At 38.1% G+C, this 52,831-nt stretch overlaps 1 protein-coding gene across 2 annotated transcripts; it reads right to left on the bottom strand.

Annotated features, from left to right (window-relative positions):
• Positions 1 to 474: 474 nt before the first annotated feature.
• On the bottom strand, positions 475 to 52,438 carry LOC117292343 (TOG array regulator of axonemal microtubules protein 1-like). Of its 2 annotated transcripts, XM_033774369.1 has the most exons (22): positions 50,216 to 52,438; positions 37,955 to 38,099; positions 35,396 to 35,533; positions 33,367 to 33,429; positions 26,136 to 26,405; positions 25,527 to 25,774; positions 20,558 to 20,790; positions 17,819 to 18,114; positions 16,711 to 16,821; positions 14,033 to 14,208; positions 10,301 to 10,784; positions 9,400 to 9,559; positions 8,741 to 8,923; positions 7,597 to 7,789; positions 7,155 to 7,303; positions 6,152 to 6,310; positions 5,403 to 5,529; positions 4,220 to 4,329; positions 2,892 to 3,090; positions 2,109 to 2,325; positions 1,640 to 1,726; positions 475 to 934 (listed from the first exon to the last, which is right to left on the bottom strand). In XM_033774369.1, exons 1-22 carry the CDS (start codon positions 52,208 to 52,210, stop codon positions 687 to 689), a joined length of 5,991 nt encoding a protein of 1,996 aa, XP_033630260.1. In that variant the 5' UTR covers positions 52,211 to 52,438; the 3' UTR covers positions 475 to 686. The 2 variants fall into 2 exon arrangements, with proteins under 2 accessions (XP_033630260.1, XP_033630266.1); XM_033774375.1 differs by lacking the exon at positions 33,367 to 33,429.
• Between the last annotated feature and the right edge of the window lie 393 nt (positions 52,439 to 52,831).

The following is a 52,831-nucleotide window of genomic DNA, read 5'->3' as shown; positions in this document are numbered from 1 at the left end:
TTAACTGGTAATCTTTTTATTGGGAGGAAAAACAGATATGGCAGTTTATGAAGTATATAACTAAGAATGGGATTGTAGTTCTGATTGGACCCAAAAAACCTCACTGTTTTGTTTAGTAAGCCTTTTCTACTGTTAAGTCTTCTTGCTAAAATGCATGGGTGGTCGGTAAACCAGAAAGAGCAGGTTCAGGTACCCACCATGGTTAACTAAAGGTCAATTATTTTGACTGGTCCCCAGGCTGGTTGACTACTGTGGTTGACCATTTGGAACCAGCCTCATTATCATGGTTGCCGCAGCTAAATCGCTGATAAAGATGGCGACTATTGGGAACTTTCTTCTTAAAGAAAAACAGTTTACATGTCACCATATCCACATGTGAAGTTAAGCCAAACACGGCATGGTACGGACATGGTGGCTTGGTACAGGGTGGTGGCTAGGTACATGTACAAGGGTGGGGTGGGAGGGGGGGGGGGGTCGGCTAGGTGCAGAGTGCAAATTGATCAAGGTGACTATCACAACCATTAATTCTCACACTTTCTCTCAAATTTTCTTTCCATATTTCAATACAGGAAAATATTAAATCCAATAGATGTATTGCAATATATAAATATATTTCCATATATAAATGGTTTGATTTGTCCATTTTTTGTTAATACTTTACATAATTATCTACTCTTTATTTGGTGTCATACACCAATCATCTCCATCAGTGTGTGATGTTGCCGCGGTGGTAGGCTACTTGCATGCTGGAGTAAGGCGTCACCCATCAGGCCATGGAGTTCAGTCGCCAGTGTATTGACGGCGCCCCGTAGGTTCAGCGTTCCTCCCGGGACAGCCCCACTCCCTGTGAGGCTACCAAGAAGGTGCCACAGGACTGGTAAGACGTTGCGAACCACTGTCTGCTGTTTGCGTTGATAAACTTTAGTTGAAAGGACTGTGGGTTTGAGAAAAATAAGGGATCCATGAATCTTCTTTTTTCGTTTAATAGGTACCCGCATTAAATATGGGATTCAAACTGCCTCTAGATAGCGGGCAATCTTGTTGGTTTAGTTGGTACAGTATGACACTGCTCTAGAATTTTAAAGTTTGTGGGTTTGAATCCCATGCGAGTAAACCGCCTGTGATTTTTTCACAGGACTCGGGGAAAGTACTGAGTATACAGTGCTTACAAACATTGGTGTATGGGTAAAACCAAATTAGTAATCTTCCTTGTCCTGCTCCAGAATTTCCTAACAGATTGTCTAATGCTTGCTAGATTCAAAAACTTGTTTAAATCTTTAGCTCCCACTTAAAGTGTTTACTGCGGAACAGTTTTATGAAATGGGGCGCAGCCGATTTCATGAAACGCTAGAATTAATCATATCTCGAGTTAGGAAGAGTAACCCGTCCTTACTTAGGATGGGTTCAATGCATCCTGCGCCTTTGGATACGGACCTTAACTCAACCCAAGTCCTAATATTAATCCTAAGTTAGGAAGAGTTTGGTGAAATCGACGGTAGAACACTTTTTTTCCCCGGATAAAGAGAAATCCCCAAAGGTAACAAGATAAATATTTCAGGTTTTGGTTTCTTTTTTTTCACTTTTCCATGGACAAAGATATGTCTGAGTGTGAACTCCAAGGCTATGAGTTGTTACTTACAAGCTAATTTCTCCACCATCTTGGGCTTGACTCTGGCATTTCCATACTGCGTAGCAGAGGAGAACGGCTGCACTAAGACAATCTTATCTGGAGGAGGCAAAGAAGATGGTTTGGAGTTATGAGAAACTTTGCCTTCAGTTAAAAAAGGACTTCAAAATTATAACATCAATATTGTACAGTTTATGGAGTAAAATCTTTGAGAAAAGTCTTTGGTTCGTCGAGATAAAAGAAGCGTGTTAGTTTGTATTAGGTGGTTACAGTTGTTTAAATAAGTGTTTAAGGAAATAAAAACTCAGGATTTTTTAATGAAATTTGGTTTCTTTTTTAACTGAGAAACCACAAATACAACGATTATGCGAACTACCAAATATTTAGACATTTCTAATAATGTCTAAATGAACGACTAGAAAATAAAGCTATTCAATAAAACTACACTATAACAAAATCCAGAAGATATCCTTTTACGTACCAACATTTGCTATAATGCTGTCTAGTATTTCCTCACTAGTTTTGCATATAACAGCATTCTTTGAAGCTAAGTTACCAGACACTACTGGTACCACTCCTGTTACGACAGCAGCTAGGTATTCCCCAAGTCTGGGTACCATACCAACCATTGTTTGCAGTGCAGCTTGGTTTACTTTACTGTTGGAGTCAGTCAGCCGTGGTGTGAAGTTGTCAAATATCTGTTTACAGAACAGGGAAAAAAATTCAAATCAGTCTTTTGATGGAGCTCATTTCTAGTGCAATCTGTTAATTATTGCCATGCAATGTCGAGGGACTGTGGAGTTTCTCAGCCTCAATATTTGCTAAACACTTAAAAGTATTGCTTCATAGCAGTAACAGGTCCGGGTCAACATGCAATGTAATGTATTGTATGAGCATAGAACGTGGCAGGTTCCCCTACAAATTTAGCTTAGTAAATACAGTCCTTTACAGCGCTATACAATTGCTTCAGGCAGACTCCTGGTAATAGCCTACCCTACCCCAAGAGATCGGGTTAATTCAGATAAATTGCAGCACGAGTAAAAGAATGCGACAACATGAGGTGATGGTGGGGTTGAACAATATTCTTGGGTTTAATTCTTGATAATAACAAAAAAGAATTGAACTGTGTTCAACTCCTGTGAAACATTTGCTGTGAAAACAGCCATGTGAGATCAAAATTTGCTTCGCACTCTCAGGAAGTACGATTTGGGCTTTAATCGGGTAAAATTTCTCAAAACCGGAGGAAAAGGAGATCAAAACAAACCTTGACTATATTGGATGCTACCAGTTCCTTGTTGGTTTCAGCCATCTCCTGTAATTGGTTGATCCCCTGTAACCTCTCCGTCCAATCAGCAGCTGAGAGTGATTTGCACATGTCCTTGACTGTCTCCTGATCCCCCTCGTTGTTACGTGAATTCCGATTGGTCCGTTTCATCGAACTGGACAGTGGAGTTGGAGGATCACTGTTGATAAATACAAAGAGCCCGTCAGATGGATATGTTTCTAACATAGGTTTTTTCCGGTCAATTTTGGCAAATAAGCAGCCAATTTAACCACCAAGCTATTCTATTTCGCGTGAAATCGAATGCTACTGCAAAGGGTAGTTCGATTTCGTTTTATGATTTGTCAAATAATCATTTCTTTAACAATTCATCAAAGCAGCATTTAAATTCGCAGACGCTTCTTGAGGCGTGTGTGTCACGAAAAAGAATGCTGATATGTTAAATTGAACAGAGTGCTAAAGGAATTTGACTCGACTCAAAACGAAATTGAATGGCCGAATTCTCAATTTGAAACGCAGTAACAACTGGAGAGGCAAAACAGCTTTAATTCAAACGCATGAAAATTAAATTGGCTGCTCATTTACCGAATTTGACCGAGAAAACCTATAGCATTGTTTTGCTGTTTCATTTTCGTTTCATTTATTATTTCACAGGGTAAAAAAAACAGTTACAAAAGAGACATTCAAATTACAAATACGCTAAATTGATTACACAAGACTGTACACAGTAAAACTTGTTAACAGCATCCCCCCCACCCCTCCACGCTGGATTACCAAATCAGAACTAAATCACAATCGAGTGGATCTCCTTATTATTTGCCACAATGTGCTTAAAAAAACAGTCAAAATTGTGTACATGTAGTATTTATTGATAGATGCAGTTGTGGCGTTACCTGGGAACTACGTAATTAGGCCAATTATTAATCCATCTGAAGTAAAGTTTTATGACTCAATCACTTATCGCAAGGAAATTCCCTTCGCCTTCAAAGTTTGCGCAAAGTACAAATCGCCCTTTAGAGGGAATCAAGCGAGGGAAAATATTACATTCTGGATGTTGGCTGACCCTACCTGGATTTAGTGATGAATTGTTTTTTCCCTCTGCACAAGCTAGCGTATCAGGGAGACAAATGCAAATTGCATGCCGATTTGTGCTAATTGCAGGTGATACACACAACATCAACAAATTGTTATTTTTGCTTTGTGAAAATAGATTATCCATGTCTGAAATATTGAAAGACCAAACAGTCAAGATATAGCAACATCCAGCATGAAAGCCATAGCCCTAGCCGGAGCCAATGTTTCATACATACCTGCTGCCAGCTGAGTCCATCTTTTCCCTTGAGGAGGAGTTGACACGTGGGTTGGACTGACTACGTCTCACTCGTGCTGACGATGAGTCATGCGGTAAGCCACCAGGACCCTTCAAGATTTTAAACAAACAAAAATATTGAGAAAACAATTCTACGAAGAAATATTCATTTTTAGACACAGAAGGGGAGCAATGAAAAACAAGTAAAAATCAAAACTGCATTCATGATAGCACCCAACCCCTTCAGGGAAAATGTCCCTAAATGATTGAAAGAAAACAGAGCAGAGAGAAAACCTCCATGACTTAAACAGGAATATTTTGAGAAGATTCTTTGTGCCACGTTGGCAGTCTGTTGATGCAATTGTTCCATAATTGAGATTAATTAATCCAACAAACTGAAAACTATGCCACTGTGAGATTTAATGGCATCAGTTGGAATAAAGAGAATATCTTCTTGCTTGCATAGCGGAAGTCTCTTGCCAACATGTATCCTTACACCGATGTGATTAGCACTGCACACCAATAACTTTTGCAGTACCCACTGCTAAAATATAGGATTCGAACTGCCTCGAGCTACCTGACAATCTCGGCGGTCTAGTTAGTAAGACATCTGCTCTAGAAAGGCAAAGGTCATGGGTTTGAATCCTACACAAGTGATTTTCCATTGAGCTTTGTCACAGAACTCATGAAAGTTCACAGTGCTTTACGTACAGTGCAAGGGTAAAACCAAAAAATAAATGGGTTCATGTTTTCTTAACTCAGTAATGAGACAAGCTGATGAGTTTTGAAAGTTATTGGAGCTGTTTTTTTTTTTTAAAGAAATCAACATCTAGGAGACTGAATTCCAAAGTAAGATTGGGACTGTGGTCTGGAGAAGTGAAAGGTTTGTGGAATACACAATTGTGCTAGCCTGGGTCCAATTTCACAGAGTCGCCTCAGCAGAAAATATTGCTTGACAATTTTCTGCTAAGCAAAAATTGGTAGGATACCAGTCACAAATTGTACTTGTGACATGAAACTTTGGCTGGTATTCTTATTCTAGTAAGCATAATATTGTTGTGCTTAGCGAATTTGTGTGCTTAAGCAGCTCTATGAAAGTGGGCTATGGTCCCAAACTAACACTTCAAGTATTATTCAACGTTCATTGACAACTTCTAGTATTTTATTTACAAATATTCCCTTGCCTTCTGCCTGAGATGCTCCAGTACTTCCTTGATGGACCTCATGTCTTTGGATGGTACATATTTCTCAATCAGTTTACCAAAGGACTCGTGTTGCATCATTGAGTACAACATCTTGCGAGCATAAAACCTAGCAAATCACAAGCAAAATCAGAAAATATGATGAAAATCAGGAATTCTTTGTTAAAATTATAAAGAATCACCCCAGAGAATGATGTGTTGAACATCTATCTGCTTTGCAGTAATCCATGCAAGCTGCCATTTTAGCTGCATGACATACTTCAGTTTACCCCTTGATTGGTCTGGGTTTTGTGTTTTTGTCACGCGGTATTGATACTCCCAAGTCCCCATCTGATATAGAGGACGTGCACAGCCGACTAAGATAACAAAAACTTTTTGCAAATACCCATTGCGCAAGCGCTAACTGTTGTAACTTGATCGCTAGCTAGACCAGCATGCACCTCATTCCACACCTAAGGCACGCGTACTGAGTATTTGCGATAAGGTCTTTGTAGCCCTAACAGCCGACGTCACACATTGCTCCTTCCAGGCATGATATTTGGTCTTACGAAAAAAAAAAAAAAAAAAGCATTTTATTGATTACAAGGGCTGATGAACATGTGCACATGGTGACTTTATAAAAAAAAACAATTCTAAAATGTTTAATTAAAATTAGTTGTTTTTTTCCCAAGGGCAAAACAATGAAAACTCAACGAAGAAATAATATTGTGCCTGTCCTGCGCAAATCATACCTGGTTTCCTGTGCATTGTCCACAGCTAATCGAGCCGCTGTGGGTAGAATCTTATCTGTGATGTCCTTCACGCCACTCAGAACCCTCCCTGGTCCCATCTTCTCTACTAGCCTGTCAAGGTGCATTGCTGTGGCCTTACGGACATTCGGACTCTTGTGACTGTACAGAGAGAAGGATAAATAAAATAGATAGTTTTGTAAAATTGTGTATTTTATTCAAGACAATAGACACTATTGGTAATTGTCAAAGACTAGTCTTCACAGTTGGTGTATCTCAACATATGCATAATTTAACAAACCTGTGAAAATTTGAGCTCAATCGATCATCGAAGTTGCGAGATATTAGTGAAAGAAAAAACACACGAAGTTGTGTGCTTTAAGATGCTTGATTTTGAGACCTCAAATTCTATATATGAGGTCTCCAAATCAAATTCATGGAAAGTTACTTCTTTCACGAAAACTACGTCACTTCAGGGGGAGCCGTTTCTCACAATGTTTTATACTATCAACCTCTCGTAATCAAGAAAGGTTTTATGATAATAATTATTTTGAATAATTACCAATAGTGTCCACTGCCTTTAAGTCAATTCGACAGTGTTCCAAAAGAACTACTCACTATTGGGTCAATGGGCAACTACTTCATGTTGGGTCACTAGGAGGCAGGAGACGTATCATGCAAAATTAAATTGCGAGGAATTACAAAAGGCTAACAATGTATAAATTACACTTTGAGAACAAAAAAAGTTACAAACGATAACATTGCAAAAAGTGGACACATAAAAAAAGGGAGAAACAATAAATGGTGGTCTGTATTAATTGCACAGAACTAAACAATATTAAGGAAGCCCTGCTTGAATCCTAAGATTGTTACAAAATGCCTTAATGTCTCATGACAACTGATTAACCAAATTTACAAAACTACCATAAAGAAAAACAAAACATTGATGAACATCTAAAGAGACAAAACAACGTTTCAAGAAAAAACAGTCCATAAGAAATCTAACCTTGATCCCGCGTTAATGAGTGAGCAGACCGCCCTCTGTGGACTGACATTTGAAACCATGGAATCCAGGGCTTTGTCGACATCTTCCCGGATGAACGCATTGCTCTCTCCTCCCTTGGGCACCAGGATCTTACAGATCTGATCCAAGTCCTGAAACAAACATTTTCATTTTATTTTACTTTATTTACTCTGATCGTGTAGCCAAGGACTCAGAAAAGCAAACTTCATCCCTGCACAAGCCAAGAACCCACAGTATGACCCGACCTTTAATAAACTTCTTTCAACAACAAAAATTTCAAAGTCATGTCAGGATGGGGACAATGGACATGCTATCATGCTTTCAAAGTAGTATAGAATGACTACAAATACAAAACCCAGAATCCGATTTAGGAAAGATTTGAGGGAGTTACAAGTTGATCTTGGGATTTGACGACTGAACTAACCTTGTCCATAGCCGATTTGAGCTCTTGGAACATTTCAGCCATGCACATGATGGCCAGCTTGGACACTGAGGACCGTAGGTTCTTCACTTCGTTCATCACAGCAACGACCACAGTGTGCGTTTGATCTGTGATGACCTCGGGATGAAACTTAACGAGTCTTCGGATGAGATTCAAGCCCTCCATCTTGGTTTCCCTGCACAAATAACAAATAAAAAACACAAATATACCCTTTGAAAAAAACATTTTCACCATAAGAAGAAGTGTGCTATGAAAGCATCTAAAAAGCCTAAACAGAAGGAATTATGTTTTATTTTATCATTATTATATATAAAAATGTGGTGTTTTTTGGGGGGTTTTTTTTTGGGGGGGATCAGGTTATCGAAAAACCTCTCTTAGTTGTACTTCCACTATGCAAAGTTTCAAATCCTACTAACAGAAGGAATGCATGTAGTTCTACATGTATGTGAAGCCCCACGATACTTTCTTTGAACATTTGCACAAAACCAAACATACCCCCAGAACCCTCTGCATTATCAACATATGCATCAGTATGCTAAGACAGCATTTTAAAGGTCACAAAAGTACAACGGTAAGGAGGTTTGTAATTCTATATGGAGGTGAGGCCCCAGAATGCTTTCTTAAAGAACATTTACAATGTACGCAAAACCAAACATATCCTTTAAACCTTCATCATTTTCCCCATAAGAATCAGTATGCTAAGGCAGCATCTCAAAAATTCAGCATTGCAAAGATACCACTACGCCAAACTGACCGCCCAATGAAACTTATTCAACCTTGGATAATGTACATGTCAATAATTCTCTGAAAGTACCGAGTATACATTGCCAAAAACCAAAAATTTATATTCTTTATCCCCGATGCAAATTTAACATCTATTATATCGTTGCGGTAACCGCTGCCAAAACATAGAATTCAAACTGCCTCTAGCTACTGGGCAATCTTGGCAGTCTAAATGGTAAGACACTGCTCTAGAATTGCAAGGGTCGCGGGTTCGAATCCCACTTGAGTAATATGTCTGTGATATTTTTCCACAGGACTCGGGAAAGTACTTAGCATACGGTGCTAACAAACATCAGTGTATTGGCAAAAACAAAAAATTATTAAATGTTTCTCCAGCACATACCAGTCCTCGTTCCCCATGTACTTGTACGCATCTTGAAGAGCCTTGTCGGGGTGGTTGAAGGGTTTCATCTCAGACGCATCTCCTTGATTCGATTCATGCGTTGAGCTGAGGGCGCTCGATGGAGGACCACCCGAGATACTCCGCCCAAGGGCGCGGTGCTTGGGAGATTGGGGCTGTGTGGGTCTGTTGGTGGAAAAAACAGAATCAGAAAACAGAACAGGATTGAGGAAACTTTTTGAATTTGTTTCCACTAGGGACTCATTCATCCAGGAACTTTGTACAGGTAGATATTTGGTCCTTGGAGAAAAAGTGGTCCTTGGTCCTTGGAGAAAAAGTAGGACTACTTAACTACATGTACATAAGGTTTACCTTTAATAGACTTTACAAACCTTATTGGCAAAAGAAAATCAGGTTTTTCTTTAGGGCATACAAAAAGGAAAACAGACTTTTACTTAAAAATAGGAAGAATATCATGCCTGTTTGTAAAGATGGGTAAGCGCAGCCCCATCCAATGCCTTATATCACAAGAATTTAAGCAACAAATCTACTAAACGCCAGCTAAAAAAAATGCTGGAAAGGATTTGGGGGTCTTCACGATTAGTACTTAATTGAATGGTATCTGCACTCCATTCATAAGATCAATCGACACAAATGCTTACGATTTGGTTTTCTTCTTCTTGGCTGCGATACCAGCTACTGGTGGTTTCCCTATGACCTTGGAGGGACTTTGAGGGGCTCCAGTTTCCATATCGATATCTTCAGCTTCATCAGTGGGCGATATTGCTGAGCTCCTCGGATTGGATCCAGATATCTGGAGACCTGACATCAATCAATGGAAAACAAACAACGTTTATGTTTAGATAAACACCCCAAAACATGTATGTAAAATTTGTTTATTTGGTTTTCCTTGTCACACAAGGCAACTTTTACAGGCAATTTGAGGGGCAACCAACTGTAGTGCATGCTACAAGGCCACTTCAGCACCACGATTTCCAAGAAAAACATGTTAGCATTCAAATGTCAATGGATTCGTCTTTTGGAGATTGCGTGGAAGTGGTTACTAGTCAATTGCCTCGTGTGACCATGGCTCTTGCACTGATGTGTGTAAAGCACTGTATACTCAGTTCTTTCCCCCAAAATCCTGTGATAATAATTCCACAGGCACATTACGCAAGTGGGATTCAACCCACAACCTTTGCCATTCTAGAGACGATGCCACAGGACTCAGGGAAAAACTTAGTATGTAGTGAATACCCCCATCGGTACCCCTTCGTAAAAACATAATCATATTCTTCATCTGTGATGCAAATTGAACATCTACTAAAAATGTAAACTTCTCACTGACCAAGAATTTACTTGACAATTAAACAGAAATTCAATTGAGGTGAACTCATTATTGTAATTCTTTACCAGTAAGTTGACAAACTTAGTCCCTCAGCTTCGCCTCGGGAACTAGATTTCAACTTCCAATAATCCACTGTCCACCCTCAAATCATTGTGTTTTTACCCTACTGTACCATTTAAATAGTGATATCCATCGAGACTATATCATAAGCTTACCTATTGCATCTGTACTGGAGTTATTATTATCAATCTCCAGCTGTTTGAGCTTCTCTCTCTCCCGATCACTGGCCCTCTGTCTAGCCAGCTCCCGCTCCTCATCCTTAGCCTTTCGAAGTTCCCTCTCCTCGTCCTTGGCCTTCCGGAAAGCTTTCTTCCTCTCCTCCTCCAAGGCAACCCGTTGAGCTTCCCTCCTCTCCTCCGCCTCTTGCCTCTTCTTCTCTTTCTCCTCTAAAACCCTCTTCCTTTCCTGCCTGTCCGCCTCAATCGCTCGTCTCCTGGCCTTGCCCTCTTCCTCAGCAGCTTTGCGCTTTGCTTCTCGTTCTTCCTCCATGACGCGGCGACGTTCTTCCCGCTCCTGGGCGGCCTTTTCTCTCATCGCTTGCTTCTCTGCCCGCTTCTGCTCCATCTCTTTCTTCTGCTCCTCTTGCCGTTGAGTCATCTTATCTTGAAGAGCTTTGGACATAGCGATCTTGTAAGCATCCTGTGATAGGAATTAAACCAAACCAAATAATAACAACATTTATAAAGCGCCTTTTCCTTGGGCTGCAAAGTGCTCAGAGAATGACAAAAAAAGACAAAGATGGAAGTAACTTTTTGGAAACCAGGTGGATAAAAACCACTGCCAGGCTCAGCCTTCAGCACTCACACATGAGAAGGTAGTCCAGCCAAGGCTGTGCTGTCTTCGACAATCATTGAAAACCTGAATGATGAGTTTTGTAAAATACCAATGCTCTCAAAAATTAATCTTAAAAAGTTCCTTCTAATGTCTGATACATTAGTTCTAGAAGGAGTACATTAATTTTTGTTTTCTAAAAAACAAATCGTACAGCTAACCTATCACATTCGGTGACTCAATTGCTTGTAAGAAAACAGTAATTACAGTTTTGTCAGGCAATATTTCCATATTCAAACAAGTGGGTTTTTATCATAAAAATTGAACAAGGTTTGATTCGGACAATATTCCCATGCAAGGAATGAAACTCTTTAGGTCAATTCCTGAAGTATCTAACCCCTTTTTGGATGGAATATTGTAAACAAGTGGTCTAGTGCACCAGACGTAAGTTCTAATGTTGTCAGTGTTTGATTTCACCATCATGGTATTCTTATGTCCTTGAGTTTAACACGTAATAATAATAGCTTTGTCGGTTGGATGGCGATGTTAAGCCACAGGTCCCATCCCAGTACACCCATCGTTAAAGAGAAGAGGTTTGCCCTGGTGTTTCTGGTAGCAGATAAGGTGCAACACTCCACTTTAATCTGGACAAACTTAACATGGAGATTCTCTGAATTAAGTACAGAGCGTTCCCACTACACATTTCAGGGCTAAAATTCCCCAGATTAACAATCCCAAAACTGGCTTAATCCAAGTAAAATCAAACCCTGCCCAGGACTAGAGTTAACCCACTAAAAATGTTGGTGTTAAAAGACGACTCACTGCAAATTGCTCTGATAAAATTTTAACTATGAACACACATCAGGTTTTCCTGTTTACGGTGGTGGCAGGTTGAGAGTTTTAACCACCTCCATGGAAGGTGAAGTCGGATCAAAAATGTATAAACTCCAGTAGCATCTGCTTATAGGGTTAAACCATGGCACTCTTATTACATACAACCATACAAACAAAACAGACTCCATTGTTTGACAGGCTTCCTATCTCTCTATGCATGCAGTGAACGATTTCCTTTGTGCAGCAGAGCTAAATGCTACACAAAGTCTATCAATTGCTACTAAAAAAAATCATTGTTATGTTACTCAATTATAGCATTCAATGTGCACAGAATAAGTCCAGTCTAAATTCTATGGAATGCAAAATTACTGGGTGCTTTCATTCTATGTAAACGGTATTTTACATTTTTTATCAGGATATCTGAAGAAGAAAAAAACACAAACAAAGTGGGCCAAAAATGATCAAGTGATGAACTTTACGTTCTTGTGAAAGCTGGGCCTGTAGTCAAGGGTCGAAATGTTACAGATGCTATGTCAGATTTTTGGCCAATTTGACCAAAAATTTTTTGATTGAAACTTCAATAGGTATTTTGATGGGGGTCGAGAAAGTTACAAGCTTTCATTTGAGCCATTGCTCGAAAAAGTCCGCCAATTTATAGTAGCAGTGAAATAAAGTGCTCAAAATTAGTTTTTGTCGGGATCCCGACAATATATCACGTGACCAATTCTTATGTGTTTTACAACAAACGTTTTAAATTTTTGTGACCATTGAAAGTAAAAGTTAAACTTTTTTTCGTTTGAGCGGGTGATACTCTTTGAAATACCATTCACTCAAAAAAAAATCTTTTTTAATGTTTGGGGCCAAAAATCTGACATAGCATCTTTAACAAATGTGTAGTGTGAACAAGGGCTCCGGTGCTCCATGTTAATATTGAACTGGGTTAACTTATTGTGGGGGTTATGTGCAAAACAAAGATGGGTTGAGGAAAAAGGGCTATAACTGTCAAAAAAAACCAAAAAAACTTTTAGAGTTCCTTCTGGTGTGATGAAGCTGTACAAGAACTGCGTATTACTAGCCTCGTTAATATTGTATTTCAAATATAAGAATTGTTTACTTCATTCCATGCTCATAGTCAATAAAATGTTGTACTGTGACGTTTATACATCATTCATGATACCTTTTCTGCCGACACAATTGACACCAAAACAAAAAGATTATAAGCTGCTGCCACAACAGGCTCTATGTCCATATGACGAGTATTCATTGACTTGAATAAATATTCATTAATTTTCCTTTCAGCAGAAAATCAATATTAACGACTTGTCCATGTGGTGCTAAGAACAGGCCATTAGTCAAGAGACACAGTAAAAGGGACCACTTTGCAACAGACACTTTTAAAAGCAGTTTTTCCACAAATTGTTAAAGTTTGCGTTCAGTATACTTTTGATAATAATAATTTTGTTAAGGGGTAAAAAGTCAAATGTTACAACTTCTTGCATCACGTGAGTAGTAAAGGTGTGTTAGGCCGTGTCCGAATTGGCGACTTTGGCTACAGCTATAGCTAGATCAGCGCGTCTGTCAGTGTTGAAGAAAGGCAGACGCACGCGCCCTAGCTGTAGCCAAAATCGCCAATTACATTAGCAGGGCAGCCAACATCTTCATACGATAATCAGGGAGATTTTGTACATTTATAACAATCATGGAGATATTTAGAATTACATTCAACATTACAGAGAAAAAAATGTCCAATGTTTTTAGAAAAGATTGTTTTATTTTCAAGGAGCCCTCTACTGCTGAATTAGGGAGAGTTGGCGGCTCTGTGTCACTCGCTTAGTCAGAGACACCAGAGCTTGGTTCCAGTGCGCTCACAACGAATAAACTGTCATGTGTGATGTCTACCCAGTTAAATTCTTTAAACAAAGTTGAATTTTGAAATAAATATCATGATCCTTAAAGGCACTGGACACTATTGGTAGTTGCTCATAATAATTATTAGCATAAAACTTACTTGGTAACAAGCAATGGAGAGCTGTTATTGCTACAAAACATGTGAGGTCTCGAAATCAAGCATCTGAAAGCACACAACTTCATGTGAATATGGGTTTTTTTTCTTCCATTATTATCTCGCAACTTCGACGACCAATTGAGTTCAAATTTTCACCGGTTTGTTAATTTGTGCATGATGTTGAGATACACCATGTGAGAATACTGGTCTTTGACAATTACCAAAGGTGTCCAGTGTCTTTAAGAAGGAATAGATGAAGAGGGAACTCTAGACTTACCTCCTCATCCTCTACTTCCTCACTGTCACTCTCTGCTGAGCTGGAATACTTGGAGTCTTGCCTGTAGCTATGACCTATGACCTCGGCCAGAGGTCGCCGCTCCTCTCCGACACTCTTTTTCTTTTGGGTGGCAACTGGTGGAGGCGAGTAGGCTGAGGTCTTGCCGTTGAAAACGCCTAGAAATTACAAAAAGACAATGTTCGGAGTTAAACTTAAGTCTGGTTTGCTTCTAACATGACCTTGAGACTTTGATGTTAAGCACCTCTAGCGTTTTTTGTCTGGGTGGGTTTCTGCATGGGTCACACAGGTAAGGCCGGTTGTGCGCATGGTATAACCAACCATGCCAAAAACACCATGGTGCACCACAACTCTCACCATAGACCTTATCGCAAATACTCGGTATTCAAAAATTAAGAAGTGGAATGGGGGTTCATGCTGGTCTAGCTAATGATCAAGTTTGATCGCTAGCTAGACGAGCATGCACCTCATTCAGTAGATAGCGCTTGTGCAATGGGTATTTTATAAAAAGGTCCATGACACAAAAACTTCAAGAGGACAATCTACATGTAAATTAAAATACAAAGTATGGAAAGTGATCCCTTACATTGAGGTTTCAAACTCAACCAATCAGATACAATTTTTCCATACATGAAAACACCCATAAATGATTCAATAATTTGTACATATCTATAGTCACTCTTACAGCAACAAAATTCCTGTACTGCAGAGATAAAGGAGCAAAACAGAGGTGATGCGTACTGTAAAAAGATCTATTTAAACTTGCATACAAGCGCACCATAATACAAGCTGTCAGCTCGCTAACGAGAATACATCACCATAGTCAAGTTGATTGATTAGGCAATTGATTATTGATGACATCACACCTGAATAGATCATCTGGTTTTTCTTGTAAAAGGACAGGCGATCCTGACGTAGGCGGACATAAATAATTGCTTCTCATCACTCGTTGCTCAAATGAAAAATGCTCTTCTCAAAGCCGTTATAAAAGTTTTGTTCACAACAATGATGCTAATGAGACAAAAGACTAGCGTACATGTAGTTAATTCCTAAATTAATGGTACCCAATCAATGCCAAAGCCAAAACTGTCAGAAATGCTAAAATTAATCACTAAGATAATTTCACCATCAACAAATATTGTCTCATAACCGCTCAATCATCCAAAAAACAACATTTTACCGTAACTTTTATTATCAGGGTTCAATGCAATTAACTCATAATACATTATAATAGAAAGAAAATGCTATATTATATCTGAGTTAAGGCAAAAGGCTTCTACTCAAATTGTTTGAAGTTTTTGTTTTAATTGCATAGTGTAGCGTGTTTGGGGCAGTCGATAATATGAGCTAAGGGGCACAGGTGGCTGCATTGTAAATGGATTTACCTCTGAAAAAAATTCAGACTTTAGAAAAATCGACATTTCATGATCGCATTACAGCAAAACCTATCAAGGTTTTGACTCCACTTAGCTATACAAACCAAGGTTTGCATCAAATGTTCAAAAATTTTAGTCCCACTTGTACTAGGGTATAGGGTAAAACTAAATCATTCTCCCTATTGGAAGCTCACATGTTGGGCCTAAATGCGCAAATTGCGCGCTGATATCACATATTTCGGAAAAATTACTAAATAACCTTTTTCTTTTCTTTTCTTTTTTTCTCTCAAAAACATCAAGAGAAAACAAAATAGAATGCCCCCCCCCCCCCCAAAAAAAAAAAAAAAAAAAAAAAATGTACAGTTGGACTTTTAAAACAAGTTAATCACCACAGTAAAAACATTCCAAAGACCTTGTTTTAATTCAGCGTTCTTTGGCAAAACATTTAGCAAAATTGGTCCAGAATGCCCCAAAGTTTTGGGGAAAAACCTAGGGATAACCATGGTACTCGTACCATTCTTCATTCCCGATGAAGTAATGACTCAAATTAACGGGGGGAATACAAGAAATTAAGGTAACATGCATTCAAGATTTCATACGAATTGGAATTAAACAAGAGCTTTCTTTCAGATAAAATTAAAAACAACAACATTATTTTGTGTCTATTTTCTCTTTAACTCCACTAATTGCAGAGTGGTTTTCAGTGCCGCCCAGACTCAACAACCTTGCTCTAGTTTCCAGGATGCTGCCTTTCTAGGTAGTCAAGCGACTGACAACGCGAGCGAAATCAATCAATACATTCAATCTATAATGAAACCACAATAAAGATTGCCAAACTGCCAACATTCAAAATTCATTTCTGTCTTAAATTTTCCATTACCACTGTGACATTTACACTTGTAAGTTCCATAGTTAGAAGGGTTCTTCCTAAAATATACTTTGGTTCATAAATTTTTGTCCTTTGTTTAAGTGCAAGGAAAATGGTGCAAAAAACAGCATGAAGTTAATCAGTATTTTAGCGGCATGATATTTGGTTTCTGCAAAAAAGTAGGAATAATTTTTCAGTATAACGGCTGACAAAATTATTCATGATGTAGACTTTACCAGACTGTATAGTTTTTCTACTTCAATTTAGGTCAAAAAGATATCGGAAATCATAAAGGAAGAACATCATGCCTGATTTCAAAAGGAAGTGTTTTTATAGAGTAGTGTTCTTTTTATATAGAACATCAAAGTTTCAGAAATTTGCGAACCATAAATTGAATATTATTGAAAGCAGCTTACTCTTTCCAATGACCATTGACAAGTCCTCTGCCGCGACATTTGCCTTTTCCTCGAGGTCCACTGGCCCAGGATGGTGCATTGATGACATAGACAGGGGTGATAACAAGGGTCCTGCTGGAAAAAACGGAAAGTGGTAATTTCTTGAAAGAAAAACCTTAGCACAGTAAGAATACACCATTATTGTTATTCCCAAAAAAGTTTAAATGAACTTGAGTCTTGAACACTTTGCTGGAAGAAAATTACACTGAATAATAAAATTGTGGAATCGTACAATGGGCCACTAGCTTGGTACCCATTGTACATTTCAAAACTACAAATAGATGGGTAAAATATTTGATTTAGGATTAAACATAGAACAATTTACCACGACAGGATTTGAACCGGTCTTTGGTTCCCACTCTAGTCAATTTGTTTTTACCCAGACAGTTTCCCTTGTGGTTTACTATTTGATAAAGTTAAATATGTGTTTCATTTTTTTTTTTTTCAATAAAAGTGCAATAATTGTTTTACAAGTAAGTCCCTGCAGAGCATTATATAAATTAATTTTTTAAGTATAATTTGGTTGTTATAAGTGTATTTAAAAAAAGGTACTTCAAAAATGTATACAGTAGGCTCTCTTTATAAAAAGCACTGTTAAGAAGAGGCTCTGCTTAATATAATACATTTAAAGAGTACATTCTGAAGTCCTGAGTCTCATTTTTGCTTTGTTTTTCTTTCTTTTCTAAAGTCCTCTTGTAACAAAACTCCTGTTGTAAAGAGGTAACTTGGCAAGCCCCAGCGACCTTGATATAACGAGAGTCGACTGTACATCAACCATAGAAATAGAACCCGGAGAACGCTGAGTGTGTCATTTTGTTGTGAGACCATTTTTATGGAAGCCTGTACGCCATTTTTTTTGCCGTACAGTAGATGTCATGAACAATGACCAATGGAAACACGTAGAATTGGTCTATGTGGCGATGCCATTTTTACCATACACATGTGTCACGCGATGATCATTTTGCCATACTAGCCTATTGCGCGGTATCGAAACGCCGCACCCACTTCCGACACAGAGAGTAGCCAAGCTCAGCATTTTCCAGGGTATATTTCTATGACATCAACTCACCTTTTTGTTGCCTCCTTCTTTCCCGTCCATTCTGCACCTTTGCATGAGTTGGGATCGGCGGTGACTGTGATCTGACATTATGACCCTGCCCATTACTATACCCCTGACCGACGATACTGACATCCGACGTTGGCTTATCCCTGAATGTCACCCCAGATGATGGGCTGTACTCGTAGGCATTAGGGTCCGCCCTCTCCTCTGGGTACTCCATGGAGTTCTTACGGCTACCTTTACCAGAGGATGCCCTGGCCATCCTGGGCTTGCTGCTGAACGGGAGCTCAGAGTTGGGCTTCTTTCTGTTGATGGGGCATAAGAGAGTAAAGATTGAACCTTTTAAACTGGTACAAATGTTGATATGATGTTGAACATTTAGGTTGTATACTCGCCCGGCAGCTGAGAAAGATTAAAGGAATGTTATTGGCCCAATGACAAGGGCACTAATGTTAAGCGCATTAACACAGTTATTGTGAAATGCCCTATATTTATAGACCATGAAAATATCTTTCTTTACAAAAAGAGTGACCATGACCTCCATGGCCTTTCTGGCAGGCAAGACACTGGGTTTGGTCATAATGGGAAATGTTACGATTTCCTCATAAGTTCAAGTGTCATAAAGTAACAGGTGCATAAGTTTTGAGGTAAGCCCCCCCACCCCCCTTCTCCATATCAAAAATTTATAAAAATCTCCACAAAGTATGAAACTTCCTGTTTTCTTCATCTGGACCATGCACAAATCGTGACACGATCTGTGGCTCTTTAGTAAACATGCGATGTCACAGGTCACATTGTCTATATTCAGTCATCATAAGATACTATAATAACTCAACAAAGTAAGCATAAAGTCAAAAATTGAAAATTCAAGCAATTTCAAGAAAGTTTACACCATGCTAAATATGCAGGTAGAGAGTATCCGCCCAATATTCCCATAACACTAATTTCCTCTTTTATAAAAGTACATGTTTTCAACCCCCCCCCCCCCCCCCCCCTTCCAACCCTCATGAAAAACCTCTCAAGAATTTCAGATATTTCCAGTCCACATCGAAGACACAATAGCGGGGGTGTGCCACCATGCCTTGTATTGAGCAACAAATGAACAAATGTTGTTATGGTAGCAAAAAATTAATTTTCTGACGTACACATTGTCATTGAGTCTGTTCATCCAAGAATGTACATGTCCCTGAGCAATCTTAATTTTAATTGGCAGTCAAGACACAAACTATCACAGAGCACTTGTAACCTTTTCCATCCCTCTCTAGGGCCCATTTTCATAGAGCTGCTTCAGCAGAAAATGTTGCTTAACAGTTTTCTGCTTAGCAGAAATGAGCAGGATACCAGTCACAGATTGTACTTGTGACATGGTAGTTTGGCTGGTAACCTTATTCTGGTTCGCTGGCCATTTGCCGAGGTACATGTACACCAACAAAACCCAAACAAACGCAACCAAACCCAATCAACTGCAACCAAGTTCAATCACAGCATCTTTAATCAATTAAATCAGCGGTGCATTTTCGGCAGATGTATCTGTTTATTTGATTTTGTTTCACCAGATCATACCAGGATCTACAGAGCTCTTCTTGAATTTAAATAGAAAAAAAATATATATTAATAATCTGGACTTTTGTGATTTTTAATTTAAACTAAGCTCCAATACATGAGCCGTGCTATTCAGAATCCACTTCCAAATGCCAGATTGGTTACAAGATGATGCAAAAACAAACCAGTTGCAACCAACGCAGTTGCAACCAACACAAATAATTGTGTAAGGATTTCTCACTCAAACACTAGGACAAATTTGATGAGTTAATTTTCTTTAAAGAAGGTCACTCAATAAGCTTTTTTTGAGATATGGCTGACACAATGCTACAACAATATTGGGTTTGGTTAAAGGCAGTGGACACTATTGGCAATTGTCAACGACTAGCCTTCACAGTTGGTGTATCTCAACATATGCATAAAATAACACACCTGTGAAAATTTGAGCTCAATTGGTCATCAAACTTGTGAGATAACAATGAAAGAAAAAACACCCTTGTCACACGAAGTTGTGTGCGTTTAGATGGTTGATTTCGAGACCTCAAGTTCTAAACCTGAGGTCTCAAAATCAAACTCGTGGAAAATTACTTCTTTCTCGAAAACTATGGCACTTCAGAGGGAGCCGTTTCTCACAATGTTTAAATCAACCTCTCCCCACTACTCGTCACCAAGTAAGGTTTTATGCTAATAAATATTCTGAGTAATTACCAATAGTGTCCACTGCCTTTAAATTGGTGTGTAAACACTCAAACTAAACAGTGCACTCCTATTGCGTCCGCCATACCTCAAAAAGGCATTTGGTCCTTGGACGAAATTTATTTATTTTCCACGTAACAGATTTTATTTTTTTAACCCACACTCTGCTGATCAAAAACACCAGAGCTGAAGTCCACTAGACCATTACATAAGTCAAAATCGGTTCAGACAGGCATTTCAGAGTCGCGCCGAAACTAAATAGCTTAGGAGTGACTATAGGTCGAACCAAATACATTTTGGTTTCAGACAGGCGCTTCAGAATCATCAAGACGCTCCAGAGCGCGTTCAATCGCTCCTAACTGTTTCAGACAACAAACTTTCCATGTACTTTATTAAATAATTCGGTTCGGCGCAACTCTGGATTGCCTGTCTGAACCAGCCATAACGTCATCACTAAAAGCCATGTACAAAAATTATTTTCAAACTTCACAGTGGTCCCTCTCCACTCACCCTTTCTTCTTTGATAGAGGTTGTCTCTCCAATGAGTCCTCAACCCCACTGTTCATCGTTGAGAACATACTAAAGAAGCCGCTCTCATCCACCTTAGGGGAGACCACCGAGGATGAAGAGAGATTGTTGTTGGATTGAGAGTGTCTATCCAAGTCCCTCGTGATGTGTTTCTCCGCTCTCTTCTCGGCCCGCTTCTTGGCAGCGCTGCTGCGCACTTTCTCCAAGGAGCTCATCTGTCGAGAGAGAAAAAATTGATAGAAAATAAAAATTATTACTGCTCGGTAAGGTTAAGTTCTGCGTGGTGTAGTAAGCACAGAAATGTATTCAGTTTTTGGTGGAGAAACATATGAAATTAATCTCTCTATTAGGACAAAATTTAAGTAAACAAAAAAAAAGGAATTTGAGATAATTTTTGGTCTTAACATTATGAAGAGTACACACTACTGATCCTTAGCCTACTGCAGCCTGACAGCGGTGGAGCACTCTATTGTTAATCCACTACTGCCGAAGGATCAGACTTACACATCGTATGTTATTTTACTGACCTAAAGCATGTCATTAATTCCCTGTTCCCTTCTCTTGCCTCGACATTTGAACACAGTACCAGCATGAAAAACTGGCAAGAAATTCTGGACTGGTAAGAGTTTTTCTCAGAATAGCATTGGTTAGTCTTGAGGGTTTGGCTCAGTATCTGCTTCCTAGTAGTGAACAAACACTGTGTACCAGCTGCTGGTTAGTGTGAGGAGGTCAGTCCTTGCTCAACGCTGGACAGGCCTCAGGGAAAAACAACATATTTTGTTCCTTTATGAACAGTCATTCGCAAGAAAACAAATACACTGCTTTTTTATTTACTTATAAAATGACAAATCTTTTCAGGTGAAATGGTGGATTATATGGACAGTTGTCTAAAACTTTAGGATGATTTTGGTTGCTGTCTTTTGGCAGATGTAAAAAATTAAGTGTAAAATGATCAATATTCATTTAAAAAACAAAGAACTGTATCTCTGTTTTGGGGTGTTTTTTCCAGCAATTTGACTAACCATTTAACTACAAAGGTTGTGTATGGTAACGAACAACTGAGGTACCAAATCAAGTGTGTATTGTGAAGATTTATTCACCACATGATATTATATTGCAGTTTGACACAGTTTATTTATCATTCATAACTTCACGCGATGACAATTGAATGGTCAAACAAGTAGGAGGGTTGAGTCTCTGTAGATGCATTTACCACATGATATCATATTGCACGCTGGGCTAGTTTATTTAACATTCAAAACCTTGACTGTGTACTGTGTACATAGATTATTCCACCACAGCATGGAGTATAAGAACAGTGCAATACACAGGGTGAGATATGAGCCATGCAACATAGGTTTATATCAACCTCTTGTTGCTACGGGCCGACCAATCAGAATTGAGGATTCAATTTGGCTTGAAGATAGTTCTTATCATATTATTTTGCTACATTGACCGAAGGAATCAAAAACCTGTTTTCTTAAATGATTTTCCATATCCAGTCATTTGTTCACAAGCATTTATTTCACTGCTGTTCTTGTCCAAGTAAAAACAAATCTGCCAGAATTGTAATTTATGATTACAATGTAACTTGAGCGCCCATGATATTGGTTCACCTAAACCCTGGATAGAAAATAATCGCAAAATCAAAGGGGAAACATTGTTCTTTTTATATTTGGTTTGCAGAAACATCAAGAGTGGATCCATACTGAGAAGTCTCCCGAATTCCGAAAATCTACTCAGCGGTAGTACAATATAAATCACAATAGCTCTCTAAAGAACAAACTCTACCTGGCAAGCAGATACACACATGGTGTTACCCGCAAACCAAATATATATATTGTAATTGATACCTCACCATGCAATGCCTCAAATCCCACGTTGTACTCTTTGCTAAAATAAATCAAAGCCCTCATTTATAAACAGTGTTGAAACTGTCTAAAAATACACCACTTCCCCAACAGACTAAAATAAACAAATACCTTTTATAACATCTGCATCTATAAGATCTTAATCACATCAATTCGGTTGTATTTCATCTAACCCACATTTTAATCAAGTCCACTTCCTGCTTGAAGCCCAAGCAGTTTGATAACGAATCTTGCTTGGACTAATTAAAACAGACAGGCGTACGATATCACACTACGAGGTCTTTCCCCCCCGGGGTTAAAACGCCAATCCTGCCAGTCTTGTCAGTATCGTAAACTGACCTTCCTGCTCCTCCCTACATGACTTCACATATCAGAGGATATTTTGTAACAAGTTGAAGAAGAATTATGAAAGTGTGTCTTGAAGGAGGTGACTCAACTCAACCCATCAGCGTGAATCACTTTTCCCGATCATTAATTATGCAAGATACATTCAAGTATGGTTCAATAACCCTTCATTCAAATTCTCACGTTTCCAAATTGATATCATAAAACCGAACCTGTAGGTTTTGATATGCTTATTGTAAAAAAAAAAAAAAAAAAATTAAAAAAATGACCTGAGGTTCCGACCCAGCAGAGTCTTTCTCAAAGACACAACACAACAAACAAGAACAGCTACTAAAGTGTAATATCTAATGCATCAGCTACCCCTATAACCTAATTGTTGTCCTATTTTAAAAGCTTCCTAATATATAACTATCTAAATCATTGTAAACTTTCATATCCTAAGATACTAAGTAATACTGTAAACTACTAATAATTTGAATATATTTATAAAACTTTGTAAAATGTGTAAGTTTAGGGCAGCAAAGAAATAAATGTGTGCAAATCAAATCAAAGGAACAATGTTGAAATAAAATTGTATATTTTGTTCTCATCAACCTAAGTGAGCTTCCAGCTAAATACCATTCGATCACTCAGGAATTGTCTAATTTCAGATGTCATACCTTATCTTATAATCGAAATAACTGCAGTAAAGACACTGGACACTATTGGTAATTGTCAAACACCAGTCTTCACAGTTTGTGTATCTCAATGAATGCATAAAATAACAAACCTGTGAAAATTTGAGCTCAATTGGTTGTCATGTTGCGAGATAATAATGAAACATCCTTGTCACACGAAGTTGTGTGCGTTTAGATGGTTGATTTGGAGACCTCGAATTCTAAATCTGAGGTCTAGAAATCAAATTTGTGGAAAATTACTTCTTTCTCAAAAACTACTCCACTTCAGAGGGAGCTGTTTCTCACAATGTCTTATACTACCAACTTCTCCCCATTACTCGTTACCAATAAAGGTTTTAGGCTAATAATTATTTTGAGTAATTACCAATAATGTCCACTGCCTTTAAGGATAAATAATTGAGTGTTGACATTTATATATTTTGTCCCAATAAAACCGAGTGAGCCTCCAGCTTAGATCTGTTTGATTAAACTGAAAATGTATAATTTCAGATGTCATTCCTAATCTTTGAGTGAAATTTGGTTTTAAAATATCCGATGTGTGATATAAGCACTTTATACCAGTGCTTTTCCAAGTTCCACAGAGAAACATCCACAGGCTACTTGGATGCATTCTACAGCAAATATCTCATACTAATTTGTTTTGTGCCCACTGACTGCTAATATTTAGCAATCAAAGATGATTTCTGATAGCAACTGATTTTGTGCAGCACTTAGTAGTGTTACACAATGCTATACTATAGCAAAATTCACCAGGGGGCAAATGTAGCTCATAAAAGTGCTCCTTATATTATAAAAGTGCTCCTTGTTATGATTAATTGTTTGTTTTATTATATCACCACACCTTAACCCCTGGGCAAGCATATCCTGGTTGACTAGGGGGGGGGGCACACGTTCTGATCAGTATTGTTCAACCCAGATAAGAGGATCTTGTTTCCAGAAGGAATAAAAAGGGATAATGAAACCATTAAAGTATCATTAAAGAAAAATCTGTGTCAGGCTTGATACAGGCATGATATTTGGTGCCTCCCAGGCCAGATAAAGTTCATGACTTTATGAAATTTCAAGAATGTTATGTGCACCCGGTGTCGACTTTAAAAGACTATTCAGGCTATTTCATGACATTTTATTTTTATTTTTCAAGGGTAAAAAAAAATCAGAAATCAGACTATTGTAGAAAGAATATCATGCCTAGTTGAGCTGTTTTCCATGGAAACACTTACTTTATATAGAATGGGCTGACCTGATTTATTTTTTTTTTTTTCAAGAGGAAAAAAAAAAGCAGAAATCAGACTACATGTACACTAGGAAGAATATCATGCCTAGATTTCCATGGAAACACTTACTTTATATGGAAAGGGCTGACCTATATGTACACAATGGTGTAGGCTTTAACAGCATTTTCAGGCTAGTTTAAGAAAATTTACTGATATTTCCCAAGGGCAAACAAAATCACGAGTCAGACTACAGTAAGAAGAATATCATGCCTAGATTAAGCTGGTTTCCATGGTAACAATTACTTTATATATATTTAAGGTGTAATGTTCAAGTTAAGTGTAATGTTCAAGTTTCTGGGTAGTGTTCAAATTTGCACGACTGATTAAATTAAGTCAGTCAGAGATACAGTGTACTAGCTAACGCCTGCCTCGGTAACAGGGTGTTGCTGACCCCTAAACACACGTCTGATTGAGGATAATTTCTCTCCAATTACAAGATGAAGTTTCCAATTAGGGTAGCACTTCATTCTGATCGGTGTAGTTTGTATGTCAATGACTCTGAGAACATGCAGAGAGCTACAAAACTTTCCTGATAACTTGACTGAACGCCTCGCTGTTTTTAAAAAAGGTCTCCCGATCGGGAAGAGCTGATACCCCATTGGGAGTAGAATTATATATCGTTATATCTCGCATGAAAAATGTGCAAAAACAAAACTCGTCGCAAACTTCTTTTGTGAGAAAATCTGTGCTTTTTTGAGAAACTCGCATGTAGCTAGAGCTATTTTGGGAGAAACAACATAATTAGCACTGACACAACAATAATGCTTGTCGACAAAGTACTTACATCAGGTCCGATGTCTTCATCATCAGACATTTCAAAATCATCAGTATACGAGAGGTCTGAATCAATGATGTCATCCACCCCTTTGAATCCTTGGTTCCGTTCCAGTGGGTCTAGGATGGGCCTCCCTTGTCCCCTTCGACCCGCTGACCTTGCCAGGGTGGGTTTAAGAGGGATGGGTGAGGCTGGGACCACACCCTTAGATTTCTTTGGCTCGTACTCTGGGGACCAGTCACGCCGAACTGCTGCATCTGAAAACAGATGAATGATTCAAAAATGACACTGACTGTAGGTATGTAGAGAAAAAAATCTTTAGGAATAACGCATAAACTGACCACCAATTTTCCTTAATACTAGCCTGGTGTACGATGTCTAGAAAAACTAGCATGGGCTAGCAGACACCACTTCTCAACTTGCCAAAAGGGCAACTAAAAACTGTGCAACCTACTTGCTTATAGGCCTCATACATCTTTCTTTTCAGATGATATTGCTACCATTGACTCATCTTTATTATACATTTATGACAATACAAGCTCAAATTTGGGCTACGAACAGTTCCTAGCCGTGTGGGCTACTTTTAAAAAGGTTCAAGCACAAGGCCTGCCTACTTACCTGGTAGAGGTTCAACCTTCTTCTTGCCCTTTGACCCGTCATCAGGTGAAAAATGCGCCTCTGGCCATGAGCTCGATAGATTCTTCCTGAAACCTCTCCCTCCGATACTGCCGTTCTCCTTGACGTTAGCAGACCCAAAGGAACTCACGTATTTATGGTCTGCGTGTGGCTGTCGAACTTCGGGGTCCTCGGACTCCTGTCTTATTAAACTGTTACTGTTACGCTTCTTGAGGATTGTGGCTGTGTTGCCGGCAAATGGGTCGTGACCTCCTGTGAAATAGACACAGAAAGTATATATAAGTGTGAACCTTTCATTGTGGCAGCATTTTTAGTCTGTATTTTAATCCAAGAATTGTGTCACAGGCCTGATACTTCACAGAGGCAATGGAGGCAATTGTCCCCATGCCCCTGTTCACCGCCTCAGTGCCCCTTGAAATGTTCCAGTAGAAGGTTACATTTCCCCTCAATGAGGTGCCCTTTATCATCACAGAGGAAGAAACGACCTTGCCCTTACAAGAATGAAGTGTCAGGACTATAGGTGAAATAGTTAACAAAACAGTAATGTGTTGTACAGTATATGACAGGAGACAGAGTAAAATGCACCACTGTGCTTCTGTCATTAAGTAAGCAGTTTTTCCAATGGTTGTGGGTTGCCATTGTTTTGTTTAATGGAAACCACTCAAAAAAAGATTCTGTATGTGAATGGACATGCAGGCATACTGAAAATATATTAACTTGATTTCTTTTAAAGCCATTGGACCCTTTTGGTAAACAGTATTGTCCAAGGCCCACACTTCGTGTATCACAACTTCTATATCAAATAACAAACCTGTGAACATTTGGGCTTAATCGGTCATCGGAGTCGGGAGAAAATAACGGGAAAACCCACCCTTGTATCCGCGCGTTTCGCCGTGTCATGACATGTGTTTAAAATAAATCTGTAATTCTCGTTAACGAGAATTGATATTGTTTTACTGTTTTCTCAAAAAGTAAAGCATTTCATGGAATAATATTTCAAGAGAAGTATTTCACCACTACCTTCTGTAAACCCTGTAAGTTATTTGTAAATCTGTGAACTTTTTATTTTTTTTCTGTACCGAAAGGGTCCAATGGCTTTAACAGGATGACTTTTTCGTTAAATTGTTGATGGAAATTTGAGGGTGATTTAAAAGTTAATCAACTCTAATAATTTTCAGTAAAAGTCTGCATGTTCACTCACATGTTGAAACGTTTTTTGGGGAAGGTAAAAATTGCAACTATTGGATAAACTGACAACATGACGGATGCAAAGAGGTAACCGACTCCCTTTACTGTCATATGTAAAAGGAAAACCATGTATACACAGGTCTTTAAAAGCATGCAAGGGAACTTTCAATTGAAGTGGCATTTCCATTAACACAAGCAATAGTGCAAGAACATCAACCACTAACTTGAAATCCAATGTGACATAAACTCGACACACTTGTGTACAATGTCTGATTTTGGGTCAAGTTATTGATGCATACTACAACTGGGAGTCACATAAAACATTTTGTTCTGTATCAAAAACAATGTTGCAATTACCGTCTTTATATTACCAACAAGGCTAGACTCATTATGGTTTTATCTCCTGGCCAAGGTTGTGCCTCATTGAAGGACAACTAGACAATTATTCCTACTTTGGCAAAAAATGACCCTTTGGTTTCTCATCCGTAATGAAATATTGATACAGGAGATGTCCGCTCTAGTATATACTTGGTACCATGGCAACTAGGTTGGCATTAAAGGCAAAGCGTACCCTTGTTTTTTGGAACCGTTCAATTGTTTTAATCCTGTAAATTTAGGTATGCAGAAAAACGTGGTAACATTTTCGAAATATCACATTGAATTCCGGAGCGATTACTGATCCATACAGGAAGAATAATTTGTAACTGGAATATGCAGTCTGAGAAATGTTACCTTCTCAGATTCAAATTTTGGGGCATAAAAACTAACTCTCTTTTTACACAAGCGTATTACCTTGAAGTGAAATGGTTTTAAAACATACTTTATACTATCAAAAGCTGCTGTAGGCTTCTACCTATTAGTATTTTTAGCAATTAGTTTTAAGAATGATTACCAAACGATAACCTTCCCTTTAAATGTCTTTAATTGCTCACACAAAAAAGTCTTCTCCCATAACTTTACCAACAAAATGTGCCAAACCTGCAGTCTATCAATTGTTAAGACTTTGAAAGGAAAAGAACACAGCACATATTATATTGATCTTTCTGGAAAATGAAATCACGCTCCAACAAATTAGATCTCGGTATGAAACAGAATCACCATGGCAACCGCATCAAGGGAGATTACAATACATGCAAGTGAACCGGTGCTTTGCTAATAGGAAGGAACCTGTAATATCCCGCCGGTACCACGCACTGAATTTCTCATAAGGATATTCTTGACAATAGTTATTTGATATGTATGTCGGGAGGTCGGAGCAAATTAAACTGCATGAGACTCAAAATAAAAAATGCAACACCAGGTACATGTTAATTTCATCTGTCTGTAAAAGGGTTGTGTTTTATAAAGTCAATTTTGCAGTAACGATTTTTCAGTCTAGGCGGTGTACAATGCGGCTAAATTGAATGAGAGCATTGAAACAGCTGCAGTCAATGCAACACATAATATGGTGCTCCCATTAATTTTCGACAAATCAATGTTTATTTTAAAGTGAAGAAGGCAACATTGGGATAAATGGTCTAAAAAGGCAATAATACAAACACATATCTGCGTAGTCTCTGGAGACTTAATTCTCTTATCATAATGAATGCAAATCAACTGGTTCCGTCTTCAACAGTTTAGGAATCATTTATAAATAAACTGTGCAATTCTTGTGCTTATTTAATTGTTCAAGGACCAAGCTGGTCCCAGCCATATGGAGTTTTAGGCGTGCGTCATTTAACTTCTTCAAATATTTCAGCTTAACATGGTTTTGGGCTATAACAATTATACAAGAATTGGGAAAGAAACGAAGAAACCTGAGATTAAGACTTGATCCGAGTTTCTGGTTATTTGTAAACAATTACAAATTTGCCCAACTGATGTTCAAGTTTTCATTAAACCTATTATGTAATGGTCACCCAAATTCAGGCGTGATTGGCAAATGGGGTATCTAAAAAACAACCACCCTCATCCCAATTTCGAATTTTGTTTCAATGTAAGTTTGAACAAACTCATTGTAACATAGATATTGAAACTCTATTTATGTATTTTTACTTTCAAGATTTTAAATAGAACTAAAAAAAAAAAATATTTCAGACTATATTTTTTGATTGAATGTTTTTTTTCTTCTTCAAATTTGATACGCCCGCCCGAGACTTGCACAATTAAGTGGCAATGGCAACTTGTTAAAAACAATCTTTTCTTCTTTTGTTAAGCAAGAACCCCATTTAGTTTTTGCTCCCACAATTCATTATTAGACTAAACATATTAGAATTTTGAAAACATACATTTGTCAACAAAAATAAAAGAGTACATATACTCACAGCCTGCATACTCATGCATGCCATATAGGCCTAAGGGAACAGATGTACTGTAAGAGGTTTTTGTTTTATCAGTCAATAAAAATATCAGCTTATTTTCAACCCAATACATTCTGCCGCTGAGAGACAACTCTACAATTTATCCTGGTAGCTTCCTCAATCTTCTTGCCCACATCCATGGAATCAGGTCAAACCATACACAGATACAACATCCCCCTTCCCCCCTCTCTCGCTCTCTCATATGCATTGGTAACCGGCAAAACTGTCACCTCAAATTAAATTAAAAAAGCTTCTCCCGTGGGGAACGGGAACGGGGGAGCCACCGTGAATACAGAATAATTCTGGAGATGCCGATGGATGAAGGAGCTCTCTGCCAGTATCAAGAACCTGATTGTCTGAAGGACTTTTTTGGAGATGCGATAGTATCAGAAATAGTTTCTGTGGTTTTTATACATTTATTTTCAGTAGTTTTAGTAATAATAATAATATAATAATATCGAAGTCTTATATAGCGCACGTATCTACCAAACAAGGTACTCAAGGCGCTGAGTATATACAAACTTTCAGAAAGATAGGTTATTGCAGTGATGAATTCTGAGACCAAATTATTTAGTACGAGATACAAAAAAAGATCATCATCATTGTCAAGAAAGAAATTGTCTGAAGGACTTTACAGAGACAAGATAGTATCAGAAATAGTGTCTGCAGTTATAACATACTTTTTAAAGTAGTTTTAGTACAGGCATAGAGGTAGAAAGATACTTCACAGATTCAAAGATATCTGTCTGGGTCAAGAACCTGATTGTTGACAGAGATGAGGTAGTATCAGAAATAGAGTCTGCAATTTTAATTTTTTTAGTTAGTTTTAAAAGTAGTTTTAGTACGGAATACTTTATAGAATAAAAGATCTCGCAGTGTCAAGGACCTGATTGTTTGAAAACAGAGACGAGATAGTATCAGAAATAGTTGTGTGCGTTTTTTATCTTTATTTTTTAAAAGGATAAAATAAGTTTTATTTAGTTACAGCAACAAAAGATGAGTGAAGTGTGAAAGCATTGCTGATGGGAGATGTTAATTAGTTTGGTATAATACAGACTTCTAGTTTTAAGATGTGTTCATTCTATTACTTAATCACACAACAAACAAAGGCCTTTATTGCAACTAGTTCACATCATCAAACAAAACCTTGCATTGAAATACTTTTTCAAACCCTCCTGGGACCAATCTCATTGCCCTTCTTACTTACGATCACCATTCTCCGCTCACAAGCAAGTGCCGAATTTCTGCGCTAGCTGTGTAAGCGTAGAATGCCTAGTAACGTGGAGTACACACGCGCACAAGCAAAAATTCCCCGCTAACCCGTGAAATACGCTTGACGTAAAGCACAGAAGTCCCTTCTTCCGTAAGCGCTGGTTCCTTGGTAAGCCTGCTCTCTGACCTTTCAATATCATCTACTTTGATTTTGAATGAAATATAAACTACAGCAGCCTGCAATATGATCATGAATGTGTACAAAGCGACTAAGATTTTACTTTCCGAGTTGTGCCACCACACGATGGATTCAAAATGTACTGAAAATAACAATTTTTTTACAAAAACAACGATGTGTCAAGAATTGTTTTGGTGTCCATAACTTTTTAAGAAAAAGGCCATCAATTTGAACAAGACTCTATTGTTATTATTCTTGTTTTCCTTTTTTGTTCAAAACAATTCTAAGAAGCCCATTTAATAAATGTGAAATTCAAGTATGCAACTTTCATAATACATGTAATCATGATTATCATGAAACCTTATGCTCAAACCTTATGGCTTGACCATGGAGCTATTACAGAGACAACCTACATGTAAGGTTCTTTTTGTCAACCCAACAGCACTCCTTGATCATTATAGTTACAAAACACACTCATATCTTTGTGAAAATACAATGTATTTCAACCTGAAGTGCAGACTCTTAGCAATTTTGAAGTCCCTGTTTAACTGGTTGTAAATCAAGTTCAACAGACTAATAAACTGGTTGTCACATTACTGTAGCTGGTTGTAAATCCAGTTGAACTGGTTGTAATTCTAGTTCACTTGGATGTTAAACTGGTTGTCACAATACTGTAACTGGTTGTAACTCCAGTTAAAATTGTTGTAAATCTAGTTCACTTGGATGTTTTAATATAACTTTATCATGTAGATGTAGGATGCCATGCACAAAACCCACTAGTTGATCCATTTCACCAAATGTCATCTTATCCGCAAGGTTGCATGATTTCGGGGAATCCGATTCCTCTTTGTGCCATACATGTGCATTTACATGATTTAGGTGACTTTCATGCGGTAAAATCTGCACGTTGTGTATTCACATGCCAGTGATAGACCATGTGCAGGCAGCAGCCACCTGAGATTGTGACGTCAGTGTATTGAGTCTGTACCTGTGATACAACCTTCAATTTGCCGGTTTTCTTAAATTATGTGAAAGAAAATCCCATGAAAGCTGCCGCTCAAAAAAGTCTCAAGAAAACTTAAATTTTTGTTTTACTACTGATCAGCAAACAAGATGTTAGCAGTGTGATACATATTAGCATAATCTGTGAAGACATGTTTTCTACAATTCTAGATACTCAAACTTTGTATTCCTTGACAGGGAATTGTAATATAGACAGTGGAAGATTATGTTTATTTCGAACTCCATGGTTTTAGGGTGCTTTTTTTTTTTTTTTACTGTAGCAATGATATACTGACTTCTTAACTTAAAGACCATAGATCATGCACTTAACATGCTTAACAGGGCTCGGTTGAGTGGAATCTCGTGGTAAACAGTGCCATAAAAATGGGCCCAGTGCTAAAACAGGGACCAATGTTATTGAGCTCCTTGGCAATTGTTTTATGCTTATCTGTGCGATGTCCATTTCATACCACTTCTAACTGTGCGAACAAGAGAAAGCAGCTTACTTTCCCATTTATTACCATCAGTAAATTTAAAAGTAAACCATTCAAATCCACAGTAACGCGAAGTTGGCCACCTTTTTTTCTTGCCAACATGTGAAATAAGCTAACGTTGCTAAGCAGTTAAGATTTATACAGAGTTAAGGTCAATCTTAGCGCTTGGTGAAAATCGGCCGCCAGGCTCCAATTTCATGGCTGTGCTTCAGCTGTGGAATTATGCTCTTAAAGCCCATAGATCATGCACTTAACAGGGCTCGGTCGAGTGTAATACCGTGGTAAACAGTGCCATGAAACTTGGCCCAGTATTGAGCTGCTTCACAGCTGAATTTTTGCGGAAAGGGCAGCTTATATACCTTTTCGATTTGTTGCATGAAAAATTCATGATAAACGTGCCAAATTGGGTATTACATTTTAAGCAGGTTTTTTTGTTCTGCTAGAATTAACACAAAAACTGTTCATACCGTTAAGCAGCACTATTAAATTGGCCCCTGATATAAGGAGAGAGAGGGGGGGAGAGAGACACGCTTGGGGAAGGAGTGTTGGGGAATGAAGGGGGTCCATGCTGAAGGGGGTCCACGCCTAAGAGAAGCCCGGTTCACACTTCCTGCCAAGCGAATTTTGTTGATGCAATAATCGCTATGCACTCCCCTTACAATTGTGTTGAAAGAAAATTTTCTTCTGCTTTGCACGAAGCATTCGCAGGAAGTATAAACCAGGCTTTATGTGTTAATGGAAAAGAATCACACAATGATACACGGCATTGGTTAAGTCTACATGGTAGAATGAGAGATTACCGAACAGATTGTGATCTTCCTCCGCCCTGTTCATTTCTTCCTTGATGCGCCAGGGACTCCAGTCTTGGAGATACGATGAGAGTAGTCATGGAGAGATCATCGGGAAAATGGTTAAATTAAACTGTGTGTCTGGGGTTGTTATCTTACACTAATTTAGTTAGATTATAGACCTGTGGTTAGGATACATTCAACTCAATGGGAGAATTAACAAAGATGGCTCAACAGAGTTTTCATAATAAAATCCAGTCACAAATCAAATTTTGTGGGGAAAACAAATAATAATAATAATTCATACAGTTGTTCAAAGTCTTTTTTTTTTTTTAACAAATGATTAATGAGTATAGCAATATGTAGTTAAAGGTTTAGTCAGTGAGTTTTACAATCTTCAGAAACTCATATCTTTCTGTCTGCTCTGATTTTTCATTTTTGCTTCCAGAAAAGCTGCTTATCCTGCAGCCTGATTTCCTCAAATGCCCCAAAACCTGTCTTGAATGAGCATTTGACAGACAAGCAAGTTTACTCCAGACAAGCACATGATGTTGATTTATTGGGAAACCACTCCACTTTAAAACAAACTCCGGTTGAATCCCAAGTGTACTTGTGGAAACCAAGGGGGAAAGGGACATTTTACAACACAATGAAATAAACTAACTACTGAATCGCTCCCATGTACAACCCTTAAAAACGACACTCTTTGCGTTCTCGTCTACAAGGAATTAAGCCACTCAGTTTACAAGTGTAGGAACTTATGCATACAGAGCGAGAAAGCAACTTCCTATACAGCGCAATTAACACCTATGAAGGTTACAAACAGATGGACTTGAAGTAGGTTGCCCAAAGCTGTCAGTGATTTTAATGGTCAAAATCGATTTGAATTTTGAAGCAATCAAGTATTAAACAAACAACCTTCAAAATGACAGAACGGCAGGCCTTTGGGAACAGCCGAATGCTCGGCCATACAGTTCCAGGACACAGTGATTTATCACAAATAGAAAAGCCTGAGTTTGAAAAAAACTCACAGATGTGTCAATGATCATTTTTGGAATTGCGTTATAAATATGAGAGCTGTCATTATTTATCACTATTATTATTAGCTTAGGATGTTGCCATAACAGTCAAAGACCAAATCAGAGTCAAAAGCAAACAGAATAATCTGCACTTTGTGTCAAGTGGCAAATAGAGACAAAAGAAAATAGTGAAAACATGTTTTAAATCAAACCCCGGTTTCACTTTTTTCTAATATCAGGTTTTGGATTTACAAATTTAATTGGTTTACTAATTTCTTAAAACTAAAGCATTTTATGCAAACATATTTCAAAGGAAGTTTTTCACTTTGACATCCCTTATACCCCGTCCTTATACATAAGGATGCATGTGTAGGTTTAAATCTTTAAACAAAAACTTTAATTTTACCATAGTTGTAATACAACCTTTTAAAGGCACTGGACACTATTGTTAATTACTCAAAATAATTGTTAGCATACAAACTTACTTGGTAACAAGCAATGGAGCGCTGTACTGCTCAACAACATTGGGAACAAGAATGATCCTAACTGTTCAATGGGAAATGCTATTCCCCATGGGCGAAAAGGTCTTTTTGATCGCCGGTGCGGACTGGAGTAATAGTGAATGTCATGTGAAGTAAGTTCCACCAATCAAATGACAAGGATCTGTATGTCAGTTATATAATATAAAACATTGTCAGAGATGGCTCCCTCTGAGGTAACATAGTTGTGGAGAAAGAAGTCATTTTCCACTAAAATATTTTAATTTGATTTCAATACCTCAGAATTAGATTTTGGGGTCTCGAAAACAAGCATCTGAAAGAACACAACTTGGTTTGACAAGGGTATTTTTTTTCTACTTTCATTATCTCGCAACTTCGCGACCAATTGAGCTCAAACTTTCACAGTTGTTATTTTGTGCATATGTTGAGATCCACCAAGTGAGAAGACTGGTCTTTGACAATTACCAATAGTGTCCAGTGTCTTTATTAATACACAAGATTTATAGCAAAAACAAAACCTACCTCTGTCTGTGGCTGGAGCGCTAAAGCTGCCCTGCTGCTGGTCATCAATAGGGCTCCCTCGTGAGCCAGGATACGTCGCCAGCGACTGCCGTTTCAGTTTATCCAGATGAATTTGCCGATAACTAGTTGGTCCATAACCTTGAAAATAAACAATGGAAAAACATATCATTATTCATATATAACAAATCAGAGAGACCCACTGTCGTCAACCTCTCAAACCTAGCTGTAATTTGGAATATTTCATTTCAAAAACTAAAAGGCCATCAATCAATTATACAAGAGGATTGCCATAACTTACATGTAGAACATAAATTAATCTACATGTTTTTTACTTCTACAAATGCAACCCATAATACCAATCACAAGCACATGAATTGCAAGTACAGCATATATGAGGCAAACAATATTAATTTTCAAACAGTTTCTGTCCAGATTTGATGCATTTCATTTTTTGTTTTTTCTGCGTGTCCCCACTCTATAGTTCTAATGACACAAGTAAAGACACACAGTACAATTATAATGAACACTAGCTGCATAAAGTGACTGTACAACAAGGCAGTTAATGTTAATGAACATCAATGACAGCTTAGCGACAGCTATCTTTTTCACAGTACACATTAGTGTAACTTCAACAGGCAATCTCTATCGCTATGAGGAGCAGTATTTCACGATTAAAATGGCGGAATCAGAATGTCCGCCTGGCTTGTCTTGAGAAATTATAATTAGCTTGATTTATTCCGCATAGACTTAGGGTGTTATGCTTTCTGCCAATTGGACACAATTCTGATGTGCAGGGTTTTTCATGTATAATGAGTTGAGGTTTACAATGAGGTTGGGGGACAGGGTGCAAATAAGAAAACTATTTATTTCTAAAATCTGTAAATATCCAAACGGATAACATTTGTTGATTTACCAGTTTATTATATTAGGAATATTTTTGTACAGGAAAATGAACATTCCAGGCAAAATTGTGAGCCAACTTTGACTAGAGCCGGATTTGAACCAATGACCTTTAAATCATTGTGCCTGTGCTCTGCTGACTGAGCTAGTCTAGCCCTATGTTGGCCGTCTCCCTATGCTATGTATCTTTATTCCAGGTGCATGTCTGAAAGTTCATCAACTTGAAACCATTCAAGTGAAAAGGGAAAAAAAACAAAGGAAACTTCTATGATTTTTTTCATTTTTCTGTTGAAGTGTGTGTCCCAAATAAATGTATTGTGGTTTTGCAGAGATTTTCCAGGAATTTGAGTTAAGTGCCTAATCTCATGGCTGTTTGTCCTTTAAAATGTGGAACTCTGTGCTTCTGACTCAGATAATCAAATGCTTCAGAGGGCACTATACTAGCACAGAATTCTGTGATAGCAAGTGCCATGAAATTGAGCCTGGATTTCTGTACTTGTTTGTGATGATAAAAACCAGTTTAAGTTGCGATAGCATGCAAAACGTATCTGGTTGTGTTTCAATTCAGTGACGCCGGCAACAGCTACATGTACGGCGCAGTTGCAACATCAGATAATTGGTCTTTTAAGTGATCTGGCCATAACGAACCCATTAATTCTAAACATGGCCTTATCTTTCAGTATTTATGTATAACACCCACAAGTAAATCAGCTGGAAAACACATCATCTCAGAAACTACACACACTCCCAAAGGGCAAATGTATGAATTTAATCTTTTGACACCCCAAAACACCATTCGCCAATCCTAAAACACGTTTTTACAAGTAGGTCAACAGGAACAATGTTGACTTTACAATTTGAACTTTACCAGCCACAGGACAGCATTTAAAATTTATACATAACATCCACATGAACAACGTCTTTTGCAAATACCAATTGACATAATTCGTGCAGTGGACAGATAAAATAACCATTTTGTCAATATTTGAATATTCTCTCATATCATTATGATAATAACAGTCTAGGCCCTACCCATACATAGGCAAAACAGCAGTGAATGCTGACAAGTTGTTTCAATAGTATGGAAAACTATTTTTTTAAATGGGAACAATATTTTAATAACAAGTACTTTTTTCTCTTCTTCGCAAAAAGCGAAGTACGATGAATGGATTTATTATTGTGTAAATGAAACACACATTGTTTTACCAACTTACATATAAATAAAAAATTACTTGACACTTCTTTATATTTTCCATTTGTTACCATTCAAACAAGGACTAGGCCATGTGTCGTGACAGTGCATTTTTATTGCAATTGTAGTTCACATCAAAAGGAAACCATGGTAAAAACAAAAACACAAATCGTGACAAAACAAACCAAAGGTGGTTACAGCGGATGGCCGAAACTCCCAAAACCATTGGTTTGTTTTTTCATCAAGGCGCAGGGCCCAATTTCATGAAGCCTGTAACCACAAAAACTTGCTAAGCACATAACAGTCTTGCTTAGCAGAAGCAGGTTACCAGCACAAAAATACATAAATGGTTCATTGGGTGACTGGTGCCCCACTCAATAATTGCCTAGCAAAGATATTTGTCAAGCAGTATTCTGCTTAACAGCTTTATAAAATTTGGCCCTGAGAGGAGAATGATAAGAATTTACCTGTGTCAGGCGATGGATCTCTGGGTGCTAACTGTAGGTTAAGATTCCGCCGTCTGTCTTGATGTGGCACATCGACAGTATCCTCCCCTCCTTCCCAGGTATTACGAGCTCTAATGGGAGGTGGTCTCTCTTCATCTCGTTTCTTCTATAAGACATATCATGAAGAAGGCAAAAAGTGATAAGTCGTGCAATTTTAACTGTCACAACAATTCTGCACAAACACACAATCACACAGTAATAAATTTAACATTGAATACCAAATAATTCCATTGAGAGGTACGCGATATTAGCATCCAAATATCTTGCATACTAAAGCCCGTTTCTCACAAGGTCTCTAATTGATCGTGGTTTGGAAAATCCATGTACACTTTAGTGCCCCTGTCGTGATTCGAACCAGGGTCCTAGCGACGGAAAGGCAAGGTAATCATACCACTACGCCATGGCCCACCCGACCACCCTAAAGAGTGCTTGAATGTTTGAGACTATTCTACTCATGATGTAACATAGATTGTGGAAGAGAAAATGTTAAGACATTAATTGTTTAAAAACATAATATAGGCTAAGTCTACCCTAGAATTGGTTAGCATGTCTATCTGTTTTCTTTAATTTACCAAAATATATGCGCAATATCAAAATATTAAGCCTATTAGTTCTGTTCACTTATAGGACAGTAACCATCACTAAAATGTCCCTTTTAAAGGCAGTGGACACTATTGGTAATTACTCAAAATATTTATTAGCATAAAACCTTTCTTGGCAACGAGTAATTGGAAGACTCAGAGGTTGATGGTATAAAACATTGTGAGAAGCGGCTCCCTCTGAAGTGCCATAGTTTTCAAGAAAGAAGTAATTTTCCATGAATTTGATTTCGAGACCTCAGATTCAGAACTTGAGGTCTCAAAATCAACCATCAAACGCACACAACTTTGTGTGACAAGGGTGTTTTTTTCTTTCATTATTATCTCGCAACTTTGATGACTGATTGAGCTCAAGTTTGCACAGGTTAGTTATTTTATGCATATGTTGAGATACACCAACTGTGAAGGCTAGTCTTTGACAATTACCAATAGTGTCCACTGCCTTTAAGGTGGGCCTGTTCAAACACTTCCTTTGTTTGACATACATTTTAAGAATGTTATGTTTGGGTACATTTCCCCTGCATCATTGCAATTTGGCATTTCAATGGACACAAGTTCAACTATCTTTTGTCATCTTCAGTTAGCCTGGTTTAATATTCTCTGTATTTTGTCATCAGCATTTTGTATTGTCATTGTGTGTTTGTCTTGTCCTTGTTTCTTCTTCGCTGCTGTTTGTTTGTTTGTTTGTCTGTGTCTACAAGCCTCGGCTTACTCTAACAGCCTTATGCTCTCGCTCCTCTCTTGTACAAAGTTAATTCCTAGTTATTTATGTATTATTTCCTTGAAGATTATATTGTTTCTGTACAATTAAAGGCAGTAGACACTATTGGTAATTACTCAAAATATTTATTAGCATAAAAACTTTCTTGGTTACGAGTAATGGGGAGAGGTTGATGGTATCAAACATTGTGAGAAACGGCTCCTTCTGAAGTGCCATAGTTTTCGAGAAAGAAGAAATTTTCCAAGAACTTGATTTCGAGACCTCAGGTTTATAACTTGAGGTCTCGAAATCAACCATCTAAACACACACAACTTTGTGTGACAAGGGTGTTTTTTTCTTTCATTATTATCTTGCAACTTTGATGACTGATTGAGCTCAAGTTTTCACAGGTTAGTTATTTTATGCATATATGTTGAGATACACCAACTGTGAAGGCTAGTCTTTGACAATTACCAATAGTGTCCACTGCCTTTAAGGTGGGCCTGTTCAAACACTTCCTTTGTTTGACATACATTTAAAGAATGATTTGGTAGGTTTCCCCTGCATCATTGCAATTTGGCATTTGAATGGACACAAGTTCTACTTTCTTTTGTCGTCTTCAGTTAGCCTGGTTTAATATTCTCTGTATTTTGTCATCAGCATTTCGTATTGTCATTGTGTTTGTCTTGTCCTTGTTTCTTCTTCGCTGCTATTTGTTTGTTTGTTTGTCTGTATTAAAGGCTGTTGTCTACAAGCCTCGGCTTACTCTAACAGCCTCATGCTCTCGCTCCTCTCTTGTACAAATTTACCTCCTGGTTATTTATTTATATTGTTTATATTGTTTCTTGGTAATTAAATGCGCTTTAGATTTTGTTTCATTTCTATGTGCTGTTTAATTCCCACAATTGTTTTTTTATTTCAACAAGAGTATGGAATAAACGTATTATTGAATTGAATTGAATTGAATTGAATCAACAAGAGGAAACCTCCACAGCAGGCAGTAGGCTTACCAGTACATAAGCTACACTATGTACAGTGTATACAGCTACCAGAGGATACAATGATCCCTTTCAAGACACTCAATAAGTAAAGCAAATGGTGGAGAATACACTAAGGGCTAACAAGAGATCAACAAACCATAGCTAGGGGTTACTAAGTGCTGCTACATGTGCTTCACAAATGGCGTTTACATGTATTAAAGCCATTGGACCCTTTCGGTACAGTGTTGTCCAAGGCCCACACTTTGTGTATCACAACTTCTATATCAAATAACAAACCTGTGAAAATTTAGGCTCAATCGGTCATCGGAGTTGGGAGATAACAAAAAACGGAAAAACCCACCCTTGTTTCCGCGCGTTTCACCGTGTCATGACATGTGTTTAAAATAAATCCGTAATTCTCGTTAACGAGAATTTATATTGTTTTGCTGTTTTCTCAAAAAGTAAAGCATTTCATGGAATAATATTTCAAGAGAAGCCTTTCACCATTGCCTTCTGTAAACCCTGTAAGTTATTTGTAAATCTGTGATTTTTTTTTTTTTTTTTCTGAACAGAAAGGGTCCAATGGCTTTAAGTCTCTTGTTTGTGAGGGCTTCCAATATTTGCATTGCAATCATGTGCATAATCACCAGTTTGTATTCTTTTAAATTATGTTAAAATACAAAATACAAAATTCTTTTTTTTTCAACTATGGAACTCAAAATTTCTTCCTTAAATAAAAGTTTTTTTTTGTCAATGAAAAACTTCTAATATGAGGACCAGTCAAGATTCTCTCCAAGTGAAATGGTCCAATTGGCTATGTAGTTCAGTGTAGAAATGGCATTCCCCACACGCTTTAGTGTGAAATGGGGACTATGAAAAATGGATTAGTAAAGTGGCAAGCTAGTCCCTGTGGCTGCATGTTGTAATGTGGCTGCATGTTGTAATGAAGTCAATAAAAAAAGTTAAGGGGAACACTGCTACGTATATATTAGTTTCTAAAAATGTTTTTAAAATCTGCATCTCTTGGAAAAGAAAATCTAGAAAAGGACTTTTAAACAACATGTCAATATTCTCCAGTGAGTTACATGCATAACTCTGCTGTTTTGTTGTTGTTAAAGTTCCACCAAAGTTCCATACATGGATTGTGCACGCAAGCTCCTGCTGCACACCGACTCGCAGACAATTATAGCTCTTCATTTACCTCAGTTGTGGGAATTGTTTTGGGCTTGTGATGTCATAGGATATAAATGCAAGGGTTCTATTGACCCCTTGCACGTGCGTCACACGAGGCGACTGGTGCCACGCTCGGCATGTTGGTGGGCAAGTTAGGTTTACGTGTATTAACGCCGCGTCGCCTAAAATGCACACTTCACTGCATAACGCACAGCATACTCTATGCATGGAGTTATATATGAAAACGCACAGTGAAATTGCCCACCAGTATGGCACATTCAAGATTTTTCTGATGATGACGTCAGGTGAAATGGGTCAATAGAATGCACTAACACTATTACAACATTTCAACGTGAATCTCACAACTGTTTGATCCCATTGTTAAACCAAAGCACACTTGACATGTTTTGCGACGTTGTTTGGCAACTTGCAGTGTAAACTACTCAGCACTCAGTGCATGTATAATGCAGGCTAATGTTGTCAGGATAACCATGCTCCAATAAGCACTTTTCAAGGACTTTGATCAGCGAGGCATTTTCCTGGTCATAAATTTGAAAATGTTTTCTGTGTACTCCAGTAAAGTTTGTGGACTTTTTATCAATTTTAAGTTCAACAAAATTGTGAGAACTCAAAATTTATCCTCATATAATATTAAAATGTGAGCAATTTGTACTTGCATCGAATTTACAAGAACATTTAATAACAAAAGCGGTCTGTCCTTGCATCGGACCTTGCATGATTTTGTATCTAATACATAACTTTCATAGAATTCCCATATAATACTAATTGCGTGGATTCAAATTTACAAAAATAATTTATAAACAAAAGCGGTCTGTCCTTGCATCCGACCTTGTTTGATTTTTTATCCAATACATAATTTCTAACAAATGTTTATTTTTTATTTTATATGAACAATTTAATAGAGGTATAGTACGTGTCACAGTGCATTGACTCAGCGACCTAATAGCCACTAACTAATGGACCAAAGCCAAGGCTCTGTCCATAAAATCAGTCACCCCAAAAGCCATTAGCTACTGGGCAGTGATAACAAGCTATGCAGTAACACCAAAGGGAAATTACGTTTTGTACAAATACACTCATTACTATAAAATTGTAAACAGAAACTAAACTTTTCAACAGGCATGGAATTGTGCACAAAGGCCGGGGAGGCCATGGCCTCCGTTGCCCCTGGTCTTTGTCTTGGCCTTGATGCCCTCCAAAAGCTTCCCATTGACTTTAAGATTTTCCAGTGGAAGTGCCCTTTGCCAAATGAAAATTGACCTTGCCCTCTCAACATGTTCAAAGATGAAATTCAAGGCTTGTAAAAAGGTAATAGAACATATATGGAAGTGAATATAATTCGAACTTTCAAAAGTTGCTTTAACAATTTAAATGTTTGAGATAAAATTTCAGGCCAATGAACAATTGTGACTACCCATCCTCAGGCCAGACTTCATGGAGCCCCTTGGTCATTGACTTGGTGCCCTTTGAAAAGTGGCATTCAAGTTGTGGATTTCCCTCATACAAGGTGCCCTTTATGAAAAGAAAAACTGCCTTGCTCAAGAACAAGGTTTCAGGCCCTGCCTCCTATCGTCTATCTTTTGAAACTTTGCCTTCAATTCATACATTGTACATGTAGGCAAAAAGAAAGATTTGGCTTGCAAATAGTCAAAAATTTTGAAAACCAACATTCATACACTGTTTAATGTGTGAATGTTTCTCTTAACACTACTGTCAGACATATTGCATTTCTGATGATATGTACATGTACATACATATGGTATGTTAAATTATTAACAGCGCCAGCAGCTAATAATGTAGCATTTAAACTGATCTCTTCACCAGTCTTACTTTGTGGTTTCACAGTACCTACATTGTAAGAAATCTGCTCTAGAGAATGCAGCTGGGTCAAATCCCACCTCAGGAGCAGAGTGGCTGGCCCTGGTTTTCATAATGTCCCGAAAATAAGACTGACACCTTCATACAAGTTTGTAACAGAACTCATTCAACTAAAAGTTGCAAGCCAGCCAGAAGCCTCTGATCATCTAATTACACAGAAACCAAATGTACCTGTAATACCACTCGTGAGAGCATGCATACAATGCTATATTATTTTTAAATGATTTAGTTAATTTTTTTCCTGTGTCCCGGAAAGCACTGAAACACAGCGCATTAATCACCACTGGTTCTTTATCACGCAATTTTTACATCATGTACCTGTAGAGTCACGTGTAATCTTGGTCATAAAGTTGAAAGAACTACTTCATACTACTAGACACCCCCATCAATTGATATCCCCAAGGATCACGAAAATCAATCAAGTATTTGCTTGGCCCTACTGGTGCCTTCAATTGCAAAAGGTCCTCAACTATTGTAACTTATCTGCATGTAGTGATCCCTAGATCTAATCTCTATTGATTGACATTGTGTACAGCGGAACCTGTCTGTTCAACCCTTTACATTAACTGTTGAGTTCAATACATACATTTATTCCTTGTTTTTTGTATGCAGGTCTCTCACTAAGCTTAAGACATGAAAACACAATTGATCCACCTGCATGTACCATGTGCACCAAGTACAGCAAATGTTTTACCAATTTATGTACATGTAAAATTAGAGTCAGTATTAATCCAAATGTAAAAATGTTTTTGTTATGCAAATTTATTCATACATTAAATACATGTAATGGAATGACAATAGGTCTGGGCGATTAATTCAAATATCCGGTTAATAGCATTTCCTAACCGTCACCGTAACAGCGAATATCGCTTTTGACCTAACCGGTCGGATATCCGCAAGGGGCGCGGATACCTATTTATAAACCGGATAGTCCTCTAATTACAACCAAGTAACCGGACTCCTATTATCCATGATCGTCGGAAACTTCTATTAGACAGCATTAAACATCATAAAATAAGTATTTAACTATATGCTAACCTCCGTAAAGAGTTAAAACAGTTTGACATTTCCGATGTTTTTTAATGAAAGATTTCGAAAGTTTTCCTTCTACACTATAGAGTCAATCAAGATATCCCCAAAGAAAGTAACTCGCCATCTTTAAATTAGATCCGGAAAAGCTATTGGACAAGGCCCACACTTTGTCTATCAAAACTTATATATAAAACAACAAACCTGTGAAAATTTAGGCTCAATTGGTCATCGGAGTCTGGAGAAAATAACGGGAAACCCACCCTTGTTTCCACACGTTTCGCCGTGTCATGACTAGTGCTGGGCGAATAGTGAAATTTTGATATTCGGATACCGCTGGCCAACTATCCGAAATTAACCGGATATTCAGATAGTTTTTTCGCCGCTAGAGGGCGCTATTAAAAAAAATCATAGAAATAGAACCCGGAGAACACTGAGTGTCTCATTGTGCGTGCGGTTTCGTTGTGAGACCATTTTTATGGACGCATAACGCGTAACGGCAAAATATTTTGCCATACAATTTTGCCATACAATGACATCATCATTGACCAATGAAAACACTAGAAATGGTCTATGTGCGCTGACATCTTGCCATTTTGCCATACGCGCGTGTCACACGATGATAATTTTGCCATACGCGCGTATTGCGCGGTATTGATACGCCGCGTCCACAATCAACACAGAGGGTGGTCGAGCTCAGCGTTCTCCGGGTTCTATTTCTATGAAGAAAAAAAGAGGGCGCTGTTCGTTTGCGAATGAGATCTTTTGGGCGGATTGATATTAGTTTTAGACAGTGTCACTTGGTTCATTCATAAAAATAACCGGATCTAATTTAAAGAGGGCGATTTGCTTTTTCTTGTGATCGTGATTGACTCTACGTGAAGGAAAACTTTCGAAATCTTTGAACAAACTACGTCAGAAATGTCATTGTTTTGTTTTAGCTCTTCACGGAGGTAAGCATAATAAATACTTAATTTATGCTGTTTTATGCTGTCTTAATAGAAGTTTCATAAGGATTCAGACAAAACATTCCTATCAGTTGTCGCTTGACGTCTGCGGATATTCGGATATTAAAGAATATCCGGTTACTTGGTTGTAATTACAGAACTATCCGGTTTATAAATAGCTATTCGCGCCCTATGCGGTTACGAATAGGAAAACCTATTCGCCATTAACCGGATATTCAAATAATTCGCCCAGGCCTAGTCATGACATGTATTTAAAATAAATCCGTAATTCTCGATATTCTCGATATCGAGAATTGATAATTGTTTCAATGTTTTCTCAAAAAGTAAAGCATTTCATGAAATAATATTTCAAGAGAAGACTTTCACCATTACCTTCTGTAAACCCTGTAAGTTATTTGTAAATCTGTGAACTTTGAATTTTGTTTCTGTTCCGAAAGTGTCCAATGGCTTTAATGAACCGAGTGACACTGTCTTAAACTAATATCAATCTGCCCATATGTCACCCGGTTTCCTAGCACACGAGTCAATGGGTAACAAGATCTCATTCACAAACGAACAACCACAAACAAATAGCACCCTCTAGCGGCCGAAGCACTCACTACCTTAAGCACGTAAGTACTGGGGAAACAAATATTTGAATATCCATTTATATTTGGATAGTATGATAGTTGGCCAGCGGTTAACCGATTACCAAGTTTCACTATTCGCTTAGCACTAAATGACAACATGTGCTTTTTTTGGTACTGCCATCTTTTTTTTCCATACAATGAATAAGGTTTGTACATAATTTCTACAGTAAATGTATCATAATAATATTTTTCAATTGTTTTGCACCATTTTCTTGAAATTATAAAAAAACGCATTTTTAAAACACACAGAATGCAAGGAAATGATAAAAAAAGCTAAAAGTGATGTGTCCAAAATGGTCCCGCGCTCGTGTTGTTCATTCTACGAATTTGCACAATTTGCAGATTTGGCAGCTCGATTTTCAGTTTTCACAAAGAGTAACAAAGACCTTTCTCTGTACAGCTGTGTACATTAAGTATCAATGTTATGAAATCATTTTGTACATTACATACACCTCACAGTAATTTCAACACTAACTTTACTGACACAATCACCTGTCCTAAGTTGGCCGAAAAGCCCAAACGCGACTACTAGCCTTTTATTACCTTCATACATTTTGCAATTATTAAAACCAAATCGATTAATTTTCAGCTCTCTCCAACCCAAGGTCGTTTTGTGTATAATTTTGGTGGCTGTTTCCATGGTGACCACCAAAGCCTGCATTTCTGTGTCATGGCAACACACTTCATTACACGTAGCCTTGCGCAAAGCAATACTCTAAGAAAATATCGGTCATTAAGTTAATTAACATTAGACAATTACAAGGCAGTAATGAATTTCGACGGGCGTAATCAGTTTTTTTTACAGCTTACACATGTACACTACAGTTAGATGCATGACCTGGTTATAACATTCACTTTACTTTCAAAATATTTTCTTCAATTTTAACTTTTCATGAAAATTTGTCATGAAAAAACAACAAGTTTTACAGTAGTTTTTTTTTTTTTTTACTTGGGCTTACGTTTTGCCCATCATGCACTTCAGTAGTTGTCAACCAATAGAGTAGTATTTCATATTGTATGTAGACTTAAAGTCTTAAGGGGGAATAACTATTGACTAAACGTAGAATTGTGATTGGGAGAATCTTTTTAGAGTTTATGGACACAAACTGAGCACATTTTAATAGCCTGCATAATATGTAGGTTAAGATGATGCATACTATACATGGTACAGGGTCTTACGTGTATAATTTACAGCTACATGTACTCAGCACACAAGAAAGAGGTGTGGGGTGGGGGGCGTGGGAGTTGTGGTATGGGGGAGGCGAGGGGGTGTGGAGCGGGGAGGCGTGTGGTTGGGAAGGCATGGGGTGGGGACATTAGGCAGAGGTGTGGAGTGGGAGAGGCACGTGGTGGCGGAGGTGTAAGACAGGGGGAGCAGAAGATGTGATTTTGTTTTAACAATATCAATTGTTTGCAGTTTACAATTTATCATTGCTTCAATGGTTGCGCAGGCCAGGTACTTTGTACTATTGACCACCATCTTGTGATTGACTATACGACAATGAAAGTCAATAAGTCTAATGAACTTACACAGTAAGTATCTAGTACGAAAAGGTTCTTTTACCCGTGGGAATTTGAGTGATGTTATGATCATCAATGATTAAAGTGATCTTTCTAATTGAAACACTATTTGTTTGTGGAATTGAATGCAGTTAGTGTTTCTCTAAACAACTGCTACCATAAAACAGTTTTAAGGTATTAGCATTCAGATAAAATAATAAAAAAATAATCTGACCAATCCAGTATGAAAAAAGAATTCTCAATATTTTTCATGCAATCATCTATCATCTATACAATCTGTAAAATGTAACTTGGTGACATAAATATTATAGAAACTTGTCACTTGAGGTTCACTGGTGATGTTGTGCTTAAAAGTTGTAAGGATTTAAGAAAAAAAAATTGTTTTGTCTACAATTGCAGTACACATGATGTACATGTGGAAACACATACATGTACTTGTCATAAAGTTTACTGACTAAAAGTTTATTTGTGACCCACTCTGTGAAAATGAGTCGGATGTCGCTCAATGCATTTTAAGCTATGAACAGTTTAATGTGGAAAGTATAAAACATAAAAAAAAAAAACTTACTTTTTTGTTTTACTTTTTAAGATCTATATTTGCATGGTAAACCTTTAGAACACTTTTAGGCAATAAAGCTATGAATACAACAATTTTGTGACCATACTTCTGTCTAATTTGTATCCTTTTGCGCGAAATGGTAGTTGTAAACATCACTTTACGTGTAATTCGTTTTACACAAAAATGGTGTATTGGCTAATTTCAAACGGGAGTAACTCAGCAACACGATACACCCCAAAGCTTAGACATTATACCAAATTACTGCTGCTGGTGTGTTCTTTCCAGCCATGCATATTTAACTCAGTTCTTGAAATAGTCAACATCTGACTCATTTTCACGTAGCGTGTCACATTTGTTGTCATTCATTGTGTACATGACATACATCATCAACTGGTCATAATGTCAATAGTTTAGAACACACTTTTTATTACTATACATATCTTTTCTTGTTGGAAAATATTTGCAGGCCGTGGTATGCCTGAATTTTAGAGCAGCCATTGAACACTTCTAAGAAAACCACATTTATAAAAAACATATTCTGATCAAATAAGGCTTTGAGACGAAACATCCCAATAATTTGTATGATTAAGTAAATGCACTTGACACCTTTGGTATTACTGGGTAAATCTCAACATGCATAAAATAACAAACCTGTCAAAACTTGAACTCAATTGGTTGTTAAAGTTGCGCATGGAAGAAAAAACACCCTTGTCGTACAAGTTGTGTGTATTCAGATGCTTGAATTCAAGACCTCAGCTGAGGTCTCAAATTCAATTCAAATCTTTTAAGGAGAAATTACTTCTTTCTCAAAAACTACCTTACTTCGGCCGTTTCACAATGTTTTATACAGTAGGTATTTATGATAACAATTATTTTGAGTTACCAATAGTGTCCACTGTTCAGGACCTTTAAGTGCATAAGTTGTTATATTTGTGTACAATAATTGTGTGGGCTGTGTGCCTGATCTGTACAAAAATATTTAGTGAGTCTATGGAAGTGTCAGTAGGTATCAATGGAGACCATTGGACTGTAAAGTATAACCCAGCAAGGTGTCAACAATGACATGTGATTGTGAAAGTGAACATGTTGTTGTATGAGGCGTACCATTAATTTAGGAGGTATTTTAAAATAAATATTGTACAAGGCACCAATTCAAAATTTTTACAGATCGTTGATGCAGTTTGCTTTAGTAAATTCTTGCAAAATATGCAGAGTTAAATGTAAACAACAATAATAATATATTGTATATATATATCAATTGTTAGGAAATATTTTTTTACAGACAAGCTTGACTCTGGGAATAAAAAAAAAATTAAACGAGAGACAATTGTTTGTGAACTTGTCCTGTTTTCACAAATTTTGTATTAAAATGACTTAGTTTATAAAAGTATTACTTTATTATTTTATTATTTTATTTAAGTTGCCGTTTTGGACACTCAATGGGCATGATGGGTCTTTTAATATCCATTGCTGCTGGTCAGTCAGTCTAGCTCCCGTCCGTATTGATTGTCTGCAGGTGGTGGTGTGAATATAGGCGCACTCGCTGTCCAAATATTTGAATGTCTGCATGTTTGGATGGTCATTAATTTCTCTGGCAGTTTTAAGATCAATTGCTAGGCGAGTGTTGATAGATTACTTTTATGTTGTAAGTCAACTAAAGCCAGTCAAAACTTACAGTTGGTGAGGTACGTAGGTCACTAGTTAACGATGCGGGATAGTGGACAGGGAGGTCCTGTCAATAGTACATGGATTGCAATAGACGTCACCGGCCACTATACTTGATGAATTGTGAAGAGCTACCATTGGCTGAGAGTCACACGCAGCGTGCATACATGTAGGCGTGCATTTTTCCTTACATTGTTTTTTTATCAAAGATGGTGGTCAATGACTTGTATTGCAACCCATAGTTAGTACCCACACTCTCCAGTCTTTCAAAACATGTTGTCACTTTAAAATAAAACAATAGTCAAAAAATAATTGCAAATCTCCTTCCTTAAAAGATCTACGACTGTGTGGAGGATACACCCCTTAGGAGGATGGAGGGTTACGACTATCGCAACTTGGTAGTGACTTTGTCTCCTGTTTACAAGCCGTCTACAAGTGCGGGTATAATTTCTTTGCTTGGTCAAATTTTTAATTGTGTTTAAAAATCTTAAAACACTGACCTGTGTCGGCGCACTGCTGATGATGTGCGTTCGGCTCACACTGTTAGTAACTGGAATATTGTCCTCATGTTCTAGACTGGAGTCTAGCTCATCCTCCCAAGGGAGTTTAGATCTTCCCTTCCCCGCACTGTAGTATCGTTTCGGAGGAGAAGATTCTTGATTTGATGTTTGCGCAGGAATGGCACGTGTTGGTGATGGCTGTGATAGTTCTAGACTCCGTGGATCTGCGTGACTACGCTCTCGGGCACTACCGGTAGTTATGCTTCCGGTGCCTTTCATTATCCATTGAACATCATTTTCTTTTGATACTGTCGGATTGTTTCTGCTCGTTGCCGATGTAGGAATCGGGGTTGCATATTCCACTAAGCCATCGTCATTTAGTCTTGGTAGGCGTCGGCGGGCGAGTCTTGCCTGTACAGCCTTCATGACGCCATCCTCTTCCATGTTGAGTTCCACCTGATCGACAGCATGGATGAGGGGACTTATTCTACTCGGTCCCATGGCCTGTGCAAGAACTGCAAATGACTCAAGGGAAGCCTGCCTTACCCTTCGTTTGACGTCTTTAAGTGTGGGAGCCAGCATCTGGCATAACTGTGCAAGGTCAAAGTCATAGCTTGGGAACGTCAGCAGCGAGGCGATAATAATATTCAGTGCCTCTTCACGCACACCTGATTTGCGGTGTTTCAGACTGTCACCAATCGTGCTGACCACTGCTTGTGGGGTCAGGACATGCATCAGTTGCATCAGAACTTTCATGTTGGCCTGTCTGATGACCACTTTATTGTCCCCGAAACGTTTTGTAAGAGCAGAAATCAGGGGTTTCAGAAACTGCTTCACCCCTGTGTTCAACTTTGAGACTAGCACACCATAGATTTCAAGAGTGAGTAGAGTTACCTTGAAGTTGACATCGTCTAAAAGATTGCAAAGAAAGCTAATAAATGCAAGCATGTGTGGTACAATACGAGTCGGATCCTCCACCGACAAGATAATTGACTTCAATTCCTGTACCCCATTGGCCCTAGTTTTCCACTGTGTTTGGTCCAGTAATTGGTCCATAACATGTTTTGGGATGACACCAAACTCAAGTCTCTCCCCATTTTCATTGTCCCCCTGCCATCTTGAATTAGGGGTAGACCCAATTTTCTGATCCCTGCTATAGCCAGAGTTTGAATCTTCACGTGACGGTTGGCTGATTTCTGAGCCTCCCCTATCTGCACTGGTGACACGTTTGTTATATGCATTTCTATCTCTTGAGGGTAGCTGTTGTATATATACATTAAACTGTTGTTTACCAACTAAGGTCCTTATTCTTTCTAAAGAAATACCAGCCGTATCGGTGAGGGTTTCGTCGTTATCGTTGTTGCAAAATCTCTTTGCAAGGGCATGTGTAACCGTAGACAAATCTGCTGTTGCAAACTCACGAGTAAGCAGTACCGGCAGTTGAATCGTTGCTTCCATGCGCACCTTTGGGTCTCTGCTCTGCAGACCGTGATTCACTAAGATGGAGAAGATTTGTTGTACGTTGGTCGTGTGCTTCATATGAATATGCAACGTCTGAATGACGGCTTTTCGTATGGCCACTTTCGCATCTCCTAAATTTTCCACGATCTTTGGAAGGACAATAGCCATGCAGGAGTCCAGCTCTGGTCCAAACTGGGGGATGAGTTCGCAAATGAACTGGATGCATTTTAATCTTACTTCCCAATTCTGATCCAGTAACACAAGTGTCAAGCCCCTGAAAAGAGCATGTCTGTTGTCAAAAGGCAGTCGGCCACCATCTCTCCGAACTTTCTGGGTGAGATCATCAAGAATGTAGGCCCTCTGTTCAGCAAACCTGTCATCTTCTAGCTGTGCCAGAATGTCATCTTCATCCATTCTTTGCGAGGATGCCCTTTCAGTATGCTCGCTGTATTCTCGATCCCCTTCCCTATTTTTCACCGATTGGAGGTCATGACTGAAATTGTGTACAGGCCGCTTGGCAACCGTCCCTGCCATCCAAGCGTAACTCGACCCAACGTTCTGGTTCTTTCACGACGGTTCTGCCCTAATAACAAATCAACTGGCACTTCGAAGTTCTGTGGATATGAGCATGATCTCTCACATAACGAAAATGGCATAACAACTTACAGAATCACGGACACAACAGTACGAAAATGAAGCGATAAAATGTTGTATTTGCTGGCCGTCGTATGTAGCCGGTCGGTCCAGTGCACAAGATGGCCGATCTAGCTATCCTCCGTGCATTGTATTGTGATCACGTGACATCTCAGTCGATTTATCGATGGTTTCCCGCTGATTGCTTATGTTGTATATGATACAGTGGCAAACCCACGGAATGGATTGGTCTTTTCAGAGAAAGGGAATTCCGCCCGCTACTGTTTAAAACTGGGAAACTAGACATTGCTACATGTACTACTTTTCAACAGAATTGTTAGAACTTGGGGCAGGAACAGGTGTATACAAGCCTGATCAGTTTTTAACTTCAATAGACCAATCTCACCCATCATACATTTTATTATTATATTATACACGAGTCCCAGAGGGGAACTGGCAAACTAATCTTGAATTGAATAGAATCATGCATGCAAACTTCCTCTTTTCAGCCATTTCCTCTTT

This window comes from Asterias rubens, chromosome 1 (genome assembly GCF_902459465.1).
Source record: "Asterias rubens chromosome 1, eAstRub1.3, whole genome shotgun sequence".
NCBI classification, from domain to species: domain Eukaryota; kingdom Metazoa; phylum Echinodermata; class Asteroidea; order Forcipulatida; family Asteriidae; genus Asterias; species Asterias rubens.
This window is presented reverse-complemented; position numbering and strand designations above follow the sequence as displayed.

Coding starts and splice junctions, on each gene's coding strand:
- LOC117292343 (XM_033774369.1), bottom strand. CDS start 52,210: ATGGCAGGGACGGTTGCCAAGCGGCCTGTACACAATTTCAGTCATGAC. Junction 35,534..37,954: donor AGATCCATCGCCTGACACAG/GTAAATTCTTAT, acceptor TTTATTTTCAAG/GTTATGGACCAACTAGTTAT. Junction 16,822..17,818: donor AAGAAGGAGGCAACAAAAAG/GTGAGTTGATGT, acceptor TTTTTCCAGCAG/GACCCTTGTTATCACCCCTG.